Raw genomic sequence first — 53,964 nt, 5'->3', positions numbered from 1 at the left:
GAGCTCTACGTGAAGATATACGACGACATTGACATAGTTCAGCGAATTAAGAGACAGCGGCTACGTCATGTAGTCAGTATGGATGAAAACACTCCAGTATTCGACGCAGTGCGCGCCGGAGGAAGCAGAGGAAGAGGAAGACATGCACTCCGTTGGAGAGATCAGGAGGAGAAGGCTGGCTGGCTGGCTGCACTTGATATCTCGAATTGGCGCCAAATTGCGAAATAAAGAAGAAACGACTGGGGCGCTGTTGTTAACTCGGCTATAATCGCGTAAGCGGTGTCTACGCTAGTAAAGAAGAAGAAGAATAATAATATAATTTAGTTTACTTGTGCTTACTAAAAACATTAAGAAACAAAATTTAAAAAAATATCGAGCGAACGAAAAATACCGAAAAAAAATTAATGAAAGTATAGTGGCAAGATTTGCGTGGCCACGAGTGTAGTTGAGTCCGTCAAAACAAACAAAACAAACGATGGAAACAGATAAGTGTCATCTGGCTTTATAAATATTTAGCTCTAAAATAACGGTTCTCGTAAATATTCGCCACCTACTGCGATAAAAAAAATTAAATGAATGATATTTGTGGACGCTTACATCAAGTTTTCCCAGAAAAAAACATCAAATTAGGCGATGGCTTCATAGAAACAATAAGTTAAAAGTAGCTTTCTAAGTATGCCTTATACTTTTGAGTTTCTTACTTTTTGAAAAATATTGCTTCAATTTTTTTAAACAAACTTGACATCTTTATTTAACGAATTTTTGAAACCTTGTGTATGGCGAGAGTAACTTCCACATTGTGCAAGAACTAAACACTCCTCCAAATAACACTCACAACTGTATGAGCGCGTTACAACGATTTTTCAATAGATTTAAGAAGGAAAAGTCTGAGATCTTATAAAATGTATATGTATATAAATCATCAGATCAATGAGCTAAGTCGAATTAGCCATGTCCGTCTGTTCTGTTTGACCGTCTGTCTATATATGAGCGAACTAGTTCCTCAGTTTGAGAGGCATCGATCCGAAATTTTGTTCAAGTTGATTTGTACTCAGGTTATTTGTCGAAACCGCCAATATTGGGCCACCGAACGATCAAACAATTGTCCCTGTTTGGAAAATTTTTTTAATCGACAAATATCATTCCGAAATCTCTGATTTTAGTTGGCAAAGATTTTCTATAACATTTAGCCGCTGTACAAACTGAGCTCCAAAATCAATATAAAGAAATATTTAGAACATTTTACACTAAAAGAAATGCACCTGTGAGGAGCATTATGACTTTACTACAGTCGATCTTAACGTTTTTGCTTGTATTCAATTTATATGTGTTAGTTGGTGGGCATGACTGTTAGCCGATTTCAATGAAATTTTATATTTTATCATTTAATTTATGCAGGCGGGGAACATTACACCAGCATGTCACAAACAAAAATTTAAATATTATGATCCAACGAAAACATTTTCTATAACAGTACATTCAACTCCTTTAGGAAGTAGCTACAAAAAAAGCATAACTGTTAAATACTTATGTACATATGTATGTGTTACTATATGATTGTCATATAATAATTGACTCGAGTTTTTGTATTTATTTTTTTTTCAATAAACAAAATTTATTTCGCTTTTTGTCCATCGAACTGCAACAAAATTTTACGCTTATGACTTTGGCAAAACGGAAATAATAAAATCAAGAAGTTTGTGCAAAGAAACAAAAAACACTGAAAAAGTCAAATAACTAAAAAATAATATATTTAATAAACAAGCGATTGCAACAAAAAGGCAGCATTTTGGCCGGCTGTAAATGGATGTACAAGTGCAAATAAGTGAAGTAGGTATCCATGAATGTCATAAACTGAGCATAATCCCTCAGCTGAACAACGAATAATTTTTCAGAGCGGTTCACAGTGCAGCAGGTGCTGCTGTTGGTACTGTTGGCGGCGAAACGGTGACGAGCCAGTAAACAGTTTTTTCAAATCACAAGTGTGCGCATAATAGCACTACACACGCTAGGCATTTTTAATTCACCAATTTTCATCATTTGCATTACAGTGGCAGAAGAGTGAGTGGTCCATACTATTCTTGATATACCGCTGGTGCTTTGCCACCTGGTTGGCGGTCACTATGGGTTTGAGCTTGGAGCTGTTTTTCTTCGATGGCAAATGGTTTATTTACTTCACCAATTGGGGTTACTCGCTCTGTACATTTGTCGCGCTACTCAGCGCCATATTAGTTACGGTCTACTGTTTCACTGCGCCAAAAACACGTATGCATGTTTTAACTTTTTCTGGTTGTACTCATGTATACTGTATGTGTGTTTCATCTCCAGCTTGCCCACGCTGGATCGTGAAATTATACTGGCATCTGCATATATCCGCATTTGTATGTGCTATCGGTCTATCATTTCTTTATTGGGCTTTTATATATCCATTTTCGAATTTTAAAGTCCCCGAAGGCATACATCGCATCGAAATCATACGGTTGTATCGGTACTTCTTCGATGGACCCGATAATCACAGTTGTCTTGCCTACTTCCACAACATCAATTCGCATGCAATCAACTCGGTTTTAATGATTATCGACCAAGTTGTGGTGGCATTTCCCACCCGTATAATACACTTTGTCTATCCAGCGCTCATTGTCATCGCATATTTAGTATTTTCGATAGTATATTTTCTGATAGGCGGCGAAAATGTGTAAGTACTCTAAGGCATTGTGGAAAATTGTAAAGAAACTTCCCTCACATATTTTACTTTGCAGCATAGGTAAACCATATATATACAGAATACTTAATTGGGGCGAATATCCCGTGTCTTCCGCACTAGTCGCTTGTAGCGGTTTGCTACTTGTGGTGCCAATGTGTGTTTTGGCATTTCTTATTTACAAATTACGTGTGTGGGTGAGTTCCAGCAAATATCTATCGTAAAACTTAATATTGGAAACCAAGAAAAAAAATTAAATTAAATTAAGTAATATGAATGCTCTTTACATGAAAAAATAAAGGTAACTTACTATTATTAGAAAAATTTATGTAATAAGTGCGTGTTTTCGAAAGCCTTTCGTATTATTCAAATAACATCATTTTTATTGAAGACGTTGAAATTAAATTTTGCAAATTAAAAAAAGGATGGAAATACTAAAAATATTGATAAACCGCATCATTTTTAAATTTGTTAAATAACAATATTAAAATAAAGAACACTAATTAATAGGCAAATCTTCCATTTATGTAGTGATCCTTTATTGTAGCAAGCATGTTTTTAACCCGCTTAACACAAATCTACACTATCGTTTATGCCATTTTGTTGACCACAGCCTGATGCAGCGACGAAATTTGATTCGCCCAACCGTCCACGGCATTGTAACGCGCTGCATTGCTATTTTCTTTATCAAGTTGTAGCACTTGATTAATTTGATCGATGCGTCCTTGGATCGTGCTAAAATAAATTAAAGCATTTTCAATAATTATAAAAAAGTATTACATTTTAAAATTATATTATTGAATAAATTCGTACTTACTTATCTAGTATACACGATACCAATAGACTTTCGACTTCTGCTGCCTCTATTTTCAACTTTGTCGCTATAAAGGGTATGCCAATATTTTTATAAGGCCGTATCAGTTTGATCAGTACCTGTGTGCGTATATTGCGAAGCAGATCTTCAATATGTTCACGTATAAATTGATCATCCATAATGCTTTTGTGATTAGTCTTTAGTATAGACTCGAATTCTGTTATATCATTATTTTGATACGAAATAACCAGTTTCGTCATGGCCACAATTTCGGGATCTTGTTTATATGGTTTGGCCTCTTGCGAATCAAAGGGATTTATGCCGGACTTCATTAACCTATAGAAATTACGAAGAATGTGTATAATTAATAACTTAAAAATATCTGTATACGCATAAATTCAAATTTTTAATTTGCTTTGAACATGAAATGTATGTCATGCTTTATTTTTGGATTTTCTAAAATGTAGAATGTATTTGGATACTAAATAATATATTTTAACTCACATGTTTGCCAAAACCAAATATTTCAAGCAAGTTGTGCGTCGTGGAGAACCGGATTCATCATAATTCTTGAACGCTTCAAAGAAGTCTGTGTGTGCTTTTTCGAATTCACCTTCTCTCAAATGCATTTTTCCGCCACACTCACGTATTACACCCATGATTAATGGATGTGGTATTGCTGATTTAATATGTAATGATTGTTCATATAAAGCTTTTAGCTTTTTGTTGTTTTTCTGCACGGTATACATTTGAATCTCTAGTGCATATATCTCGAGTAACTGTGTGCCTTTCTTTAAGTCATCCTCACCATCATCAGTTTGACACGACAAGTGTAGTTGCTTTAATATTTTTTGCAATTTGATAAAATCACCAAGATCAAAATATAGTTTCCCTAATTTGGTGTTAGTTTTGAACCAAAGGCGGTCATTTTTGGCATCCTTTAACGCATCTAATGTAGTTTCATAAAACTTTTGCAAAATCTCCATCTAAAATATTATTTACCAAATTATGGTATAAACAATTAAATAAAGAAGAACTTACATTTTTGGAAGTGGAAATGTAGTCCAAAATAGAATTTATTGACTTTTCCGAATGATTGCGCGTGACGGCACTTTTAATATAAGTCAATAGAAGTTTGTAACGCTCCATCATTTCATTGTAATTATTCTGTAAAACCACACACATTAATTCTCCATTTACAATCGTACAATCTGAAATTTGCCTCACCAATTTAAAATTTATTTTAATCATTTGCTTAAGCGCTTTGAAACCCCATTCCCCTTTTTCTCCACCTTCTAAGTCCAGCACCTTCTGAAATGATGCCAACGCGCCATTTGGGTTTTCTTCTTTTAAGGCTTTGCTATTGTAATATTGATTTTCTAGATCCACATCTGGTTCAGAGTTGCTGTCTTCCGAGTACTCCTGCAAAGGAAGCCAGTAAAGCCGGTCAACAAGAAAACATTATTACTCTGCTAGAACATGCTATACTTTAAAACAAATTTATGGAAACATACCAATCCATAATCCTCGTCATCTTCACACATAAAATCATCCTCATTATCGGACATTTTGGCTATTTATCACCTAAATTGTAATTTATTTCAATAACCCAATATACTTCTTTCCTTCACAGCACAAACTTTCCTCTTCTTAGCAAGCCATTCACAATAGTTAATGCTGTTAACAAAAATAAGAATATATTAGTTCCGTTTATTTTGACATTACGTCTTCGAAACAAAAATATTTATTTGCAACTATTACAAAATTTATTAATTCTTTAAAAAAAAAAAATAATAATAATGTTTTACAAATACGTAGTTATATCAAACGAAATCGTTCTAGTGTACTTTGCATTCAAGATTATTTTTACCCATAGATACAGGTACTAACAAAATGTTTATTTATTTTTCTTAATTTAATAGTAATTTAATTGTTCTGTATACATTTCCCTAATTTTAAAAATTATTAGAATGCCAGGTGAATTTTTTGTTTTTTTTTTTTTGAATCAAATAGCGAAATGCATACCTTCATAAAGCTTCTCACAGTTTCGTTAAGTTACTGTTGTATTATTTAAGTCAGAATGTTAAGGAAAAGCACATATATTAAAAACGAAACTGTTGATTACCAAATTGTTTACTTGAAATTTAATATATTTGAAACTGTTCCATTTCTGAGGACGTCACTGTCACTTTTTGATTTCGTTTGTGTTGACATTCGTTCCAATAAGGAAAAACTGATCTGACAAGAAAAGCTTACAAGAAAACTTCTATAAATATTTTTGTTACAAATTTAACCCACATCAAAAAATTCCAATATATCGCAATGTTGAATAAATAAAAAAGAGAATATGCATTTATAGCAATATTTTTAAATTTATTATAGTGGTTATTGTAAAGACGAAGGGAATACTTTTGTAGCTCAAGGCAACAGCCTAGGGAAAGCAAATTCTACATTCTTTTGTATAAGGTCAATTTCATACAAGTCAATTTTTTTTGGTAGTATAGCAAACATATAAATATATATAACAAAGTAACAAAAATGCCTTCCGTACGGAAATACCGTCGCGAAACCACTGAGATAAGCTGTTGTTTAAAATATCTACTCTTCAGCAGCAACGTAGTTGTTTGGGTAAGTTAAATGGAAATGAAGTTATTCATAAAGTTAGTTTTTTTTTTTCTATTTTTTTTTTTTGAAGACTGCTGGATTATGTGTTCTGGCCGTTGGTATTTGGGCTTGGAATGAAAAAGATATGTTCAGTAATTTGGCTAAGCTAACATTTATAGCCTTAGATCCGGCCTTTGTATTAATTTGTACGGGCACAATCACATTTATAATTGGCTTTACTGGAAGCGTTGGAGCGCTACGAGAAAATACCTGTCTCTTGTCACTGGTAAGAATTTTCGTAAATTTTTTGTAAACATAATGGTGATGCAATCAGGAATAACTAAAATAATCAAACACAATTTAAAGTAGGGTCGTCAAGAGCTCTTATTGAAGCTATACTTGTAGAAAAAAAGCGTATATAATTTTCACAAAAACAACAACAGCCTCAAAATAATTTCTTTATTCTCTTGACATTATCCAAAAAAAATTTAAGTACGCAGTATTTCTGTCGTTGCTGCTGACATTTGAAATCAGCTTGGGCATATTAACTTTTGTACTAAAGGATAAGGGTTGGGTGAGTTCATACCAGTTGCAATACATTTACTACATTTATTTATACAAATTCACACCTTAATTTAGATAAAAGATCAAGCTACCGAGGGATTACGTGCCTTCATAATCCACTACCGTGAGGATCCAGATCAGCAAAATCTTATCGACTGGATACAAGAAGATTGGCTGCAGTGTTGTGGAATTGATGGCCCAAAAGATTGGGATAGCAATAACTATTTCAATTGCTCATCCAGCGCTATTGGGAGTCGGGAAGCATGTGGAGTGCCGTTTTCATGCTGCCGTCGGCGACCAACCGAATTAATAAAGAATAAGCAGTGTGGCTACGATGTGCGCAAAGAAGGATATGTATGTGTAGTTATAGAAACAAAAGCCTAACCAAGCAGTTCTTTGCATTTCATTACTAATTCTGTACTATTCTCTTACTAATGCTCTATTTGCTGCCTACTAAATAATGGAATGAACTTTTTAATGAATAATCACTCGAATATTAAATACTGGTGTTGGGCTATAGCCGGTGGAACGACACATCTATGAGCGCGGTTGTTTGCGAGCAGGCGAAGATTGGCTGGAAGCACACCTGATTAGTGTAGCGTCTTCCTGCATTTGTATACTTGTAGTGCAGGTCCTGTTGTACTAACATTTTTTAAATCTAGTGATAATTTAAGCTGCGTGTTAACAATTTATAAATTATTTTATTTTTTATTTCTACAGTTTTTATCCTACTAATACTTTTATTATTATTTATTTTTGTGTTATCCTAGAATTTTGAATTATCGAAAATCATTTACGAAAAAGGCTGCGTACAAGCGGGTGAAGAGTGGATTGAGCGTAATTTAATTATAATTTCAACCAGCGTTATTATACTTATTTTCGTACAGGTTTGTTTTATTTAATTTGAATTATGTTTTTAATGCTTTTGTTTAATCCCTATGACTGTAGTTATATAACATACACTAACTTATAATTTTAATTTACAGATACTTGGCATTTGCTTCACACAAAATCTACGCGCCGATATAAATGCGCAAAAATCTAAGTATCACTGACAAATACCTTCCGCCGCGCCATGCAATGGCATACCGCCAAGGCCCACTGCCATTTAGGTCGGCTACAAGACCCGCGGCAGCATGTGGGTGTAGTATGAAAGAGTGCATATGTGAAAATGAACGGGTAAAGTAATGCAAAGTAAACTAGTTAAACGGTTAAACGTAAGCTTTAAACTTCCGACTATGCTACCATTATGAGTTAGAGACATATATGTACATATATACCGAACTTAGAGAAACATAGAGACATGCAAACACCTATACTGAGAAAGCAACATCAACTGAATAGTGATTAAGGCTTTTTAAAGTTCGATTTGTATGAATTTAGTTATATATTTACACTTTTTAGTTAACAAATATTAAAATCTCGTACGATACATGCTTCCACTAATTTTCAAGTTAAACTCAAATTGCAGCTGTGATAACTCTTTTGGTCAGCTTTCAAAATACTCACCCCAACAAAACAAAACTAACTTGACTTATAATGATGCAACTCAAGCTAAGCAAACAAAGGTTATATGCTACATACAAAAATAACACACCTATGTATATACATATATTTTTTTTTTCACAACAACTTTGATGCACTTGAAAAGTCTATTAAGTATAGCAAACTGTAACCTGATATACTGTTTTGTTGCTATTTAAACGCAATAAGTGAAGATATTACTATTAGTCCAGAAAAAGTATACTGCATAAGTAAATGTCTATTTTAAATACACTCGTCCTTATGTGGTTGGAGCGCATGCATATTATTCGGGACGGAAGAAAAAATGCGCTCACGGCCATCTAACTATTTATCAGCAGAGTCAAGTAAAGACTAACTGTGTTAATGCTCTATTCAATATAAATAAAAGGCTCAAACCAAAGTAATTAAGCAGATTTAGTCCTACGATTAAATAAACTAATAAGTGTGACGAAAAAGTACTCGGTGAGTTTTGTTAGCTTAAACGAAACGCAAAAATCTAGTTATTTTGTGAGACCACAATAAGTGAGTATAAAATTACTTTTACACGTTAGGAATTACACTTAAAATGTAAACTAAATAAAAATAGGCGATATGACATATGCATGTATTAGGGTGGTGATTATTAATTTTTGTTTTCATTGTAATGTTACTGCTGTACATTTACAGAAAAGTATATACACTCGTGGCCAGGCAAAACTTACCACTATACTTAAATTTTTTTCGGACTTTTTCGTTCGTTCGGGATTTTCTTCAATTTTGTTTTTTTTTTTTATGTTTTTATGTCAGAAGTAAACGAAATGATATTATCTAATTATAATTATAGTTTTAAATTTATTACGTTTAATAAGTAAAACAGAGATTAGCTTTTCTGTGCTTATACAAAAGCGGCCGATTTTATTGTTTTTAAAATGATACACCGACTAAACCGTGTTTCAATTAAAAAAAATGAAATAAAATATTAATTTCAATTATAGTGTAAATGAAATTAAATAAAAAAATAAAAAATATCATTTGTTCATCGCATGTCAGTCTCATTTTGTAAAGCTCACTATCCTTCAATTGATTTATCTATAACTGAATGTGTTTTGTTTTTAATTTTTCATATTTTTTATAAATAACATGCTATTAACTTATTTCTAAATAAAAAAGTACCGTTGTAAAGTGCAGTCAAATATGCACAATACTTGAAAATTTTGAGTGGTAAGGTTTGCGTGGCCACGAGCGTACATATTATATAATACAAAAATATAAACAAGGAGCTAGTAAAGCTTTTTTAGAAATACAAATAAAAATATAAAAATCTGTTCAATCAAAACGCAGGCTAAGATTTTAATCTTTTTTGGGTCTATAACTCTTTGAAGCGAAACTTTTTCCCCATGCCATTAAAAATATAACAAATTGCATAAAATTTTTAGCATCATTTTGCTCCACACTAATACGTACATATGTCTAGGTATGTACTTACATTTAAATAAAAATTAGTTAGATATTTGACAGACGAATATTGTACTGATTTATATGTATGTATGTATATAAGTAATAACAATTAGCTAGCATCACATACTATTATTAACTAAAAGAGATTTATGTATTGAAAAACTCTTAGATATAAACTGAACTTGCAAAGGAATTTCAATTTTCAACACAAAAATTCAGATCAGCCATGGAATTTTGACAAAAGTTTGTTTTTGTTTTTCATCTCACTTTTTACGGTTTTTCATACCATATCATTTTTTAATATTAACGCCTGATATTAATATGATCTAAGGCAAGGCGTACAATTGCCTTCTTTTACTCCCCCTGTTGTCGTATGATGTATTTTCACTGCCCAAATATAAAGAAATTATTATTATAATAACCCTTAGTAAAAAATCTCTTTAATATAAGTATTTGCCTTTTGACAACTTTTGCGTACAAAGAAAAAATTGATATTATCTTGAAAGTATTTAAAAAATGTTTCTTTATAATTTGTTAAGGAAAAAAAAATTAGAAAATTCCATTCCAAAAAAAGTAAATCTTACAAGTAAGCTAGAATAATTGTCTCTCCTTCTTCTTCTTTATTTGATTTATTTACTTTTTATTTTTGATATTTTCAATGTTTTACTTTGTAATACGTATTTAGTTTTGAGTGCATTGTTTATAAATCGTTATATTAAATCTAAAGCTTATTGTTTGTGTTTATGTAACACCAATTAAGATTATTCGATTACTATCTGTAAGCATTAGGCGGCTTAAATTAATTGCCTGCGCTTCGTCAAACCATGGAAAGTTGCGTATCTAGCAAACAACAGGTAAATAACAGAAAACTAAAATAACATTCATAGGTGTATTCAACTTTAATGAGGTATCCACATATTATATTGAATACAAACTATAAAATATCCTTGTTACTTTAAGATATAAAACTTTGAAAAAAGAACAGTGGTAAGGCGTATTTTAGGCAGTTTATGATATTCAAGATATGTTAAACACTTTCTTTAATGCTTCCATTATACTATAAAATATTGATTACATAAAATGTTATGTAGGTTATGTACACACACTTTTTTAGATAGTTATAAATATTATATAGTGTTACGAAACGGATAAATTTCTCTCGTTTGCCAAGCATTTTCCTGTAAGCAAATAATCGTAAGTGTAGTAAAAACAACAATTACATAAATATTTTTATTTGTAGAAATAACGGATGAATTTTAGAATAGCATCCCGCGATTACGGGAATTAAAAGAATGTGGGCTGAAAGAAGAGGTTTTCCAAATTAATAATATATGCAATATATATATATATATGCCTTTGTAAAACGTTTAGAAGCAATTATTGCCCGGTTTCACAGTTCATTGTTAAGTTATGCCCAAATAAAATCTTAGCTAAGCATTGTTGCAGACTGAGTAGTCGTTTGCGTTTCACAATTTTATTATGATATATGGCAACGTTATGGGCAACATAAGTTTTACAAATGTCATGCATAAAAATATGTTTGAAATATTTAAATTATAACAGACTGTACATAAAAAAATGGATGAAAACAACAAAAGAACTCCGAATTTTACGTCTAGCGAGTCGGAGCACCTATTGGAACAGGTGGAAAACCCAATGCGATTCCATATTTTTTCACAAAAAATAATTTCTTATTTTCTTTTGAACAATAACTGAATATTCAAAACAAAAATCAAATGTTACTTAAGCTCTGCTTATGTCTCTCATTTTCAGTACTTAAACATAACTTAAGTATGAACAGTAAAACACTATTTTCCTGTTTTATCTTAAGCACAACTTAAGTATGGACTGTGAAACCGGGCATAAATGTACATAGAAAAGTAAACGAGTTTTTATTTAATTAGGAAACAATTTGTTTTTATTAAATTTTTGTGGGAATGCCCTCTATTGCTATAAATCGAAAAAATCCTTACATGAACTTGGTAAATTTTTGAACTTTAAATACAAATATATTGAAAGGAATAAGTCAGCGGCAGCTTTATATTCATACATATTCTTAATCTAAAGAACCTACTCTTTTAGCCTATATCCCTTGTAGCCCCGAGATCGCGGCATCATATTCTAAATCCCAGCAAAAATATCTGCAGTTTGTTCAGGCATGATGCTGAAAAACTATTTTAAAAATTATTTTGATTTTGTATATACTTGTAATGTTCATAATATTTTTCTTTCAATTTAAATAGTTTAAGTACTTAGCAAATTTGTTGTAAGTTGTGACGCCCTTACGTTCGTTTTATGTTGCTTATATGTACAATCATATACAAATGTATACATATAATAAGAACATACATATATGTATTTTACTGCATATGTATAAGCACTTTAATCTAATAAACAGAAAACTAAGTAAATGTTTAGTTAACAAAACCTTTTAAACTTGTAAAAATTTATTTCGTGCATAAGGATCAGACAAGTAAAGTTGTCTGAAAGAAATTAAATATTAAAATATTTTACAGATCAGTTCTTAATTGTCAAATAATATGGTTTTTGCTCTTTGGACTCAAAAAATTTTGATCCAACAGTGGAAGAACTTTTTTGAATGGAAACATCCATATAGAGTATGGAATTTGTGTAACGGTTCTCCAAGGGTCCGTACCGGTTACTTGGATCCTACTGTCGTGGCCTTCAAAATATTCGCTCCTCACTTTCTAAGTTGAGTGAAACCACTTTTTGAGTTTACGAGAGAGAAAAAATCGCTGAGGACCAAATATGGCTAAAATGGCGGTGTGTGAGGGAATAGTTTAAACCGAAATTTCTACAATCTATCAGATGTATCACAAGCTAAGTGAGCCGATGCGTAGAGTAGGGGAAAATGAGGTCGCTGGGCTTTGCCCTCGAGCCAGAACGCATAGCCATATTGTCTCTTGATTGTTTTATCATGTTCTGACTTATTCCCTTTGTAGCTGACTATTGTATTTTTTGGCGTTTTCTGCGACTTCAACATTGCCGCGGAAAGTCGTTCTTATTGCTTTTTATCAGATTGTCCTTTGAAAGTCGAACACGAGTGGAAAAAATAGCATGCAACTTTGACAGTATTCTAGTTAAGGTTAGTGACATGGATAGAGCTATTTTGTGTGTAACGCGATCTTTCAACCAGGCCAAAAGGCATAATTGAATTTATGTGCTTAGGTTCAAGTATGAACTCAGACTTGCTTGAAACAGTCTAAAAACAGAGAATTTTATTAATTAAGTTTAAGATCAACTTTCGGGTGAGTCCAAATTACATGATTCTTTTCGTAAGCAATAAGATTAAGTTATTATTTTTTCATTTAATAGCAATGTTTATTATAAAACACTTCCCAGTTAAAAAAAAAGAAAATACAACAATAACAAAACGCTCTTTAATTAGCAATTAATTATCCATCTAACTGAGGTTTATCGTCGAGTGTAACGGTATACTCTCCAGTTGCCTCATTTAAGTTAGCTCTCTGGTATTCCAAAAGAACCAGCGTGTTCGTGCCAACATTTAGTAAATCCTTAGGAAGATATAACGTAGTTTGAGGTCCTAACAACGGCCAATAGCGTCCCAAATTGAAGCCATTGACATAAGCCACACCCTTGCCCCAACCGGTTGGATTTAGATAAGTGTCGCCGAGTTTTTCTACTGTGAATTCACCGTGATATATTACAGGTCCATTTCGTAGAAGTTTGCTTTTCGGTACTATGTCTGCTTTCATTTCGCTTTTAAGCGTTGCTGAAATCAATACTATTTGTTCACTTTCCAACGGAAATGAAGTTGTGACCCAATTCTTGACTTCTTGTTTCTCGCCATTGAAACGTTCCACTGTTACCGTACCTAAAATACCTTTGGTATCGTTCATAGTTTCATAATTGATGCGCCCTTGATTTTCTACCAAAATTTGTAGAACGTTACCCCATCCTTTGCTCAATGGCACCGACAAGATACCGTTCTTACGCGACAACGTGCCAACCAACTCTTCATCTACAAATACAAAAGCACGATCATGCAATTCATTGACTGTGAGAACTGTCGGATCGATTTCCAAATGTGGCAATTCGGTTTCGTACAAAACTAGGCCGGAGTACTGATCCAGGTTTTCAAACGTGAGTGGTTTTTCGGCTAACAGTGGTTCGCCTTTCGCCAATGTAGTGCGTCCTACTTCTGAGAGTAAATTGGTTACGGGCTTTAGCGTTACGTTACCGTAAGCCAAGCGTTGCGTTTCTATGCAACCATTGCAGCTTTCTTCGTTTGGCACGTCGATAAAGTCGGCTATGACTTTACGTATCATTTCGAACTTCTTAGTGACATTACCCGCCTCATCCATTATGGCATCGTAATCGTAAGAAGTGATATCAGCTACATAGTCTCCATAATTGTTAGCGCCAGCGGTAAAACCAAAGTTGGTGCCTCCAAAGAACATGTAAAAGTTTACACTGGCGCCAGCTTCGAGTATTCGTCTGCAGGCAATGGAAACGAAAGGTCAGTTTATTGTTGATATCAAGAACGATCAGAAGATAGATATATGCAATAAGATAAACACAAATAAATCGAAAAATGTCGATACACTCCTTCCTTATAATACTTCTTTCATTATGCAATATTTCTTTTTGAAAAATTCAGATTCACTATTCATCGAATTTAAGGTTGTTTTCCTACTGCCTCTTGCGAATAATTCAAATTAATAAAGGGTGTCCCGAAATATTTCGGCTTATGTACCTGTGTTTTGTCTTACCTCAAGGAATCTGCAACTTCCATCCCATCACGCCTTTGATTCTCCTCTCCCCAATGGGTTAACCAACCGGGATAGAACTCAGAATTTACTAACGGTCCGGTTGGTTGGACCCTGCGCATTGCACGCCAGTGTTCATCGAAGTTGGTACCTGTGTTCATTAATAACCCCAATGGTACTGATAAATATTAATACCAATTAAGAATAAACATTAATTACCTATTCCAAAATCAACTGTCGCATGTACGCCTTCAATTTTGCCACATTCCAAACCATTATTAGGTTGATCCGTTGTGAAAAGTACTGCATTTCCTTGAACATATTTTTCGGTTTCATCGCGAAGCCAAAGCAGATGTTTTGCATCGCAGGCATAAAAGGCTCCATATTCGTTTTCCACTTGCACCGTTATAATGGGACCACCATTGCCGTAGAGAAACCGTTGTAGGCGCGGCATTAATTTTGCATACCATTTGCTTACCTCCAATTGATAGTAAGGATCAGTGGTGCGCACTTTAATTTCGGGATACTTGGTGAAAAGCCAATGTGGCAATCCGCCCTGTAGAAAATGCAAACTTTTGTTTAGTTTTTAATATTCAAGTCTTACTTAAAGCTTATATTACATTATCACGCTCCGCGCAAATGTATGGACCCGGTCGTAGCACTACATATAAACCTTCCTTTTGTGCCAATTCCAAGAAGCCTTCAATATCAGCAATACCATCCCAGTTGTAGACGCCGTCGTGCGGGTTATGCAAAGACCACTCAATGTAGCTAAATTTATGAATATATACATACTTTAGTATGTATTGTATGTACTTATGTATATAGTAAAAATTATAAATGTAATTTAATTTATTGGGCGCATACATGTAGACTCGGGACAAAGGTTTAAGAAGTCCCGTCTGCGAAGTGCTTTCCCGCGACTGCTAGCCTTCCTGTCACTTTAAGTGATCTAGACTGAACATAATTAGCTCCTTTAAACCGTTTAAGTATGTATATGTACGTCTATATAGTGAAGAAATTTTATTCAATGCTCTCTAATCAAATATTTGGAAAGGAAATTGTGGCTTAGGACCAACTGCGACGGCGAACGACATGAATTTTCTGTTCATTCACCAGACCATACTTCCAGTTTGTTATATTTTTTAAACGTGGAAGAGGTTTAGAACTGTATATGTTCAAGTATGTGAAGTATTTCTTAACTTAACTGCGCTGAGGCATCGATTTTTTCTGATAAGGTATTTATTTCGGATTAAATTTTCTTAATTTAGGTCCTTATTATATAAAATATTGACAAATCTTGCGTTATTGCTCATAGCAAATGGAAAGACAACCATATAAACTATTATACTCACGTATCGATGGCGTTTAAGCCGGCTGCATGCATTGTCTTCAAACGTTCGGCCCATACTTGAGGCAAAGCGCGGAAATAATGAAACGAGCCTGAGACATATCGGAATGGCAAGCCGTCCATTAAAAATGTATTGCCTACATGGTCAATGGTGAAGGTCCGGTTAAGGCTCTTGAAAAAAAATAACCGAAAAATAAATTTAATAACATATTTGTATTTATTTAAATAATTATTTACTGAAAAGTAAAGCGAAGAATTTAGTTTCCATAACTAAAGTTAAGTTGGTATTTTTGTGAGTAGTCTGCTCTTATATACGGGCCATTCCATCAATTTTCGACATGGTTTTGTAGCCGTGGTTCTCCGATTTTTACGAAACATTAGAATATCATAATATAGACCAAAATAAGAATATCTGTAAACTTTTTAATGGTCAAAGTTGCTCCATTGTTTTTGGCGCGCAATTCAAATTGAGATCAAACAAAAAAATGACTATTTCTTTTATTTTTTAACGACCTAAAAATTGAGTGAAAAAAATTTTGCAGTTATCCAATTTTATGTAAAAAATCTCAGCTTTCTGATAAAACTATTTTCAAAATCCAAAAAAAAAAAACATTTTTTTTTCCAAAAATACCGTTTTTTTTTGCTTTTCCGCCCATTTTTTTTGACTTTTTCATTCGATTCCCCGTTCAATTTTACATAAGAATCAGTATTCAAAAATATGGAACTCTGATCCCATGAACAGCAAAAAAAAATTCAAAGCTGTCGCTCAAAATCCAAAAAAAAAAAACATTTTTTTTCCAAAAATCCCATTTTTTTGTGCTTTTCCACCAACTTTTTTTTTCAAAATTGACTTTCCCATTCGATTCCTCGTTAAATTTTACATAAGAATCAGTGTTCAAAAGTATAGGACTCTGATCCCATGAACAGCAAAAAAAATGCAAAGTTGTCGCCAATTGATGGAATGGCCCATACATACTATGGTATAAACATAAATATATTAAGTAAACATTTCAAAGCGGTACTCAAAATATTTCTCTTTAGTAGCCTTCATATCAGTAAATTTCAACTTTATACCGCTATAAAATTTTCAATTGAAATTGTACGAAAAATATGTCCAACTCAAACGGTTGAAACGAGTTTTAGTAACGGGGTTCAATTATGGTTTTTTTATAATAGAAAACAGGTACAAAATTCAGCAAAAATTTCATGAAAGCAAAGAAAAGATATGTTAGAGTTAAATGAAACCTAAGCTTTCTCAGCAGAGAAGTCAATTTTCCAAATGAGACAAAATGAACTTCACTAGTTCCAGAAGGTCAGCTAAGTTTGGCCGTTTCGAAACTACCATCAGTCTCTAATAACATCAAAATATCCAAATATGACAGAAGTTACCAAGAATTCGTAACATTAATGAATAAATATTTTTACTGTAACCACTCAATGATTTTCAGATTTGAGTAATGAACCCATTTTTGAGAAATTAAATCTAGAAATTCCAACACCCCAATCCAACAAAAATTTGCAAAACTCCCTTTTCCCTGTGGGCAATATTTTTTGAAAATGGACGATGGGCACCGACCACTTTTTGGTGAAATCTCATATCTCGATTTCGACTAAATTTGGTATGTGCCCTTCTTTTTATATTTTTAAGTCACGTTGTGAAAATGAGCGAAATCGGAAAATTACAAAGCCTACTTCCCATAGAGCACAGTTTTAAATTCCAATTGATTATATTACTTTCTAGTACACAAATCAAGAACCAATTAATATAACGGGGTTAAACTTTGCACGAATAATGCCTTTAGTGTGTGCCATTCACGATCAAGTCTCCAACGACAATTTTTCGATCGACCAAAATTCCGACAACCAAAAATGCTGAAAATAAAAAAATTCTAATAAAATTTTTCGACTATATTTTCAAAGCTTATCATTTGTCCGTTCGCTCTAAATTGCAATCGCTCTCTGTATTCTATTTGATTTTTCCTAGCCCAAATCTTGATTGCTAATCTCAATTCAGTTTTATTGATTTTGTCATATGCTGATTTCATACATGTCAATTTGGTTACGTAGGCCATTTCTTTTGTTGAATAGCTTTTTTTCCCAAACTTTGGTTCTCTGGGTATGTCTATCTCTTCTTCAAACGAAATAATCTTGTGAAATGTTTACTGGCTACTTGCTGCAAACAGAATTTATTTCAGTGAAAGCAAAATGAAATCACGATAAGCTTGACTGAAAAATGATTCGATGCCGCAAAAACAACAATGGAATTATACGCGTGATAACTGGGTGATCATGCTGTTTAAGGGAGTTAAGCACTCACCCACTTTAACCGGAATAAATGGCACAAACTAATAAAACACAGCAATACACCATATTTGACGACACCACATTCGTCATACACACATTCGCTGACACACTGCGGCCCGTCGTCATCACCCGGTCCGCTTCGCTATCGCATCTATACTTCAATTGGATCGCCGTCTGATCACCGTTGATCTTGTCATCAATTTTATATAATAGGTTGTCAAAAAAGTCTTGCGGTATTTTCGCTAGTTGGCGCACCTAATGTCCATAGTTCTATGATGGTGGTTTCAACGTTTTCGTTCTGGTGTAGAGGTGGTCGAAGATGCGCCACGCTCCGGAAGGCCTGTCGTCGAAAATTGCGATAAAATCGCTGAATTGGTCGAAAGAGACCGGCATAGTAGCAGCCGTAGCATCGGTCAAGAGCTGGGTCATCAAAAATTCATTTCAATTTCAATATAAAAAAGAAAATTTAATAAAAATACCGCAAGACTTTTTTGACAACCCATTATGTACATACATTCGTTAGCGCCTGGAGGGCACAATAGACCAAAGGTCGCGGTGCATTCCTCATAAATAAATCTGCGCCACGCTCCGCTCTAATCTAGCGACACCAATCCCGCGCGCTGCAGTTAGCACCACATACGATCCCGTTTAAATCGATAACCTTCATGGACCTCCGAAATAAATAAACATTTAGCTTGAAGAAAAATATCGTTTATATAAAGTTAAATATTTTTCAAATAAATTAAGTTGTATATTACACAAGTGTGTTACACAAGTAAACGGGTATGTTTTATTTCATATGTACAACAACAAAAAAAAAAACGTTATCGCACACCGGTGCATAAAAGAATATATAAGTTGGCATTCACATTATGAATATTCTATTCTTGTATGAGACTTCGTCGTGAAACATTCTCTTCGAATTCATACATTTCTTTGAACATGAAGTTGATTGTTCTTTTTGTGGGTCTATGTGTCTCTGTTGGGGTGATGTGTGGCGTGCCCTATCAGGTTGAAGTTGGGTCAGCAAATCCTAGTTACAGAGGTAAATAAAAAACATTTTATAAAAAACAGGTTTGGCATTCTAAGGACTACATAAATGTAATGCACATATATATTTCTTATTCTATGTAGGCGATGTTGCTGTCCCAAATTCAATCGTAAATGATATGAACGAGAGATTCAAACGGCGACCACCTCAACCAAGTGTTAGTGAATCGTTTGTGAAGATAAATAGACTGATAAATAGTTTTTCCGATCGATTCGACAATAAAAAGGAATTGTGCGGCCCTCAACTGAATCGCCGTAAAAGACAGCTAAATCCTAATAATGCCCATTGCTCCCTACCCGTAACTGTCCCCGTCGGACAAAACTATCATAACGATATAGAACGCATAGCTGCCGAACTACGCTATAACCCAGACATCATAACCACTGACGTGTCGAATGAAAATAGGCACGCAGTTGATAGTTATACCACAATTACAGTTCCAGCCAACCAAAATCACGCACAACCCATTGACTTGACCATCACAATGCAAGCTACTCTCACGTATGATAACACGGCACGAAATCTGCGAGCAGATAGTATTCATCGTTCAATTGCAGAGCGTATGCAAGAAATGGATTGGTATCGCGGAGGTAATCGAAATACCAATGATGAACAAGGTCATCTTTTGGCTGACTCTCTAGGGGGGCCTAGTTTATCATGGAATTTTGTTCCACAAAGTCCATCAGTAAATCGTGCAGTGCAAATAAGAGGTGATTTATGTGTAACTTTTAATAATATAGTGAACATTTTAATGAATAATTCAGGAAAGGAAATTACTTATTAGAGTGTTAATCAGAAAGTAACAATTTTCTTTGACGAAAAACATTTACAAATCTAAATTTTCACGTTGCGACAGGTGGGACGACATATTGTTGGTTTGATCTCGAAGCGGATATCCGAAGAATTCTCCAAGAAAATCAGAACCATTACATCGTTTGGACCATCTTAGTTAGTTATGGGGGTTTACCAGCTTCGCGCCGCCCGACAGCTTTTTTGATATCGGTACGTCATTTGGATTCCAATCGTCGATTTATAAACTATCGCATGTTTTTGATTCCCAACATTCCTTCGGATGCCTGCACTAATTCGAACCATGCATTCTGGCAAAATCCCATTTTTTAACCCCCTAACCCGCAAGATCACCTGAAGGCAGCTTTTTGTACACGCAAAAATTGTTCTACATGTAAAAGCTAAAAAAAATGTAATATATCCACTCATTATCCATTGCAAATGCATAAAAATGAACATTTTCGAATAACAGATGACATCCCAGTGAACATTTTGCCAGATGATTTCAAAATTAGAAAAGGACATACCATAATTTACATTGGTTTTTACTATTTCTATTTCTTTTTCACACGAAACAATTTTGTGATATGTTTACTGGGATGGTTCTTTTGTTTAATTTTGAACTCAACAAGTGTTATATGCACTAGGTAATAACATAACATTTCCGAGTCAAGTATTTCAATCAAAGGATTTATCACTAAATTCAACTCATCCAAATTACGTAAAACTAAAAGTAAAAAATTTCAAAAATTATGAGCTAACGAAGTGGGGGGTCTCTAAAAATTTGCACGTGACCATACCCATGATTTCAACCCTAATAGTTATCTGAAACCAAAAAAAAAGATTATTAATCTAGAATAATGTCGCAGTGGCCGGAACTACGGAAAAGTGGGAAACATTTTTTTCACAAAATGGCGACTGCATGAAAAAAAAAGTTTTTTTGGATCACTTTTTCTGACTATTTCGAATTTTTTAAAAATAATAAAAATAAAAATTTGGGGATGGGGCTAGTTCCAACCATAGACAAGCCTATAAAGAAGACTCTATAAAAATTTCAAGTAAATCGCGCCAGTAGAACCTGAGAAATCGTGGGTATCATTCCGAAAAAGTCACTTTTGAGAAAAACGCGTTTAAAGTTTAGGAGACAATTCTAGTGAACACGGACGCCACGTCACAAAATCGGCTGTATCTCCGAAAATAGGTCGAATTTTGAAAAATCCTTCCAAGGTCATATTTTTGAAAGTCTAAACTTTCAAGATGTGCAAAAAAAAAAATCGTTTCAAAATCCTAGACAAGAACACCCCCTTAATCATAAATGTAACATAATTTTCATCTCGTTGTAGAATGAATCACGGATTTTTTTTTATAAGACATATTGAAGAGTAAAATTTCATCATTGATAGTTTTATTTCTCGATTATTGAGAATATATAATATAATATATCATTCACGATATTGAATTATTCATGATTCTATGCAATCACGAATAATAAGACAATTAGCGCAATTTTAGTTGTGAATGCTGCGGTAATTTTGAGAGTCACATCTACTAGAACACTAATTAATACATCATCACAAAGAATGTACTCTGTGTTCCATCCATTTATGAATAAATTTTTCCTAAGTTTGGCCATTGCAATTTTACGAATTCAAGGCAAAATAGACAACAATGCTGGTATAATATGATACGAAACAGTCAACGCTTGTTGTGATTCGATTGTTCATTTCTCACAATCGCATACACACCTTCTCTCGGTTGGAATTATTTGCTATGGAGGGAATTCAATTCAATTCAACACAATGTATTTCAGCTGTGAAGGCGAAGAAAGGACTTAAACAAAAAAACAAACAGTCGTATGCAATTTCAATAGTATATTCATGCATTTTTTTACAAAAAGGAATGAAAATTTCATTTGGTATCCTTAAGGTTGCTTTAATTTGTCTTTGGAATAATGTGATGATCGCAAATTTGGACTTACGGAGAATGTGATTATTAGAAATTTGGTCTCTCGGAAAATGTCACAATTGGGAATTTGGTCTTTTGGAATATGCGCTGGCGGAAAAAAGGGATTCGGAGACACGGGCATATACCAGTGTGTGCTACTTTATGACCAAAAATTGCTTAAATCCAATAAAAACTGTTCAAGACTTTAGAGTCTAAAGTTAACTGAAATTAAGGGATAAGATATTAGGATATAATGGTATGTTTGTATGTCAAAAATTGGTTGAATCGGACCAATACTTCTCTAAGCCCCTATAAACTTAATATAAAGATTTTCGAACTTCCGGATGACTTTGTACCACAGTATCCGACAAAACTATGTATACCCCAGCACATTTTATATTGTTCTTTGAATATTTATTTCAAAAGTTCAACAATTAAAAAATTGTATATACGGTAAGTGCACACTGTAAGTTGACAAATAATAACGGTATGATATTTGCCGTTAGCTTTTATTTTGCTTGCAGAATGTGCACTTGTTGATGATCAGTTGAACTTTGCAGGCGACAAAATTATGTATATCATGGCAATATTTGTACGTAGTGCTTTTTTGCTTAATAGTTTTTGTAAATATTTAGAACCAAACTCGACAAAGGTAAAATTTCATGACTTTTTACTGTTTGTACTATAAATGTGTTTGGGTAAATAATATAAAGATTTTATTTAGTGAAATGCTAAGGTCTGCAGAAATAAGCGTTGACCTGCGAAAATTGATTGTTTATGATCATTTAGATGGAATAAGATACGGAAAAAGTTGCAAACAAATATTCTAAAAGCAAGGCCACAATCCAAAAAGTAATAAAACTTTACAAAACAAATGGTGGGCTAGGGAGTGCTCCAAGATCAGGCCGCCATAGAGTAACTACTGTGCGCGAAGAGACAAAAATAGTGAGAGAAGTGAAAAAAGATCCGACTGTATCAGCCCGATTTATTAAGCAGAGCCACCTTCAAAAAGATATTTCTGAGCGAACAATTCAAGAAGACGGGTATTCCAGTCACTACAGGATTAAAAAACCGTTCATCAGCAAGAAAAATTTAAAGGCACGATTGGAGCTTGCAAAAAAGTATTACAAACTGCCACCAAATTTTTGGAAAAAAGTAATTTGGAGTGATGAAAGCAAATTTGAATTTAAAAATACTAAAGGACGGCAAAAAGTTTGACGAAAGAGCCACGAGAAGCTTCAGAGCAAATGCATTCAAAGCACCATGAAGTTTGGAGGCGGAAATGTATTGGTTTGGGGTTGGTCTCTCAAATCTCGTAATGATCGAAGGTAAAATGACGGGAGAGTCTTATGTTCAAATGTTAAGTACCAATTTGGAGCCAGCTACGCAAAAAATGGACATACAGGATAACTTCATATACCAGCAGGACAACGACCCCAAGCATACAAGTCGGGTTGCAAAAGAATACTTTGAACAAAAACCGATAGAGCTCCTACCATGGCCTGCCCAAAGCTCCGACTTAAACCCCATTGAGCACTTATGGCAATATTTGGATGACAAGCTTGACCGATCTTCTTGCCGTTCAAATAAAGGCGAGATTTTTAATAAATTGTAAAACTCCTGGGAAAACATACCCCAATCATGTGAGTTGACAGCATGCCCGACGTCTATGGCAGTAATTAAGAGAAGCGTATAAATATTGAAGCTCTATAACAGAGTATACTACTTTTGTGTTGCTAAAAATTTCTCTTTTTCAGATAAATTTTGAGCGCACTAAAATACAGAAAATTAATTAAATTTTTTGTATGTAGTATACCATAAGCAAAAACAAAAACCATAAAAAAATAAACTTCAAAAAGATATGATAATTTTCTAATATCAGGATTTTCGAACATTCGACTGACTTTACTCTATATGATAGGTTTTACACCTTAAAGTATTTCTGGCTTTGATTCTTGCAAGTTGCAAGAGTATAAAATGTTCGGTTGCACCCGAACTTAGCCCGTCCTTACCTGTTTATTTTATTTTCAGCAATTTTTGTAAAATATGTTGATTTTTATGATAAAATGAATAATTTAATTAATTTACTTTCAATTATTATAATTACACTTTTTACCAACACTTATTACGGTAGCTCAAATGTGGAAATATTTTATTTTATTTGCACCAACTCACTTTTGCAGAACATCCATTTACGCTCAAAAAGAGGCAAGTAAGCCCGATCACCGTCACAAGTCTGTATTTTGGTGTGTTTAACATCGCTGTGTAAACTGAACTGACAATATTGACTGATTGACTTCTAAAAGCTAAGTTCACCAAAGTCTTGCAATAATTTATTCATATTTATATATGGCAGCAAGTATTTATATACGAAGTGACCACAACGTAGCGTTCAACTAAAGTGCCAAGTACTGCAAGCCTCTCCATAGATAAGCAAAGATTCTATCGCAGCCACTCAATTTTGACAGCAAAAATATATACATATGTAGATATACTGTATGTAGATACATGATGACTATTTATTTACGTGTATGCATTTAATAGTTTTTGCTTTTTTGTAGCTGCTGTCCATAACTGGTCAGCGGCCTTTAAGTGTTTCAAGCGTGTTTAGAATATTTGAAGACCATAAGTGTCAACAATAATGCCAACAAACAAACGAACTTAAGTAGATTATTTATTTCTCCACATTTTTGTTATGAACTAATGGAAAACATTTTATTATCAGCGCGTTAATTTTAATGAGTTATTAACTATTAAACGGGCACATTTTGTTTGAAATTTTTTTTACCACATTTGTCTAAGTTTCTAACATTAAATTCATTAAGAAATAAATGATTCGACATTTCATGCAAAATTATGCATTTATTTCGCTTTGTACTTAAAACCGCTGAGATGACTCTGTCAGGCAATTGAGATTTCAATATCTTATCTAACCATAGAACCTTTTGCGTCTTCTTGCAATAATGACACATTTAAGTGCAAACTAGGTTTGTTGTCCAGAGTGTTATATCAACAGGATACATATCGCAAACTAACTAGTTAAAAAAGAGTCATAACTCGAAAAAAGGCGAATATTCAGGAGGAATAAAAAACAGTTCCAGTAAAAATTATTGCAATTTTTCAGTCAAATCGTCGTCCATAATATAAAATATCATCTTTTTGTGTCTTACTTAAATATTACTCGTATTCATTAACAGATTAACAGTAATTTTCCAGTTAAGTAAGATAGTAATGACAATGCAAATTTTTTGGTTAGGTAGATAAATGTATTGAGGATGGAGTATGTGTAGTAGTTCACGCAAGTGAGGAAAGTTCTCTGATCGCCATTCACTTGGGAGTGGCCAGAAACGATTATTTTACATATGAGTCAAGCAGCTCACGACTTCCGGTCTTTGACCAAGTATCCTCTGGGTAGCCTAAGAACATCCGTTTGAAGGTGAGCTAAAGTGAGAAGGCGAAACATTCCCTACATAGGGCTGTGCGCTGGGTTTAGGACCCGCCACGTAAAAAACACCCTCAATGAAAGGAAACAACAAGCCTCGGATGAGAGACCCCCATTTTGATGACGACCGTGGCAAACGAAATAAGGACTACGATATAAGGGCATGCACCTGGAATGTCCGGACCCCTAATTGGGAAGGTGCCGCTGCCCAGCTGGTTGATGTCCTCGCGAAAATAAAGGCTGACATCACCGCCGTCCAAGAAATGCTATGGACGGGACAAGGACAGAGACGAGCCCCAATCGATGACGATGCAGCAGACGTTCCATTGCCCGAGCATGAAGAAGTTCGAATAGCATTAACCCGCCTGAAGAACAACAGAGCGGCGGGAGCCGACGGACTACCGGCCGAGCTATTCAAACACGGCGGCGAAGAACTAATAGGGAGCATGCATCAGCTTCATTGTAAAATATGGTCGGACGAAAGCATGTCCAACGATTGGAATTTAAGTGTGATATGCCCAATCCATAAAAAAGGTGACCCCACAATCTGCGCCAACTACCGTGGGATTAGCCTCCTCAACATCGCATATAAGGTTCCATCGAGCGTATTGTGTGAAAGATTAATGAACACCGTCAACAAACTGATTGGACCTTATCAGTGTGGTTTTATACCTGGCAAATCAATAACCGACCAGATATTCACCATGCGCCAAATCCTGGAGAAGACCCGTGAAAGGAGAATCGACACACACCACCTCTTCGTCGATTTCAAAGCTGCTTTCGACAGCACGAAAGGAGCTGCCTTTATGCCGCGATGTCTCAATTTGGTATTCCCGCAAAACTTATACGACTGTGTAAACTGACGTTGAGTAACACCAAAAGCTCCGTCAGGATTGGGAAGGACCTCTCCGAGCCGTTCGATACCAAACGAGGTTTCAGACAAGGCGTCTCCCTATCGTGCGACTTCTTCAACCTGCTCCTGGAGAAAATAGTTCGAGCTGCAGAACTAAATAGAGAAGGTACCATCTTCTATAAGAGTGTACAGCTGCGGGCGTATGCCGATGAGTTTGATATCATCGGCCTCAACACCCGCGCCTTTAGTTCTGCTTTCTCCAGACTGGACAAGGAAGCACAGAAAATGGGTCTGGCAGTGAACGAGGGCAAAACGAAATATCTCCTGTCATCAAACAAACAGTCGTCGCACTCGCGACTTGGCTCTCACGTCACTGTTGACAGTCATAACTTTGAAGTTGTAGATAATTTTGTCTATTTAGGAACCAGCATTAACACCACCAACAATGCCAGCCTGGAAATCCAACACAGGATTGCTCTTGCCAACAGGTGCTACTTCGGACTGAGTAGGCAATTGAAAAGTAAAGTCCTCTCTCGGCGAACAAAAGCTAAACTCTATAAGTGGCTCATAATCCCCGTCCTGCTATATGGTGCAGAGGCTTGGGCGATGACAGCAACCGATGAGTCGACGTTACGAGTTTTCGAGAGAATATCGCATTCGATGGAACGATGAGCTGTACGAGATATACGACGACCTTGACATAGTTCAGCGAATTAAAAGACAGCGGCTACGCTGGCTAGGTCATGTTGTCCGGATGGATGAAAATACTCCAGCTCTGAAAGTATTCGACACAGTACCCGCCGGGGAATGCAGAGCAAGAGGAAGACCTCCACTCCGTTGGAAGGACCAAGTGGAGAAGGACCTGGCTTCGCTTGGAATATCCAATTGGCGCCACGTAGCGAAAAGAAGAAACGATTGGCGCGCTGTTGTTAACTCGGCTATAATCGCGTAAGCGGTGTCTACGCCAATTAAGAAGAACTAGAAGATAAATGTATTACGAATAGATGTATTGAAAAAAATAGATTTTGAAAATTTTTGAGTTGTGGCGATACATACAACATGGGAAATAAGAACAAATTCAAAAAAGAAAGACTCAGAGGGGGGTATTATAAAGTTGCCGTCTAGATGGAAACAGATTGTCGAACGAAACAGCGCATATTTGAACTAAATCCGATCACTGTAACACTTTTTATAAAGCATTGAGTAAAGAGAAAAAAAGCGGAAGGGAGAAATTTGATAATAATATTTGGGAAGATTTACTATTTAACTTTAATTGACTGTGGCTTCTTAGTATTAATTTCACCTGGTCTTGAATATTAATTATATGCATCTATAATTTCCGAAGCTCTTCCATGTTGGCGTAGGGATCCTAAAAAAATGGCTTCTGTAGCTAAATAATTTACCATCTCATATATAGCAAAATGCTTTATCCAAAAACGTTTCAGAATATTTTCTAACGACTACAAGAGGTCGGCGTTTGATCCAATACTGTATATATTTCACTGTATATATTTCAGTTGGATAACTGTACTTAAATGTACGTGTGCAACCCCTTAATTGCTTATTTCAATTTAGAGCCTACATTCGTCATCTAGAATTTTAGTGTACCCTTCATTAAGACTTCTGGTGATGACGTCTATTCGAGATTTGTAGATTTGTTTTTTTTTTTACTTCAAATAAGCCTTAGCCTGCGCTAACAACCGTGGGAAAAATCTCTTCAACATCGGAGGAAAACTTCCACTCTGCTGGAAAGGCCAGGTGGAGAAGAACCTGTCTACACTTGGAATCTGCTATTGGCGCCAATCAGCGAAAAGAAATAAGGTAGGCATTAGTCTTAACGCCTACTAAAGAAAACGAACTTTTAAGCCTGCCTGGTTAAGCTTGATGAGAAGATGAGTGACTTCAACGGCAACCTGCTGTTATTCCCATTCCGGCCGGGGTTCTACACTATTAGTTTTTCAATAACTTTGATCATTCATGGTTACATAAATTTCGCCCCAGTTTATCTTGCCGTCGATGGATTTCTTCTTTCATATATTAAGACCTTCAATACTTCAGGTACTTGCCATAAAGCGATAAGTGTTTCTTTATCTAAACCACGATTATATGCTGAAATGCTGCTTTGGAAAATGAAAACAAAGATTTTTTCTTTGTTATTAATTTTTATATTTCTTTATTACTTCAAATTGATTTCATTTAATATTTACTTATATCTTTGCTGGCAATATAAAATTGTATAAATTAAATGCATCTGATTAAAATATTGTCCAATCTATATTTAATATATAGCAGATTAATTTTGCTTCAAGTATTTATCATATTTATGTATATTTATGTCATATTTATATTAGTAATATGCCTTTGATGCATAATTAGATGCTCCTTTAAGAGTATTATTTAATTATATATAAGTAATTCCCATGGTATTCGTTTAATCAATAGTACTCATAATTATAATAACTATATATTTCGTGTTATTGAAGTCAAAATCCAAATCAATATACTTGTATTTATAGGTTTTTAGTTTAGAGTCTAAAGTTTTTACGTAACGAGTTGAATGGAAGTTGATAGTGAGTCGATAGTTTTTATTCGTAGCGATCTGGTCCAAAAATGGATGTTAAAATGGTAATATTAATGATATATTATATATATATATTTCTTAATTACTAAGAGTATTTAATTTTGAGAATTCGTTGGAGTTTTTTTTATTTAAATAAGTATAGTTCAATCACAAATTAGGTATATAAAAATGAATTATTAACTAAAAGGTACACATTTTTGCGGTATACATACTTTAGAATAACGAATTGAATGCATTTTAGGTGTTTTGGTATATGTATGGATTTATTTTAAATATCATTAATATCATTGATATTTTTGCTATATAATTTATCTTATAAAATTTACATTATAAGTACTGTACAACTGCACACTTGGCGTTGGTGTATTGTAAATGGGTTTGCGTTGTTTGGCCTAAATGCAATCGTTTTTTCGCGTTAGGAATATTTACTCTATATGTCTAATATTAATATTAATATATATTTATATGTATATAAATTTATATGCAAATATATTTACATATCTAAATGCTTATCATGTAATATTTTATGCTGTCATATGCTTATTTCAAAACTCAGAAGAATGTTGAACACTATTTTTGAGGTAGTTACATAATAGAATAAAATAAGGCAACATATTAAATTGAAAAATTATATAACTTCAACTGACATAAGGTTTTTTTGTTTTAACAAATTATGGCGTTACTTTAAAGAAGAAGGATGGGAAAAAATATGGAAAAAGTATGATGCTCAGCCTAAATAAGCGTCTTCAATTTTTACTGAAAATTTTGAGCTTTGAAGGGAGAATTAATATAAGGTTGTCAAATATAACCCTTCCGTTTTTTTGCTCCATATTCAATGCTTTATGAAAAGTGTTACAGTGATCGGATTTAGTTCAATTATGCGCCATTTCGTTCGATAATCTGTTTTCAACAAGGCGGTAACTTCATAATACCCCCCTCGTAGAAGTCCCTTTCCTTATTTGCGTAGAACTCGGACAGCCACTCTCACAAGCCTCTTTTGAGTTCAACTTTACACCGAAATGGTCGATCACCATGGACAGAAACAGGTGGTAATCACTTGGCGCTATGTCCGGGCTATATGGTGGATGCGATAAAACCTCCCATCCGAGCTCCCGTAGCTTCTGACGAGTCATCAACGAAGTGTGTGGTCTGGCGTTGTCCTGGTGGAACACTAACCCTTCCTGTTGGCCAATTCTGGACGCTTCTGGTCGATCGACTGTTTCAAGCGGTCCAGTTGTTCGCAGTATATGGTAGAATTAAGCGTCTGTCCACATGGGAACAGCTCATAGTGGATGACCGTTTTCGCTTTATATTGTCGTGTGTGATCCATTTTTCGTCGCCAGTCACAAACCGCTTCAAAAATGGGTCGAGTTCGTTCGTTTCAGCAGCATATCGTTGGCGTTGATTTGGTCCAGAAGGTTTTTTTGCGTCAAATCATGCGGGACCCAAACATCAAGCTTTTTTGTGTATCTAGCTTTTTGCAGATGGTTTCAAATGTCGAATGTCGGGCGATGTCATGAGATGCCACATGCCGGTCTAACTCGATGTTTTCCGGGATTTGATCGGTATTCGTCGTCACAGGTCTTGCACCGGCTGGTTTATCAATGGTGTTGTTTTCACCCGCTCTGAATCGTCGAAACCATTCCTCCGCAGTTTTTAATGGACATATTGAACTTTTCCAAATCGAATTTTGATTGCAGTTTGGACAGCAGAAGGAAAGAGCAATATTCTTTGCAGCATACCAAAAGAATTTTTCAGTGTTTTTATGGAATTTATGACTTAACTTAATGCCAATGAAAGAGTAAAAAATATTAGTTTTTACGTTGCATGGTGAATAGAGTAAGGATATGAGGATTGTGTTTGGAGTTGATATTACCGAAACCCAAAACACATCTATATACCATATGTATGGTATATACACATATTTTTGTCAGTAATATCAGTTTTTTATTCCAAGCTTTAAAAATAGCATTGTAAGTATTGACTGAGTTCCCGTATCGTCATCAATTTCTCTACAAAATCGATTCTTACGAGCCGCGGTATTAACGAAATACCAGGTATTAGCAATGAGATTAAACGGTGTACATTTCCTATGTCTTTGCTTGGATCTTATTAAATTACATAATATTCTTGGGCAAAATGCCTTGAGAATTTCATCTAGTAATTCCTCTACCTTATGACGTAAGCACTAAGTCACAGAAGTTTGAACAGAACTTTTTAGGTCGCAACTTTGATAAGATATTATACCCAAAACGCATAAGTAAACAAACTAAAATTTTTAAGACAAATTGCTAATTGTTAACACGCTTAATGCCTCTAAACTACTGTTTAATTTTTTCCAATAAATATTACCGACAAGCCAAACCATGTTTCCTAACTTTGCATATAATACTTGGTATCAAAATGAAAAGTAAATAGCTATTAAGTACTACAATACTGCTCTATAAATGTATAATTAATTACATAATATGTTGTATTTGATATTCTTTACTTACTAATTTGGTGTATTCAATTCGAGATCAGAGTAAATGTGGAATGCATATTCTTTCAGGGTCCTTTATACCGGTAATTTGGCAAATGTTTTGGAACATTTTTTCATTATGTCATAAAGTAAAACTATTTAAGGGAATGTGTAACAGAATAGTGATATCCTCAGCTTCACTCTGGCAGATATAGCAATATGTTCAACATGCGAGTAGTTACAAAACACTGTGTGCCTGTGCATCAGAAATATTGAAATCATATAACTTCGGCAAACCATTTTAAAAGATCACTATGTTTCTAGAAGATCTACATAAACTTCGATGTACTCGTAATAACTAATGTATGATGTTCCCTCATCTCTCTCTATTGTAACATAACGCCAGAACTATAAAGTACACATTAATATATTGTTCTTAGCCACTGTTAATCTCGCTTTTGGAACTCTTTAAATGTATAAAAGTGGATTTCTATTACAAAGGGCTCAGACTTCATTTTCATTATACGTTTCTACCTTTCTTTGAAGCAATTTCAATCTGCTAAAAAAATTTATTAGGCAAATTTTAATCGCCAGAAATTGTAATGTTTCGTAAAAAAGCTGAATTTGCACTCTGCTTGTCAAACATAGTCAGACGCATTGGAAGCCTCAGATACCGGTTTTCAATTACATACATCATTTTTCGATAAATATAGCATTTGCATCCAAAAGGTATTAAAATTTTTAAATAAATTTCCAGCGTGTTACTAGTGCAATTCTAGTACGGGTACACCAGATAGGTCTGTATTTTTTATTATTTGTCCTGAGATCGTTTTAAGGATTAATGTTTGCCACCAAGTATCAATTTTTTGCATATTCCGCTCTACCTTATTCGATAGCTCCTCCACATTTAATATGAACAATACTGTTTAGAATTGTTATTCACTAGCCATTCGCTACTCTAGTTACTACAGCGAACCAGCAAAATAAAGCGAACAATTTGGCGCGAGCTTAATCTAAGTATGCCTCTGGTAGTATAAAAGTATAAATGCATTTTGCGATTTTTGTATATATATCTACACAATATCCTCTTACTTAACCAGCAGCAGAGTCCACACTGCAGAATTTATCGGCCATTAGTGCTAGCACTTTTTCGAGTTTTGAATGACGATCCTCTGGAGTAGCGGTGACGCCATTACTACCCCATAAAAATTTCACGTGGAACTCGGTTCTGAAAAGTCGTAAATAAATACATAACTCACAATGCACTTGCAACAACTAATGAGTACATACCTAAATGCGTCGCTGAGCAATTCGTCCAATCGCTTACTGGACTCTTCAAGTAAAATTTTCGCATTTTTTCTATACAGCGATAAATTGTTCAGGAAATGACGCGCCGAGTCTAAGTGTAGAAAATTAATTGTCATGCCGAAATCGTCGGCTTTAGCCTCCCATGCTGTTATACAAGTGCCATACAGTGAACTGCGATCGTCCAGGTTGACATTATTTACACTGATAATATCGATGATCGGTCGATCCTTCAATAGCGCATAGAGTAAGACATGTGGTACTGTAGTGTTTGGCGCTTGTGGGTTGGAACATTCATTCATGCTGATTAACGTGGGTCGTAGCTTGGCTTCGAAGGTGAAAGCGCTGTCTGTGTACTTCTGGCGGAGTATGTGCCAAGCTTTTTCTAGTTTTTGAATCTGTGAAATAGTATTTAGAGTTTTGAAATTAATTGAAATTGTTGTGTACTATTAACTTACCTGGGGCATGCATAAGCCCAACATAATGGCACAGAAGCCGAATAGATTGCCCAAAGCTGTTTTCGTTTCCACTGCAATCTGTATCCATTTGCTTAGTAATTCCGCACGATCCAAGTCTGTTTGACAAGTAAGTATTGTCACTGCGACCATTAATTTTATGCACTGTGTGCGTTCGATTAAATCAGTGCGGAATAATTTGCCAAATGGTAGTGTCAGCATCTCCAAGCCGCAGCAGTCTAATACATTGCGATCTTCATCTTCAGGCAGCTCTTCAATTAGTAGACCAATATCGATACGCGTTATATGCTCAGCAATGACTTTGGGACCAGTTTCCAGCAGCATCATCTTAAAAGTGGTAAGTGCGTCCCCATCCAATGGCTTATTATCCACTGACGGTAAGAGCAGTGTTATGAAGTTTTCAAAGTCGAACTTAGAAACCTACAATTTAAAGAGCAGGTATTATTTCAGAGACTGATTTTAAGTTGGTAAAAGGTGGAAATTTTTGAAGCTGTGTGCTTCAGTAGAACGAGTAGTGGAATTGGTGTATCGTGGACTCGAGCCCATAACATATATACTAAATTTACCAAAACCTTGAGCATTTCGAAACAAACCAGAACTTTTTCTACACAATTTGAAAACATCAGAACTTGCAACAATGTATGATAGCTTATCTTAGTGCCAAAGCAATCATCTTTTTAATGACTAATATTTACAATCCACGATACTATTCAAATTTATTCAAATCTGAGCCTAATTAAAAATTTTACTCCGGCTAGATACCCACTTACCGGCTTGAAATCGGGTATCTCCATAGTGAAAAGCTGCTCTTCTGCTGCAATTACATCGAAATCAGCAAGACTCTTAAGAGCTGCCGACGATGCTGAATTACTCAAAAAGCGTGGATTCTTTATTATTACACCACGATGTTGGGTAAACTCGTTGGAGTCACCAGGTATCGAGCTCTGTACCGAATCGCCAGAACCATTGCCCGAATCAGAACCACTGGCGTGATAACCAACCCCTACAATACCGGCGCGATGCGCTGCCAATTGCTGTTGCTGTTCCTTCTCTTTACGTGCCTGACTATTTGCGCGTACTGGCTTCGGTGGTGGACTCGGTGGTTTCTCGGGTAGCTCGGGTATTTGTCTGCCCTCTAAGCTTGTGCTCAAGCCAACGGCATCTGAACCAAAATCTCGTGCCAAACTTGAGATACGCATAATGCTATTGCCGCGAAAGTTATTAGTATTGGGACGTGGCAATGAATGTGTGGTGAATTTAAAATGATCGACTGCCTCAGTGGCAGCGGAACATCGCGCGATCGTTTGAAATCCATTACCATGTAGTTTGCCCGCTTGCGCCAAGTGCTCCAGATGACTTTGTAAATTTATATTATCCCCACCAACTAACGACGTCTCGCTAACTAGCACCTCCTTTTCGAAATTGCTTAAACGACGACCATGATCACGGAAGCCATTCGGATTATTGACGATCTCATTAGGTTGAGTAGGCGCGGCTTGTATAATACCATCAGCGCTTGAGCACGATTCACTATTATGCGATTGACGTACACTAGTAGGCGTGGCATGTGCTGGCGTGAGGGATTGAGAGCGCTGTTTCTTTGATGGCAGACGTGGAGGTATTTCGCGTTTGACACGCGGCGGTGATGACATGGGGCTGTGTACTGGTTGTTGCTGTTGAGTATGCGGTGTTATAATACCGGACCCAAAGCGAAAATTCCCATTGTGGCTTAGTGGAGAATTAAGTGGGCTAGCACCTCGTATGCCAGCCAACATTTGCGTGTGCAAATGATTACCAACAATTTTATGTCCATAGAACGATAAAGGATATGTCCGATTGCAGGGATACTGTATGCGAGCACCGGAAGCTACCGAAATAGGTTTGCCTGGAAGAAATGAAATCGTATTTAGACTTCCTATTATATTCAATAAAGAATTTTTTAAGCCAAAGGCGAATAATTACCAGAACCAACATAAAAGGTGATGAGGTCGGGCACTGCATCAAAGGCATCCTCCTCAAATTGATACTGTACGCGCTCGTAAACCGTCTCAGGTTGTAAAAGAATCTGTAATGAGTAATAATTAATGAAATAAAAATTCTAATAATCTGCTTTCAATATTTATACAATTATTAAGAACAGCTTCATTGGAAGGTTTAGCCAAGTTCACCTAGTATATAATAGCGACATTGCTCTTAATTATAGTGGTCAAAGTGGCAGGGTTTTTCCTATAAATTTTAGGCCGCCAACGAAGTAGTTGTAGCATCGATTCATAGTTTCTCAAAACTTAGCTCTGATGTAAAAAGAACACGCTTAATCGATAAGGACAATCAAAACTTAAACATTTTTCTATCATTTCTGGCACCAAAAGTGGGCCCAGTAAAACTTTAAATATTTCCAGGGGTTTTCAGATCCAAAGATTTCTTTAAAATGGAAGATTATTGAGCTGAAATACTTTTTATTTTTTAACATCTCGGATACAAGAATAGAAATCTTTAGGCTGTGAAATTTCAGTTGACTTAGCCTTGATAGATTTTGGAAAGACTGCTTATTATTGGATTTCGATTAAATGACCGATCTATGGAAAGTGATTAGAATATAAACTTAAATTATTTATATGTATGAAGTGATCGTGTTTCAAATATATTTTCAAATGGGCATCATAATGACTATTACTAGCCCCTTCAAAGTCGTCACATCTCTTCGACGCGACGGAGATAGAAGGAATTCTATAATTTTGTTCGTTGTCTGCTACAATTCTGAACACACAATTAGCTTTTACTAATCTCTCTCGCTTACCTTGTTTATAACAAAATGTAGCACCTGCGTTTTGGTGTGACAGGTGAGAACATAATTGTCCGGTTGGGAGGCGCAATCTCTTATCAAAAATTCTCCTTCCCTCTGTACAATCTCTTCGGCACGTTGCCGTGACAATGGTCCATGATACCAGGCATGCGAACGTAAATCCTTTGCATCCAAACTGAGTTCCCATTCTAAAGCCTTCTTCAAAGCAATTGCTTCTTGTTGTTCGCCAGACGGTGTGCTCACCGCCATGCTGTTGGGTGGCAGTTGATGGTGTTGCTGTAGATGCAACTGACCCACAATAGATGCTGTAGAGCCACCAATACTGCTGCTCAAGTTACCACTTCCACCAACATTGTCCATCGTGTGGATTGTGTTGTAGTTGTCGGATGCACAGCGATCGGCAGTAACCGGGTGGGTTAAGTTTTGCGGTTTTGTTGCTGCGTTTGTTGTTGTCGTATTAGTTTCTGGAGGATCTAGTTCCTCGTAACTGCAATGAAAATTGTAAATTTGAACAACAGTTGTTGCTAGTAAACACGCGCGCGAGTAGGGGGTGTTGATAGTAAAAAGTGGGTGGTGGTAAGAGGAAGCAGCAAAATGCAAAACAAAAACAAACAGTTGGGATATTTTCTCACTCGTTAACTTCGTGTTTTTATTCGTTTTGTTTTTGCTCTATTTGCTTCTTGCTTTCTGTTTTACTGTTCCACTTGCCACAACTTCCTGTTGGCTAACCACTTTGCCTGTATTTCAAGTGGCTAGCATTGAAAGTTAAGTACCTTTTTTCAAAGTGCAAATAATTGGTCAGGGATTTGCCTAGATCAAGGTTACAACTGTTTGCTTGATAGTATGTAGTAAAAACTTTTCTATTCGATACGATAATAATAATTAAGGAAAATAAAATGCTGCATTTCATGGTATTAATTCAACTCCATTCTGAACATATACTTACTCATAAACAAAAATCACGGTCTACCAATTTTTAAATCCATTTCTCCCAAAAAAGTTCTTAAATGCTCTATAAGAAATTACACACAAGTGTCTAAAAGAAGTTCGTTGCCGTTTTCACTACTTTTTAGTTTAATTTTTACTTTCCAAATATTTTAATTATAAAAAATCGGTTTTTCTTTCACAAAAGTATACGCTCGCCGTCTGACTCGTTCTGTAGCTGAATGAAAACTCGCCTTACTTGCTGGCCCTGCCCAAAAGGTATTTTTTGTGTCCGCCTACCCTGCTGCTGCTTGATTTTTATGCCGCAAACTACGCGCTTGCTTCTCTGAATTTGTGATAAAACACACTCTCACACACATGCATATTCAATACTTGAATTCTCTTCATTTTCTGATATCCTTTTGCTCCACAGCTGCTCTCGCGTTCGCATTTGCAACATTACAACTCCAGTGTCAGTGTTCTAATGCTCCAACCGTTCAACTTTTGCAACTTCTACAACACCCCTAACCTATTGTAAATCAAGAAAAACAACTAAGGACAGTTTTGCTTTCCTTAGCTGTCAAAAGGCCGCCTTCGAAAGTCTTGTTATTATTCATTCAACCCTCAGGTTCCCAAACATTTTTGACTGACAGCGAGCCGTGAGCACAAAGGACATTTCTCAATTGTTTTTCGGGATGACGCATGCGCATATCATGGCGCTACAATTCTCCTGAACGGTATTGACTACTGTTCAGATGCAGACTTGTAATAAAATTATAAATTTGCAAATATAATTTTTATTATCCAATAAAAATAAATCTCTGACAATATGTTAAACTATCTTAAGTTGACTTCAATTATTACTGACAATTTAAATTATACAACGTAACGATTTGGATATTTATTTAACTTTTAACAATAACTAAGAATCGTAAATTTCAGACCAACCTGTAGATGAACATCCCAATATCATGATATACCCACATTTAGGATAGGAAGAAAATGATCAGCATTAACTAACATTAAAAAGCTACTTAAAAAAAATTCAACAATTTTTAAAATACTAATTATATAAGAAAGAAAGTTTCTCCCATAATAGGAACACAATTTTCAAAACTGATATATGTAGTATATCATTTTCCAATAAACACTTGATTTGAGTTTTGTTCGATGAATAGGAACGAAAGAATCATGTCGAAAATAGAATAGCAAGCTTGACATTGCTTGATGATGGCTGGCTGAAGTTAGAAAAGTCTCTTTCTATACTTCTACAATACATAAATTTAGCCTTGATTGGATCTGAACATATATCCACTGTAGTAATTTGTAAGAGATTTATTTTTGATAAGAGTGAAACATCAGAAACGCGACCTGTACTTAGATTCCGCTAAATAACATTATAATACCCTTAGATTACTATTTTTGTATTCCTGTTAAGAATTTGAAGCATACAAATTTCTATGGTGGTTGAACACAAAAAAAGGTTGTAATTTTTGGGCAATGAAGTTCAATATTTTGTTAACAAAGTTAGGTTTTGGTTAGATGGCTAATCGAAGATCGCACGTGGACTGCTATGTGTAGTCCTTTGTGAAGCCATAGAAAAGAAGAACATCTGTGTTCGAACTTATAAAAAAGCAGAACGCTTAGTAGCTGTTCACATGAGCTATGAACTGCAACATCTCACATCGCATCACCTCCCGTCACATCACATCACATCACATCACATCACGTCACGTCACAACACCTCATCACCCAACAGTTCACAGCATACACCAATACACACACACGCATCAAACACAGTACTTAACACCGATCATTACTACAACGCTACAACACAACAACCACACGAGTCAAAGAGACGACTCGTAATCAGCATCTATTCACCACCCAAACCATCAAAAGGGATTGATCCGACCGGGATCGGTCTCTTACCGTTTGCATCCGTGAAGCAAAGCAGTCGTCCGTGATATTTAGTTTTCATTTTTTAACCGCAATTTTTTTTTTATTAAAACCGCCAAGTGATGGGAGTGAAGTGAATCACCAGGTTCGCCAACCGTGTGCAGCAGTGGGTTCCGCAGAACACCACAATAAAAATATATACCCATAGAGTATATATACATTAGGGTGATTCAATTTTTTTTTTTTTTTTTCAATTGGTACTCGCAAAAATAGGTTCCTAGACACCTCTAAGAAAGCCTCTCCAAATATGAGTTTTTAATTGTAACGGGAAGGTCCTCCGCCTAACGGTTTTCTAATTTTTCTTATTATCAGATAGAAAAATTTATATCTCGCTTCCAACTACTTGAAAAAATATCTTGTTAATTAGGTTTTGTAGGAAATTGAATGCTCTAAAATATGGTCTCCTATGATTTTTTGTAAACCCAACCGTTTAAAAGATATTAACGGTTGAAATTTGACTATTTTTGGAAAAATTCTTTATTTCTTATTAATTTTATAACTCAATGAAAAAAAATTATTATGAATGATGAAACACATAGTTTTGTAGGAAATTTACTGCTCTATAAAAATGGTCTACTATGATATTTCGATTAAGTTAAGCGTTTACGAGATATTCATCGTCACACATCAATGCATATTAGGGTGGATCAAAAAAAAAAATAATTTTTTTCGTTTGGTACTCTGAAAAATAGGTTCCTAGACACCTGTAAGAAAACCTCTCCAAAAATCTATTCATAATAATTTTTTTGCATTGAGTTATAAAATTCATAAGAAATAAAAAATTTTTGGAAAAATAGTCAAATTTCAACCGTTAATATCTTTTAAACGGTTTGGGTTTACGAAAAAATCATAAGAGACCATATTTTAGAGCATTCAATTTCCTACAAAACCTAATTAACAAAATATTTTTTCAAGTAGTTGGAAGCGAGATATAAATTTTTCTATCTGATAATAAGAAAAAATAGAAAACCGTTAGGCGGAGGACCTTACCGTTACAATTAAAAACTCATATTTGGAGAGGCTTTCTTAGAGGTGTCTAGGAACCTATTTTTGCGAGTACTAATTGAAAAAAAAAATATATATATTTTTGAATCACCCTAATATACATATATACATAAATTTTGTAATTAAATATAATAAATTTTATAACGAGTGTGAAAATCAGTGCCTTTCATTTTCGGTCTCATACGTATACTATACCAAGTAAGTATACTAGTGGCGTTCCTCGTAACTGCAATGAAAATTGTAAATTTGAACAACAGTTGTTGCTAGTAAACACGCGCGCGAATAGGGGGTGTTGATAGTAAAAAGTGGGTGGTGGTAAGAGGAAGCAGCAAAATGCAAAACAAAAACAAACAGTTGGGATATTTTCTCACTCGTTAACTTTGTGTTTTTATTCGTTTCGTTTTTGCTCTATTTGCTTCTTGCTTTCTGTTTTACTGTTCCACTTGCCACAACTTCCTGTTGGCTAACCACTTTGCCTGTATTTCAAGTGGCTAGCATTGAAAGTGAAGTACCTTTTTTCAAAGTGCAAATAATTGGTCAGGGATTTGCCTAGATCAAGGTTACAACTGTTTGCTTGATAGTATGTAGTAAAAACCTTTCTATTCGATGCGATAATAATAATTAAGGAAAATAAAATGCTGCACTTCATGGTATTAATTCAACTCTATTCTGAACATATACTTACTCATAAACAAAAATCACGGTCTACCAATTTTTAAATCCATTTCTCCGAAAAAGTTCTTAAACGCTCTATAAGAACTTATACACAAGTGTCTAAAAGAAGTTCTTTGCCGTTTTCACTACTTTTCAGTTTAATTTTTACTTTCCAAATATTTTAATTATAAAAAATCGGTTTTTCTTTCACAAAAGTATACGCTCGCCGTCTGACTCGTTCTGTAGCTGAATGAAAACTCGCCGTACTTGCTGGCCCTGCCCAAAAGGTATTTTTTGTGTCCGCCTACCCTGCTGCTGCTTGATTTTTATGCCGCAAACTACGCGCTTGCTTCTCTGAATTTGTGATAAAACATACTCTCATACACACGCATATTCAATACTTGAATTCTCTTCATTTTCTGATATCCTTTTGCTCCACAGCTGCTCTCGCGTTCGCATTTGCAACATTACAACTCCAGTGTCAGTGTTCTAATGCTCCAACCGTTCAACTTTTGCAACTTCCACAACACCCCTAACCTATTGTAAATCAAGAAAAACAACTAAGGACAGTTTTGCTTTCCTTAGCTGTCAAAAGGCCGCCTTCGAAAGTTTTGTTATTATTCATTCAACCCTCAGGTTCCCAAACATTTTTGACTGACAGCGAGCCGTGAGCACAAAGGACATTTCTCAATTGTTTTTCGGGATGACGCATGCGCATATCATGGCGCTACAATTCTCCTGAACGGTATTGACTACTGTTCAGATGCAGACTTGTAATAAAATTATAAATTTGCAAATATAATTTTTATTATCCAATAAAAATAAATCTGTGACAATATGTTAAACTATCTTAAGTTGACTTCAATTATTACTGACAATTTAAATTATACAACGTAACTTTTTGGATATTTATTTAACTTTTAACAATAACTAAGAATCGTAAATTTCAGACCAACCTGTAGACGAACATCCCAATATCATGATATACCCACATTTAGGATAGGAAGAAAATGATCAGCATTAACTAACATTAAAAAGCTACTTAAAAAAAATTCAACAATTTTTAAAATACTAATTATATAAGAAAGAAAGTTTCTCCCATAATAGGAACACAATTTTCAAATCTGATATATGTATATCATTTCCCAATAAACACCTGATTTGAGTTTTGTTCGATGAATAGGAACGAAAGAATCATGTCGAAAATAGAATAGCAAGCTTGACATTGCTTGATGATGGCTGGCTGAAGTTAGAAAAGTCTCTTTCTATACTTCTACAATACATAAATTTAGCCTTGATTGGATCTGAACATATTTCCACTGTAGTAATTTGTAAGAGATTTATTTTTGATAAGAGTGAAACGTCAGAAACGCGACCTGTACTTAGATTGCGCCAAATAACATTATAATACCCTTAGATTACTATTTTTGTATTCCTGTTAAGAATTTGAAGCATACAAATTTCTATGGTGGTTGAACACAAAAAAAAGTTGTAATTTTTAGACAATGAAGTTCGATATTTTGTTAACAAAGTGAGGTTTTGGTTAGATGGCTGATCGAAGATCGCACGTGGACTGCTATATGTAGTCCTTTGTGAAGCCATAGAAAAGAAGAACATCTGTGTTCGAACTTATAAAAAAGCAGAACGCTTAGTAGCTGTTCACATGAGCTATGAACTGCAACATCTCACCTCCCGTCACATCACATCACATCACATCACGTCACGTCACAACACCTCATCACACAATTGTTCACAGCATACACCAATACACACACACGCATCAAACACAGTACTTAACACCGATCATTACTACAACACTACAACACAAAAACCACACGAGTCAAAGAGACGACTCGTAATCAGCATCTATTCACCACCCAAACCTTCAAAAGGGATTGATCCGACCGGGATCGGTCTCTTACCGTTTGCATCCGTGAAGCAAAGCAGTCGTCCGTGATATTTAGTTTTCATTTTTTAACCGCAATTTTTTTTTATTAAAACCGCCAAGTGATGGGAGTGAAGTGAATCACCAGGTTCGCCAACCGTGTGCAGCAGTGGGTTCCGCAGAACACCACAATAAAAATATATACACATAGAGTATATATATATACATAAATTTTGTAATTAAATATAATAAATTTTATAACGAGTGTGAAAATCAGTGCCTTTCATTTTCGGTCTCATACGTATACTATACCAAGTAAGTATACTAGTGGCACGCGTTTACAGTAGCCAAGACAAATTTGCACAGGCGTCTAATTTTCACTCCCGCTACCTCGGTGGGATGTCTGAAGGTATGCGCTCCCAAGTGTTTAAGTCTTGACCTCGCAAACGCGGAAGGGTCAACAAAAAAGTGTTGAGTTATTTCCACCTCATCTTCTTCCATACAGCTTCTACAAATGGCGTCTGGTAAGATTCTCAACCTTACACTATTGACGCCAATAAGGCAATGGCCTGCTAAAAGCCCCACAATTGGGGAGAGGCTAGTCTTACTAAGAGCAAAGATATCATTAGAACAAAGTTTGATAACCGACAAATAAGAATGGTAAGTTAAAACTTTTAGAAGGCGGACTTTTCAAGACATACAAAATTGCACTCTGACTTTTTTATTGTGATTCCCCGTGCTAAATGTGAGCCCTGTTTCTTAAATTGTTATTGCCCAACCTTCCCAGAGTGCTAACGAATATGTGCTTTACCACGGAGTTTATAACACCAAGAAGGAGATCTTATAAAATATATAATGTATATAAATGATAACCGTGACGCTCTTAGTCGAACTTAGTTTGGTTATTGGACAGAAATTTCGCTTTCTCTCTTAGAAGCTGCTCATTTGTTAAAACCACCGATATCGGACCACTACAACATGTAGCTACCAAACAAACTGGCCGATCAAAATTCAGTTATATGGCAACTTCTTATTTGTGAGGGGTACAACCAAAGTTAATGTTTTTTCTTGTTTTTATATAAAGACAGCGCTTGTTCTAAATGCTAAATGTGTTTCAAATGCGTATCATTAATTATAAATAACAGTGTGGTATACTTACATCATATCCGAAGCATTAAAAGTCAGACGCTTAGAGTCCTTACTGTTAGTTCTAAAATTGGAAAATGAATTACGATTACTGCAATTACGCTGCAGCAACCGCTCTATTTCACTGGAATCGCTTGATAAATACATCGGTGGACAAGAGTTTTTTCGCTTGGACAGCGTGCGAGGTAAGGTGGAAGCTACAAATAAAAAAGAAGTATCTGCTTTATATAAATTTTGAAAAAATATTCGAAACTAAATAATGAAATATGCGAATACAAAACTTACCCTCAATATTCAGCGACTGTCGACACTTAGCCTGTACACCCATCAAGCTTGATAGCATTTTTGCTCGATGACTGCTCTGACGTATGCCTCTGTGCCTTAAACCGCAATCAGTTAAATCGAGAATATCTTCGACAGTATTATACATTTGGAAGTTGGCTATAATAAATTTGTTTCAAGATTATAATAGTTTTAGGCGAAGCTGTAGAAAAAGAAACTAAGATATTTATAATCTTTCTTTATGTAAATTTAATTTATTATAAAACCGTTTATCTTAAAGCATAAATAACTATATTTGAGCTGTGATTTGAACAGTTTCGAAAAAGTTAGCGTGGATTCGCCACTGTTTAATGGGCATCTTCCACCCCACTTAAACTAAATCGACAAAAATTACTCGGGACAAATCTTTCCGGCACCCTGACAGCTTAAAAATGGATGATATCTGATTATAACCCCGCTCACTACCCATCTAACGGTTATGTTGAAAACTATAAAAGTGCGATGTCACAATAAATAAATGCGTCTTTGACATTAAACTTTGAACCCGATATGATACCAAAGGGCTTTATAGGAGCCGGTATAATAATTGGACAATGCCAGTGGTACTGTCCACTTATAGAGGAAAAGCCTTATATCAGTCCCCGCGGAACCAATTTAAACTAAATTCGGTAATTAACATTATTCTAACCACAACCACGCCTACTTATATCATAACACAATTTCAAATTTCATATGATCTTTCACTTTAACGTAAACAAATCAAGCACCAAAGAACATATTGAGATAAAGCTTTGCAGGAATAGTGTCTTGCTATCTCAAGTCTAAAAACTATCAAAATCGAACCATAACTATTTAAGGCCACCAGTGGCGTAGCTACAACTTCGGGCGCCCGGGGCCAAGGATGTTCTGCCACCCCCATTTATCTACCTACCTACGAGTTTCATGAGGTGGTTCGAACAAAAGTGCATTTTTACAAAATATCTTCGATATTAAGTTTATAAAATTTAGGAACTAGAAGCCACGCAAACTGTGAAGTTCCAAAATTCTCACAATACGGTTTTTGAGGAAATTGATACCTAGTAAAAAATAGGAGTGTTTTTTCGGGAATGATCTAACATCGAATCAAAAGTGCATAAAATCGGGTCAGTACTTTTTATAGGCCCCATATACTTAATGTAATGATTTTCAAACTTCCAATTGACTTTATGCCGCATATGTACATAATGGATATCGGTAAATGATAACCTGTAATATAAGTTAGTAGGTAAAGTGATTGTAATCCTTTCACTCTTTCGTCGAATAACGAACGTTGAATTCTTTTGAATCATTTTTACACTTTACCAACATGTATTAAAGCTTTGTTCACAAGACTATTGCTTTTATCACCAAAAACTAATCACTTAGATATAGGGTTATGTATATATATATAAATAAATGATCGGGAGACGAGTTTAATTTCGAGTCATTCTGCATCTACGTGGCCTGCAGCTGATAACTTGAGTTAAAACTGGTACATGGGTCTCTTGGCATCCAAGGCGGTTGGTATTGCAAATGGCCGTATTTGGAAGCAAACAGTCATACAACATACTTATAAGGTATTAAAAAAATGGGTTTGATCGCGCTCTTTAATAGGTTTAATGGGAATATCTCACAAACCACTAAAAATATTTTTACCACACTTGCCGAAAGGAAGTTCTTCTAGTGCTTTTTCGTGCGTATGAAAATGAGTTAAATTAGATGATAACCACGCCCACTGCCTATATATTGGAAACTACTAAAATCGTAAGAACTCAATAAGTAAATAGGTCAGATACACTGAATTATAAAAAATTTTACACGCAAAAGGTTAATAGTTGCTGAGGTAAAAATTTGACAATAGGTGTACATATATGAGAATATCTCAAGAACTACTTCATCATTTGCAACCAAATTTGGTGCATAACATTTTTTCCAACATCTTATATTATACTACTGTGATAAAATTTAAAGGTGAATTTTGTACATTTCGTCTCCTCCAAAGTAATCCCCACCCGTTGGAATACAATTATGCCAACGAATTTTCCGGTCATCAAACTTTGAAGTTGTAGATAATTTCGTCTATTTAGGAACCAGCATTAACACCACCAACAATGTCAGCCTTGAAATCCAACGCAGGATTGCTATTGCCAACAGGTGCTACTTCGGACTGAGTAGGCAATTGAAAAGTAAAGAAGCAGATGAAGAGGAAGACCTCCACTCCGTTGGAAGGACCAAGTGGAGAAGGACCTGGCTTCGCTTGGAATATCCAATTGGCGCCACGCAGCGAAAAGAAGAAACGACTGGCGCGCTGTTGTTAACTCGGCTATAATCGCGTAAGCGGTGTCTACGCCAGTTAAGAAGAAGAAGAAGAAGAATAGCCAGGAGTTAGACGAAGATAAATCAGCCGAATGCGGTGGTTGTGGCACGATATTAGTTGAAAATGTGGCGAAGTGACCACGAATAACGAATGCAGTATGAGATGATGCAGTTCTTTGTTCAATAAATTCAGACATACACGTAGTAAAAATTGAAGAATTCACTATTGGTGCCTCACAAAACGACGCGTTTCTCAAATACTAGTGAATATTTTGACGTAAAATTTAGCATAGATGTACAGTACTACCAATTTACAGGAAATTTACCGATTCGAAAAACACGCGTAGGATAAATTAAAAATTCACCAAAATTATCAAAAAGGCGAAATCGAAAAACAACCACGTCTACCTCCCATATATACAATTTTGAATTCCATAAGAATCTTTCACTTTCCAGTATACAAATCAATCAACAATAAAGTTATTGGGGTAAAATCTTGACATAATTTTCCAACTCGCCAGACACCGAAAATTTGTCCCTATAGCTGAAGTATAGTATATCACTGAAATTTAGAGGGAATATTTTCCTGATGATTGTGTGCCAATAAATGATAAAATCGGGCTTCTATTCCAACTTCCAGTTGACTTTGTATTATATAAGTGAGTGTGCGATGGATTAAGGAAATTGAGAGAGCGCCTGTGTTTAATATGCTTATGATCTTGTGTCTACAATTGACAATATCAGGCCAATACTACCCTCAGTTCTCATTATAAACACATTTCAAACATGTTGACTATGAACCATTACAGCATAAAGCTTCCATTCCACAGTGACCCTTATTGAATAACCTTAGTTTGATTCGAAGGTTGTTTACATCAAACAACGTTGTTAGGAAGAACTAGCAAATCATTTTACGTTGAATGTACGAGGTGTGTGCAAAAAGTATCGCGACAGTTTGCTGACAGTTTTCTTCGATTGCAGGGGCGTGGTGCATCATGAGTTCTTGCCACAGGGAAGAACGGTCAATAAGGAATATTACCTGCAAGTTATGCGCAATTTGCGCGAAACAATCCGCCAGAAACGCCCGGATTTGTGGAAGAACAAAAATTGGCTTTTGCACCACGATAACGCCCCTGCTCACACATCGTTGCTTGTGCGCGACTTTTTGGCCAAAAAAAAAACACAAACTAATGATGCCGCAGCCACCGTATTCCCCAGATCTGGCCCCCTGTGACTTTTTCTTGTTCCCTAAACTGAAGAGGCCCATGAAAGGACGACGTTACGCTTCTCTTGTCGAGATAAAGACGACATCGAAGGAGGAGCTGAAGAAGATAAAAAAAAATGATTTTTTGAAGTGCTTCGAAGATTGGAAAAACCGTTGGCATAAGTGTATAATATCTCATGGGGATTACTTTGAAGGGGACAAAATAGATATTCATGAATAAATAAATAATTTTTGAAAAAACACAATATTCGCGATACTATTTGAACACACCTCGTAAACCGATGCCGGTTATTTATGTTACATATATTTGCTAGGAAGAACTGTGAAGGGTATTATAGCTTCGGTGCAGGAAAAGTTCACGTTTTTTCTTGTTTTTTGATCGAAGTGACAATTCATTTTTCATAATAATATATGTATTTCATTTAAATGGGTGAAATTTCAATTTATTACTCACTTTCATACTGCTGCAAACCGAGCAAATCCAGCCAATCCGCGATACTCATTTTCATATTATAAACGATCGTTGCTGTTTGATCGCGGCGCTTCATCAACGGATAACGGAAGTTCCACGACATACCTTTATTAATAAATTTGTAAGTAATTAAGCTTGTTGTAAGCCACAAAATATGTACTCGTAAAACCTCGTACTCACTTCCACGGCGCTGAACCATGCCCTGGGCATCGCATTGTCCTGTTTGTACATTTCCCATATTGTTGTTGCTGTTGCACACTTTTCACTTTTCGACAGCTGTTAGCAGCACTCAGCTGTTCAATTGAAAAATATAATTTCAGAATTTGTTCTTTGATACCGTCTTACACTTTTATAACCGTACAGACTATACTTATGCACTTTCAGCATTTCACGCTCGCTGATCTACACTCAGTGCCGTACCACGATCAACTATTAAAGTATTTCTCAAAAGAATTTATTGTGCAACTGTTGGACGACTTTTGCGTGTTTTCATAATTTTTTTTACCATTTTGTTGGTGTTGTTTTTGTCATTTCTCATATGGTTTTGAAGCAATGGCATAGTGGTGGTGGCAATAGTGGTGGAAGCGATTGTAGTGGCTGCTGATATTTGAGGCACTCCATTCCATTTCATCGCCGCACAACGGCACATGCAATCGGGTATTTTCATTTCTATTCTCTTTGCGTGTTTTCTAAAAATTATTTTATTTACCCTTATATGAGTATCTATATAGCTGTATTTATATATTTACTTCACATGTTATTTAGAAGGTTTTATCAACTTATATCTAGTATGTTATTTTTAATATCGAGTTTCGCTGATCGCAGCAGAATTCCCTCAATTAGCCAGCGTGAACTTGGCGCTTTTATATACATACCTACATATATGTACTACGTTACAGTTTTGGTCATGTAAATAGAACACTCACTGACACTCACATACTAAATACACAGTGTGCAGTCAGAAGATAACATATTTTGCGTGATCAATTCCCTGATTTGTTTTTTATTCTTTCCAAATTAACAGATGTTTAATTATGATCAGTGTAAAATTGATCCGTATTTTTTGATCTTCTTAATATCTCATGTCGGGCCGTGAATTAAAAAAAAATAGTGCTCAGTATAAGAAACCTTTTAAAGCAACAATTTTAACGAAGTATTGTAAAAGTCCTAAATGGTCTATTAAAAAATCTGCAAAGTATTTAAATACGAGTTATATATTTTTAAAACGTTTGTCTGACCCTTATGGAAAAAGTGGAAGATGACAAAACCAGGAAGAGGGAGAAATTACGTGCCATCTAAAAGCGAGGACAAAGCTATTGTTCTCTGTTTAAAAAGTAATCACTTCTAAGAGAAGCTAAAAAATTGTGTTCAAAAAAGCACTGGATATATATTTAAATACAATATGAAACAGTCCTCAGAGACCAGACATCAAACGCACCAGTATTGTTATCAAACCCTTTGAAAAAACATACTGAACAAGTAAGGAAGGACTAAGTAAGGGTACAACCGCTCATTTTATACTCTTGCAACTTGGTAGAATTAATGCCAGGGAATACCTTAAAGAGTAAAATGTATATATATTATACATAACTCTTACAAGGTGCGTTCCAAAGTAAACAAGACTTTTTGAATCTAGCGCCCCCTGGTGGCGCCATCTATATGTCGACTAGTACGTTAGAATTTGTTATCAGAAAAGTTACAGTTACATAAAATAAATCCCTATTCTGATATACTACAAATATACCGGCAAATATCCCACAGCGGAAAATTCATAAATTTTACAAAAAATCTGAAAATATATTTCGTAATGAGAGATATTTTGGAAAAAAGTTCATTAATTTCTTCCGTAAAAACATGAAGAATATTCCAAATATGCAGAAAGTTTTGAGCACTTCTATTGTAATCTACTTTTAAATCAGTGGTTATGCCAGAAAACATTTGCATTCAAATTCAAAATATTTGTATAACAACTAGATAATTCAATTCGGTATTAATCACCAAATAGTTCCAATAACAATCTTCAATTTCTCTTTGTAAGTCAACATTATTGAAATCATCTATAACCCTCATCGAGACCCTCGGGTCTTGCCAGGCATATTTTGTTTTTGAATGTTATTTAAATATATTTACAGTGTAGCAAACGACTTGCGCTTCCAGGTAGGTTCCTAGAATTTTATTGGCTATAGAATTCACAAAAAAAAAATTCAAGGATATCGTATCGAAAAGGACGAAAAAAGGATATTATAATATTACACCTTAGTGCACCAATGGTCCTTGGCTGGACCCCATATATTTTGTATGAAAATATATGAACTTTGGTATGTTTCTATCACTTCGCACGGTTGATTTATCTGTTTTCATGTTCGTTACATGTCCAAATTGGTTTGTATGTTAATATAGGTCAAATACTTTAGCCGCTAGAGCGTTTTAAATGTAATTTTTCTCAAAATGTTACATTTTTTGTGAACGCTATTGCCACGCCAAGCGTGAACAAGGCAGTCAATTTGATTTCAACCAAATCGGGAGGTAAGAAATTTCAAAAATTTATCTATATTGTACATATGTATATGAGCGTAAATACAACACGTATTTCCATACAAATGTATGTAAACACCACTTGGCCTAGCCAAGCACCATTGGTCTCGACTAAGTGTATCAGACCGTTGGTCTCGACCAGGAATAATCCTTATAATGCATAATCGAAATCATCTATAATCCTTATAATGCATAATCGAAACAGCGATGCGCGCAATAACGAAACTGAATACGAGGTGCGTTCCAAAGTGAGCAGGACTTATTGAATCTAGCGCCCTAGTGGCGCCATCTATATTTCGACTGATGGGTTAGAATCTGCTATCTTTAACAATTGTCCAGTGAGAATTTAATGACATTTCATCGATTGGAAGTGAAGTTATTGCATTTTAAGTGTCTGTATGTTTGTGTTATCGGTGCGAAAATGAGCTTCGAACAAAGAGCCAACATTAAATTTTGTTTTAAAATTATTAAAACTTTTACCGAAACGTATCAATTAATGAAACAAGTTTATGGCGATGATTGCCTATCCCGTAGCAGAGTGCACGAATCGTTTCAACGTTATCAAAGTGGTCGTGAGGACATAAATGACGATCAACATGTGGGCCAATCAAAATCCGTGATCACCGGAAATTTCATCGAAACTGTACGTGAATTCATCAAAAATCAGCCGAAATCATCATTGAAACTCATGGAAATGGAATTGAACATCTCCAAAACATCGATTTATCGCATTGTGACCGAACATTTGGGCTTACGAAAGGCGTGTGCACGATTTGTTCCGCACAAATTGACTGACGACCAAAACTTGCACAGAATCCAACATTCGAAGGACGATTATTTGACCAAAAATCACATTTTAACCATTAACCACTCTTCGTATTCACCTGATATGGCACCGTGTGACTTCTTTCTTTTCGGAAAAATGCATTTGTCCATAAAAGGAAAGCGTTATGCAGACGTAGAGGCCATTCAAAAGGCTTGCACCGGCATACTGGGGGCCATACCGGCCAACGAGCTGCAACAGTCGTTCGACATGCTTTTGGACCATGCAAAAAGCTGTATTGAAGCAGAACGAGACTATTTTGAATAAAATAAATTTGATTTTGCCGAAAAATGATAGAGATTAAAAACCATTTGTTCTGTTTTTTTCTGTTTGTTTTTTCCTGTTTACTTTGAAACGCACATTGTATATATACTATACATAGCTCTTATACTGACAGACACAAAAGATTTGTTAGAAAAACGAAAACCATTATATGTATCGGGTGATTTTTTAAGAGCTTGATAACTTTTTTTAAAAAAAAAACGCATAAAATTTGCAAAATCTCATCGGTTCTTTATTTGAAACGTTAGATTGGTTCATGACATTTACTTTTTGAAGATAATTTCATTTAAATGTTGACCGCGGCTGCGTCTTAGGTGGTCCATTCGGAAAGTCCAATTTTGGGCAACTTTTTCGAGCATTTCGGCCGGAATAGCCCGAATTTCTTCGGAAATGTTGTCTTCCAAAGCTGGAATAGTTGCTGGCTTATTTCTGTAGACTTTAGACTTGACGTAGCCCCACAAAAATAGTCTAAAGGCGTTAAATCGCATGATCTTGGTGGCCAACTTACGGGTCCATTTCTTGAGATGAATTGTTCTCCGAAGTTTTCCCTCAAAATGGCCATAGAATCGCGAGCTGTGTGGCATGTAGCGCCATCTTGTTGAAACCACATGAGTCAACATTTAAATGAAATTATCTTCAAAAAGTAAATGTCATGAACCAATCTAACGTTTCAAATAAAGAACCGATGAGATTTTGCAAATTTTATGCGTTTTTTTTTAAAAAAAAGTTATCAAGCTCTTAAAAAATCACCCGATAGTACATGGAAGTTGGGGTAATATCGACCAGATTTTATCTATTTTTCTCAATACCAAATACTATTAGCATGTCACTTACTAAAAAACTAATCATATGAAGTAAAGTCAGCCGGATGCTCGAAAATCCTGATTAGTTATATGGGGGGTAAGTCAAGTTTTCGCTCGAATTTCGATTTTCTTTATATTATGAATATGGGGACTAAGGGAAGTATCGGTCCGATTAAACCCATTTTTGACACACAGACCTACCATAGTCAGAGAGGTACTATCTCTGAATTTCAATTTTCTTCATATCTCACACATTCACCGATATTTTCGGTCAATAGTCAACTATGTATAAGTACTGGGGTCTAAATATTTGATAGCTAGGGGCTTGAACAGTTTTATGGGATTTGAAAAATCTTTGGTCGTAAGATAGCATACACCAAAGTCATTATTCGGGCAAAGTTTAATCCCGTTATATTAATTGCTTCTTGTTTTGTGTACTGGAAACTGAACGAATCAAGTGGAATTTAAAATTGTGCTATATGGGAAGTAGGCGTGGTTATTGTTCGATTTCGCTCATTTTCACAACGTTAACTTTGGCTGCACTGAAGCTAATATACCCTTCACAGGTGCATTTCTTTTAGTAATTATGTGTTCAGTTTGTATGGAAGTTATACGCTATAGTAATCCGATCTGAACAATTTTTTCGGAGACTACATTGTTGCCTTAGAAAATAATTAATACCAAATTTTGTGAAGATATCACGTCAAATGCAAAAGTTTTACATACCTTCACTAGATTCCGATCGCTCAGTTTGTATGGTAGCTATATGCTATAGTTAACCGATCTGAACAATTTCTTCGGAGATTACATTATTATCTTATGCAGTAATCCATGTCAAATTTCGTGAAGATACCACGTCAAATGCAAAAGTTTTCCATACAAGCCCTTGATTCCGATCGTTTGGTTTGTATGGCAGCTATATGCTATAGTAAGTCGATCTGAATAATTTCTTCCGATACTATATTATTTCTATGAACAATAACTCATACAAAGTTTCGTGAAGATAAATCGTCAAATGAAGAAGTTTTCCATGCAAGCATTTGATTCCGATCGTACAGTTTGTATGGTAGCTATATGCTATAGTTAATCGATCTGAACAATTTCTTCGGAGATTACATTGTTGCCTTAGAAAATAATCTATACAAAATTTCGTGAAGATACATTGTCAAATGCGAAAGTTTTCCATACCGGCACTAGATTCCGATCGTTCAGTTGTATGGTAGCTATATGCTATAGTCAATCGATCTGAACAATTTCTTCGGAGATTACATTATTGTCTTAGAAAATAATCTATACCAAATTTTGTGAAGATACCACCTCAAATGCAAAAGTTTTACATACCAGCACTAGATTCCGATCGTTCAGTTTGTATGGTATCTATATGCTATAGTTAATCGATCTGAACAATTTCTTCGGAGATTAAATTGTTGTATTTGAAAATAATCTATACCAAATTTCGTGAAGATACCACTTCAAATGCAAAAGTTATCCATACAAGAACTTGAATCCGATCGTTCAGTTTGTATGGTAGCTATATGCTATAGTCAACCGATCTGAAAAATTTCTTCGGTGATTACATTATTGTCTTAGAAAATAATCTATTCCAAATTTCGTGAAGATACCACTTTAAATGCAAAAGTTTTCCATACAAGAACTTGAATCCGATCGTTCATTTTACATGGCAGCTATATGTTATAGTGGTCCCATATCGACAATTCCCACAAATGAGCAGCTTCTTGAAGATAAAATGACGTTTGCAAAATTTCAAAACGATTTCTTAAAAACTCAGGGACTAGTTCGTATACAGACGCACAGACAGACAGAGAGACGGAGATGGCTAAATCGACTCAGCTCAACATACTGATCATTTATATATACAG

The 53,964-nt window shown here is 35.2% G+C and overlaps 6 protein-coding genes across 12 annotated transcripts; 3 read left to right on the top strand and 3 right to left on the bottom strand.

The window, feature by feature from the left end:
* The first annotated feature begins 425 nt into the window (after positions 1-425).
* LOC120768674 (protein rolling stone-like) lies at positions 426-3,085 on the top strand. Its single transcript, XM_040095452.1, has 5 exons — positions 426-1,830; positions 1,896-1,982; positions 2,052-2,265; positions 2,329-2,695; positions 2,760-3,085. The coding sequence occupies exons 1-5, from the start codon at positions 1,804-1,806 to the stop codon at positions 2,923-2,925; spliced, it is 861 nt and encodes a 286-aa protein (XP_039951386.1). The 5' UTR covers positions 426-1,803; the 3' UTR covers positions 2,926-3,085.
* A 119-nt stretch (positions 3,086-3,204) lies between these two features.
* On the bottom strand, positions 3,205-5,168 carry LOC120768673 (COP9 signalosome complex subunit 2). The gene is made up of 6 exons (XM_040095450.1): positions 5,030-5,168; positions 4,743-4,937; positions 4,557-4,682; positions 4,020-4,501; positions 3,519-3,851; positions 3,205-3,436 (listed from the first exon to the last, which is right to left on the bottom strand). The coding sequence occupies exons 1-6, from the start codon at positions 5,081-5,083 to the stop codon at positions 3,292-3,294; spliced, it is 1,335 nt and encodes a 444-aa protein (XP_039951384.1). The 5' UTR covers positions 5,084-5,168; the 3' UTR covers positions 3,205-3,291.
* A 570-nt stretch (positions 5,169-5,738) lies between these two features.
* On the top strand, positions 5,739-8,810 carry LOC120769058 (tetraspanin-5). 4 transcript variants are annotated; one of them, XM_040095911.1, is made up of 7 exons: positions 5,739-6,143; positions 6,211-6,405; positions 6,613-6,693; positions 6,759-7,037; positions 7,204-7,314; positions 7,454-7,570; positions 7,670-8,810. In XM_040095911.1, exons 1-7 carry the CDS (start codon positions 6,054-6,056, stop codon positions 7,736-7,738), a joined length of 942 nt encoding a protein of 313 aa, XP_039951845.1. In that variant the 5' UTR covers positions 5,739-6,053; the 3' UTR covers positions 7,739-8,810. The 4 variants fall into 4 exon arrangements, with proteins under 4 accessions (XP_039951845.1, XP_039951842.1, XP_039951843.1 ...); XM_040095908.1 differs by lacking the exon at positions 7,204-7,314; XM_040095909.1 differs by lacking the exon at positions 7,454-7,570.
* Positions 8,811-12,980: 4,170 nt separating this feature from the next.
* On the bottom strand, positions 12,981-24,153 carry LOC120768312 (beta-galactosidase). The gene is made up of 6 exons (XM_040094951.1): positions 24,010-24,153; positions 15,751-15,917; positions 15,016-15,166; positions 14,615-14,951; positions 14,399-14,546; positions 12,981-14,123 (listed from the first exon to the last, which is right to left on the bottom strand). The coding sequence occupies exons 1-6, from the start codon at positions 24,091-24,093 to the stop codon at positions 13,061-13,063; spliced, it is 1,950 nt and encodes a 649-aa protein (XP_039950885.1). The 5' UTR covers positions 24,094-24,153; the 3' UTR covers positions 12,981-13,060.
* LOC120768313 lies at positions 18,930-20,356 on the top strand. Of its 2 annotated transcripts, XM_040094953.1 has the most exons (4): positions 18,930-19,095; positions 19,185-19,192; positions 19,226-19,811; positions 19,958-20,356. In XM_040094953.1, the coding sequence occupies exons 1-4, from the start codon at positions 18,942-18,944 to the stop codon at positions 20,221-20,223; spliced, it is 1,014 nt and encodes a 337-aa protein (XP_039950887.1). In that variant the 5' UTR covers positions 18,930-18,941; the 3' UTR covers positions 20,224-20,356. The 2 variants fall into 2 exon arrangements, with proteins under 2 accessions (XP_039950887.1, XP_039950886.1); XM_040094952.1 differs by having other exon boundaries at positions 19,185-19,811.
* Positions 24,154-30,105: 5,952 nt separating the features above from the next.
* On the bottom strand, positions 30,106-48,035 carry LOC120768587 (breast cancer anti-estrogen resistance protein 3 homolog). Of its 3 annotated transcripts, XM_040095346.1 has the most exons (10): positions 47,822-48,035; positions 47,624-47,746; positions 43,614-43,769; positions 43,342-43,525; positions 35,750-36,242; positions 34,915-35,017; positions 33,723-34,837; positions 32,935-33,372; positions 32,462-32,874; positions 30,106-32,399 (listed from the first exon to the last, which is right to left on the bottom strand). In XM_040095346.1, exons 1-10 carry the CDS (start codon positions 47,877-47,879, stop codon positions 32,264-32,266), a joined length of 3,219 nt encoding a protein of 1,072 aa, XP_039951280.1. In that variant the 5' UTR covers positions 47,880-48,035; the 3' UTR covers positions 30,106-32,263. The 3 variants fall into 3 exon arrangements, with proteins under 3 accessions (XP_039951280.1, XP_039951282.1, XP_039951281.1); XM_040095348.1 differs by lacking the exons at positions 43,342-43,525; positions 43,614-43,769; positions 47,624-47,746; positions 47,822-48,035 and adding an exon at positions 40,329-40,807; XM_040095347.1 differs by lacking the exons at positions 43,342-43,525; positions 43,614-43,769; positions 47,624-47,746; positions 47,822-48,035 and adding an exon at positions 36,702-36,786.
* Positions 48,036-53,964: the final 5,929 nt, after the last annotated feature.

This window comes from Bactrocera tryoni, chromosome 2, assembly GCF_016617805.1.
Source record: "Bactrocera tryoni isolate S06 chromosome 2, CSIRO_BtryS06_freeze2, whole genome shotgun sequence".
NCBI lineage: Eukaryota > Metazoa > Arthropoda > Insecta > Diptera > Tephritidae > Bactrocera > Bactrocera tryoni.
This window is presented reverse-complemented; position numbering and strand designations above follow the sequence as displayed.

Coding starts and splice junctions, on each gene's coding strand:
- LOC120768313 (XM_040094952.1), top strand. CDS start 18,942: ATGAGACTTCGTCGTGAAACATTCTCTTCGAATTCATACATTTCTTTG. Junction 19,096..19,184: donor AGCAAATCCTAGTTACAGAG/GTAAATAAAAAA, acceptor TATTCTATGTAG/GCGATGTTGCTGTCCCAAAT. Junction 19,812..19,957: donor TCGTGCAGTGCAAATAAGAG/GTGATTTATGTG, acceptor ACGTTGCGACAG/GTGGGACGACATATTGTTGG.
- LOC120769058 (XM_040095911.1), top strand. CDS start 6,054: ATGCCTTCCGTACGGAAATACCGTCGCGAAACCACTGAGATAAGCTGT. Junction 7,315..7,453: donor TTTGTATACTTGTAGTGCAG/GTCCTGTTGTAC, acceptor GTGTTATCCTAG/AATTTTGAATTATCGAAAAT. Junction 7,571..7,669: donor TTATACTTATTTTCGTACAG/GTTTGTTTTATT, acceptor TTTAATTTACAG/ATACTTGGCATTTGCTTCAC.
- LOC120768312 (XM_040094951.1), bottom strand. CDS start 24,093: ATGTTAAACACACCAAAATACAGACTTGTGACGGTGATCGGGCTTACT. Junction 15,918..24,009: donor TAAATGGATGTTCTGCAAAA/GTGAGTTGGTGC, acceptor TTTTTTTTCAAG/AGCCTTAACCGGACCTTCAC. Junction 15,167..15,750: donor GGCTTAAACGCCATCGATAC/GTGAGTATAATA, acceptor TCATAAATTTAG/CTACATTGAGTGGTCTTTGC.
- LOC120768674 (XM_040095452.1), top strand. CDS start 1,804: ATGGATGTACAAGTGCAAATAAGTGAA. Junction 1,831..1,895: donor TACAAGTGCAAATAAGTGAA/GTAGGTATCCAT, acceptor ATAATTTTTCAG/AGCGGTTCACAGTGCAGCAG. Junction 2,696..2,759: donor CTGATAGGCGGCGAAAATGT/GTAAGTACTCTA, acceptor TTTACTTTGCAG/CATAGGTAAACCATATATAT.
- LOC120768673 (XM_040095450.1), bottom strand. CDS start 5,083: ATGTCCGATAATGAGGATGATTTTATGTGTGAAGATGACGAGGATTAT. Junction 4,502..4,556: donor ACATTTCCACTTCCAAAAAT/GTAAGTTCTTCT, acceptor ATAATATTTTAG/ATGGAGATTTTGCAAAAGTT. Junction 3,852..4,019: donor TATTTGGTTTTGGCAAACAT/GTGAGTTAAAAT, acceptor TAATTTCTATAG/GTTAATGAAGTCCGGCATAA.
- LOC120768587 (XM_040095346.1), bottom strand. CDS start 47,879: ATGGGAAATGTACAAACAGGACAATGCGATGCCCAGGGCATGGTTCAG. Junction 47,747..47,821: donor CATGGTTCAGCGCCGTGGAA/GTGAGTACGAGG, acceptor TTATTAATAAAG/GTATGTCGTGGAACTTCCGT. Junction 34,838..34,914: donor CACCTTTTATGTTGGTTCTG/GTAATTATTCGC, acceptor CATTTCTTCCAG/GCAAACCTATTTCGGTAGCT.